We start from the raw sequence: 71,615 nt of genomic DNA on the forward strand, positions 1-71,615 counted from the left end.
AGGAAACCATGACAAGCCACCCGTCCAACCCCACCCAGAGTGAGGAAACTCCACAATAAAGAGGGACCAACAAATGCCAGAATACAGAAAGGCCACCCCAAACACAGCAATATAAACAAGACGAAGAGGCAGAGAAATGCCCAGCAGGTAAAGGAACAAGATAAATGCCCACCGAACCAAACAAAAGAGGAAGAGATAGGGAATATACCTGATAAAGAATTCCGAATAATGATAGTGAAAATGATCCAATATCTTGAAAACAAAATAGAGTTACACATAAATAGCCTGGAGAAAAGGATTGAGAAGATGTAAGAAAGGTTTAACAAGGATCTAGAAGATATAAAAAGGAGTCAATATATAATGAAAAATGCAATAAAAGAGATAAAAAACACTCTGGAGGGAACCAACAGTTGAATAACAGAGGCAGAAGATAGGATAAGTGAGGTAGAAGATAGAATGGTGGAAATAAATGAAACAGAGAGGAAAAAAGAAATACGAATTTAAAGAAATGAGGACAATCTCAGAGACCTCTGGGACAATGTTAAATGCCCCAACATTCAAATCATAGGAGTCCTAGAAGAAGAAGACAAAAAGAAAGACCATGAGAAAATACTTGAGATAATAGTTGAAAACTTCCCTAAAATGGAGAAGGAAATCATCACCCAAGTCCAAGAAACGCAGAGAGTCCCAAACAGGATAAACCCAAGGCAAAACACCCCAAGACACATATTAATCAAATTAACAAAGATCAAACACAAAGAACAATTATTTAAAGCAGCAAGGGAAAAGCAAAAAATAACACACAAGGGAATTCCCAAAAGGATAATAGCTAGCTGACCTTTCAATAGAAACTCTTCAGGCAAGGAGGGAATGGTAGGAAATACTTAAAGTGATGAAAGAAAATAACCTACAGCCCAGACTACTGTACCCAGGAAGGATCTATTCAAATATGAAGGAGAAATCAAAAGCTTTACAGACAAGCAAAAACTGAGAGAATTCAGCACCACCAAACCAGCTCTCCAACAAATGCTTAAGGATCTTCTCTAGACAGGAAACACAGAAAGGGTGTGTAGACTAGAACCCAAACAATAAAGTAAATGGTAACAGGATCATACTTATCAATAATTACCTTAAATGTAGATGGGTTAAATGCCCCAACCAAAAGACAAAGATTGGCTGAATGGATACAAAAACAAGACCCCTATATATGTTGTCTACAAGAGACCCACATCGAAACAAGGGACACAAACAGACTGAAAGTGAAAGGCTGGAAAAAGATATTCCATGCAAATAGAGACCAAAAGAAAGCAGGAGTAGCAATACTCATATCAGATAAAATAGACTTTAAAACAAAGGCTGTGACAAGAGTCAAAGAAAGACACTACATAATGATCAAAGGATCAATCCAAGAAGAAGATATAACAATTATAAATATATATGCACCCAACATAGGAGCACTGCAATATGTAAGACAAATGCTAAAAAGTATGAAAGGGGAAATTAACAATAACACAGTATTAGTGAGAGACTTTAATACCCCATGCACACCTATGGATAGATCAACTAAACAGAAAATTAACAAGGAAACACAAACTTTAAATGATACAATAGACCAGTTAGACCTAATTGATATCTATAGGACATTTCACCCCCAAACAATGAATTTCACCTTTTTGTCAAGTTTACACGGAACCTTCTCCAGGATAGATCACATCCTGAGCTATAAATCTAGCCTTGGTGAATTAAGCATCTTTTCTGACCACAATGCGGTAAGATTAGATGTCAATTACAGGAGAAAAACTATTAAAAATTCCAACATATGGAGGCTGAACAACACCCTGCTAAATAACCAACAAATCCAGAACAAATCAAAAAGGAAATCAGAATATGCACAGAAATGAATGAATGAAAACACAACAACCCCAAACCTGTGAGACACTGTAAAAACAGTGCTAAGGGGAAGGTTCATAGCAATACAGGCATACCTCAAGAAAAAAGAAAAAAGTCAAATAAATAACCTAACTCTACACCTAAAGCAACTAGAAAAGGAAGAAGTGAAGAACCCCAGGGTTAGTAGAAGGAAAGAAATCTTAACAATCAGGGCAGAAATAAATGCAAAAGAAACAAAAGAGACCATAGCAAAAATCAACAAAGCAAAAGCTGGTTCCTTGAGAAGATAAATAAAATTGACAAACCATTAGCCAGACTCATCAAGACACAAAAGGAGAAAAATCAAATCAATAAATTAGAAATGAAAATGGAGAGATCACAACAGACAACACAGAAATGCAAAGGATCATGAGAGACCACTATCAGCAACTATATGCCAATAAAATGGACAACTTGGAAGAAATGGACAAATTATTAGAAAAGTATATCTTTCAAAACTGAACCAGGAAGAAATAGAAAATCTTAACAGACCCAGCAGAAGGATGGAAATTTAAACTGTAATCAGAAATCTTCCAGCAAACAAAAGCTCAGGACCAGATGGCTTCACAGCTGAATTCTACAAAAAATTTAGAGGAGAGCTAACACCTATCCTCCTCAAACTCTTCCAGAAAATTACAGAGGAAGGTAAACTTCCAAACACATTCTATGAGGCCACCATCACCCTAATACCAAAACCGGAAAAAGATGCCACAAAAAAAGAAAACTACAGGTCAATATCACTGATGAACATACATGCAAAAATCTTTAACCAAATTCTAGCAAACAAAATCTAACAACACATTAAAAAGATCATACATCATGACCAAGTTGGCTTTATTCCAGGTGTGCAAGTTCAGTTCAGTCGCTCAGTCGTGCCCGACTCTTTGCGACCCCATGAATCGCAGCACGCCAGCCCTCCCTGTCCATCACCATCTCCTGGAGTTCACTCAGACTCACGTCCATCGAGTCCGTGATGCCATCCAGCCACCTCATCCTCAGTCGTCCCCTTCTCCTCCTGCTCCCAATCCCTCCCAGCATCAGAGTCTTTTCCAATGAGTCAACTCTTTGCATGAGGTGGCCAAAGTACTGGAGCTTCAGCTTTAGCATCATTCCTTCCAAAGAAATCCCAGGGTTGATCTCCTTCAGAGTGGACTGGTTGGATCTCCTTGCAGTCCGAGGGACTCTCAAGAGTCTTCTCCAACACCACAGTTCAAAAGCATCAATTCTTCAGTGCTCAGCCTTCTTCACAGTCCAACTCTCACATCCATACATGACCACAGGAAAAAACATAGCCTTGACTAGACGGACCTTAGTCGGCAAAGTAATGTCTCTGCTTTTGAATATACTATCTAGGTTGGTCATAACTTTTCTTCCAAGGAGTAAGCATCTTTTAATTGCCATATGACCCAGCAATCCCACTGCTGGGCATACACGCTGAAAAATCCAGAAGTGAAAGTGACATGTGTACTCCAATGTTCATTGCAGCACTGTTTACAATAGCTAGGAAATGGAAACAACCTAGATGTCCACCGGCAGATGAATGGATAAGAAAGCTGTGGTACATATACACAATGGAGTATTACTCAGCTATTAAAAAGAATACATTTGAATCAGTTCTAATGAGGTGGATGAAACTGGAGCCTGTTACACAGAGTGAAGTAAGTCAGAAAGAAAAACACCAATACAGTATATTAATGCATATTTATGGAATTTAGAAAGATGATGATGATGACCCTATATACGAGACAGCAAAAGAGACTCAGATGTGAAGAACAGACTTTTGGACTCTATAGGAGAATGTAAGGGTGGGATGATTTGAGAGAATAGCATTGAAACATATACATCACCATATGTGAAATAGATTGCCAGTCCAGGTTCAACGCATGAGACTGGATGCTCAAGGCTGATGCACTGGGATGACCCAGAGGGATGGGATGGGGTGGGAGGTGGGAGGGGGATTCAGGATGAGGAACACATGTACACCCATGGCTGATTCATGTCAATGTATGGCAAAAACCACTACAATATTGTAAAGTAATTAGCCTCCAATTAAAATAAATAAATTAATAAAAAAGAAGGTATTTGTTCTGTAATGTCAAGTATGGCTACATGGGCAGATAAAGGAATCATGGAGATCTCAGGGGAATTTGGGAATGGGGGAGCAGAGATACCATTCTACTCTGGTTATTGTTACTGCTATAAGTAATAAATGGATTCTTATGATCCAGTATTTTGTATGTATACATGGATATATACAGTTTATTTCTGTAGTAGACTAACTTACTAATTGAGAAGGAGAGTAAAATCTCAGGCCTTCACAGTTTCAGACTTAGCAGTCCCTTGCAGGCTGCACCCCACATGTGTGTGTGTGTTAGTTGCTCAGTCCTGTCTGACTCTTTGCAACCCCATGGACTGAAGCCCACCAGGCTCTTCTGTCCATGGAATTCTCTAGGCAAAAATACTGGAGTGGGATGCCATTTCCTACTCCAGGGGATCTTCCTGACCTAGGGATCAAACTTGGGCCTCCTGCACTGGAGGTGGATTCTTGACTGTGTGAGCCACTAGGGAAGCCCTGTACATTCCACATAGTCATCTCTAAAACTTACCCCTAACCCAGCCCTTCCTTCAACAAGAATCTCACATGGCTCCCCAGCACCCTCTGCATCCAGTTCAATTTCTTTGATTAAATCAAGTTCCTAACGCCTATACTGCTTCTTGAATTCAGATCCCAGAGGAGCCCACCTTGGTCAGCAGGAGTACATCAATAAAGTCCAAAGTCTTGGTCTTCTCCTTGGCCTTGATGAAGTCACCAATATCTTCCTTGGGGAGGGTGCAGCGCCGCTCCTGGATGACAGCACCTGTGAAGTCGTGCACCAGGCGGCAGGCCCTGCGGAAGCGCCACCCATCAGGGGTGAGGTAGTACAGGAAGTCCATGTGCAGGAAGATCTGCTGATATCGTTTTGACACAAGGGCACTGAGCTCCAAGATGGCAGCAATATAGTCACTGGGCTTCCTACAGGATGAGAGCATAAAAATGCAACAATTTAAAATATCTGATGTCTGAAATAAACTTTGAACAGAACCCTCTTCTCAAACACCTTCCATGGCTCTCTGGAAAGCCCAGGAGAAAGTTCTTATCCTCTTTGGTTTCAGAATGTTCTTAAGATATAAAGATACCCATGCCTCCATCCTTATCTCCAAGATGTCTCCTCACTATTGCACTTACTGTGCTCATCCTAGCCTCCTGGCCTTTATCAAACAGTTCTACTCACCTAAAAGGATGGCTTCTTCTCTTTCCCCTTCTTGTTCTTTGATGTCCAGATCTGACCTACCTCCTCCAAGAAGACCTTTCTGATTGTTCTGGTCAACCCTCCCTCACCCATCTACTCCCGTGGATCTGTGGCTCATGTTCCCCAGGCCCTTGGGTGAGACTCACTCCTGGCAATTGCTGTCGTAACTGAAGACGCATTTCTGCAGACTGTCCAGGGTCATGAGGCTGATATGTTCAAACATGTCCAGATGGGTGTGGCCCTCTGTGATCAGACGCTGCCACCTAGCCTGGACAGAGAAGGGGACACAGCTGAGGCTGAGAACTGCCTCCCTGGTGCCCCTTCGTAACCCCAGATACCAAGATGCACTCCCTGGAGTCTGTCTCCCGGTCCGAGGCACCCACCCCCAAGGAGGACCAGGCTCATGTAGGAGTGAAAACTATTACTATTAGGACATGAAGTCTCCATTACTGGGAGTCAGAAGATCTGGGTTTTGTAATCCTGATTCTACCCACTATACTTTATGTGCATGAGTGTGTGCTCAGTTACTCAGTCATGTCCGACGCTGTGTCTGATGCTTTGGACTGTGGTCCCCCAGTCTCCTCTGTCCTTGGGATTTTTCAGGCAGGAATAGTATAGTGGGTTGCCATTTTCTCCGCTAGGGGATGTTCCCAACCCAGGGATCAAACCCACATCTCCTGAGTCTCCACTGCAGGCAGATTCTTTACCTGTTGAGCTCATACTTTGTCCAACATTGGTCAACTTTTCATAAAGTTAAGTGCTAACAAATGTTAGTTTTCATCATTTTCATTGTTATAAGTTGATTAGGAAAATGATCCCTATGTTAATAAAGATAGTCCTCTATGGGCCCTGAGTACTTCTGCACTTTTTTTTTTTTTTTTTGGTTTTGCCAAAAATTTCTAAGACCCCTATGTTCTTTACCTGGGCCATTTCTCAGAGTTGTGTTTGTAGCAAACAACCTGCTTCTAACTGCTATAAATGCCACAGAGTTCCTAAAACTAATATTCCCTCCCCTGTGATATAACATACTATATGAGTAGACATCCATAGAAGCCCACCTGTGTTATTTGTATGAGATTTGGTGACTTGGAAGAAGAATGCAAACCAACAAGAAGCATATGCTGTTTGCTGTGCCAAGAGTAATAAACTGTCCTTTGTCTGTGACTTAAGAGTCTCATGTATTCTGGCAGAATCCAAGAAACAGTGACAAGCTCCCTTATCGGCTTGCAAGTATGAAAAAAATCACAGGCACTTCACAAAAGCCTAAGCTCCAGTTCTTTACTTTCCCATGTATATATCAAAACCCTTTGCAATGTAATTTTCAGTAACTCTACTTGGAGGTGGAGCCTCTTTCACCATCCTTTGATTCTGAGCTGGCCTTGGACTTTCTTTGGTCAACAGACTGCGGTGAAAATGATGAGGTGATCATTCCAAACCTAGACCCCAAGGGGCACTGCAGCTTCCTCTCAGTCTTTTCATACCCTGCCTCTACCATGTGGACCAGCCTGAGATGCCTTTTGAAGGGAGAGAATCACATGAAAGCAGGTCTAGTTACCCTACCCGAGGTCATGCTAGATCAGCTTACAGCCAACCAAGCTTCAAACCTGTGAGGGGACTGACCCCAGACCAGCAATACTTCCTATCTGTATGTTCAGGCTGCCCAAGACAGCTGTCCCCTTGTTCTCTGTACATCCTATGCTTGACCAGTCCCTGCTTCACCTACACCTTATTCACATTTCCTCTTACTCATGGAGCCTAATCAGTAAATGCTGACATACTTGCTCTCAGCCACAGATACACATGATGGGATATCACTCCTGGACTTTGCTTCAGACACGTAAGATCCCTTTATCCATTAAACCACTGATGTATGTCTGTCTTATTGACTCCAGCTCTTTCTTCAGTCTTGAGTCTTGCAGTGCTGCAGGGTACAGTCTAACACAACCAGACCCTCAGCTGATCACTGGTACATGCGTGGCCCCATCCACATCCAGAGAAACCACCCAACTGATTCACAGTCTTGCTGTAAGTACTAAACCCTTATTGTTTTCAAGTGATTCATTACTCAGAAATAACTACTCCCTGATACTTATATTCATTATTATCATCAAATATGTCTCAAGATTCTAAGGCCTTCTGTGAAGGTAAAACAGAAGCTAACACCTTCTGAGCATCTACTATGTGCTAGGGACGTGGCTCCATTATGATATCTTGAAAATGAAAGTCATTCAGTTATGTACGACTCTTTGTGACCCCATGGATTGTAGCCTGCGAGGCTCCCCTGTACATGGAATTCTCCAGGCAAGAACACTGGAGAATGGCAACACTTGGTTGCCATTTCCTTCTCCAAGGGATCTTCCTGACCCAGGGGTTGAACCCAGGTCTCCTGCATTGCAGGCAGATTCTTTACCATCTGAGCCACCAGGGAAGCTCAGCTTGCAGGATATCTTGACCACCCTGCAAAGCAGGGATCATATTACACTCTTTATATAGCCAAGGACACTGAGGCCGAGAAAAGAAGAACAATGGACTCGAGCCAATCAGAAGAAGGAGAAATCCAGACAAGACGTCTCTGAGTCCCCATTGTCCCCAAGACTCCAGCTGGGACCCTGGGTTCAAGAGACTCACGTGCATGATGTCTGTGCTCTTGGTGAAAATCTTCATATAAGGCTTCAGGATGTTGAAGTGGAAGGCAGGTGTCAGCAGGCGACGGTGGCTGCTCCACTTGTCACCAGCACTCAGCAGGAGCCCATCCCCTAGAAGAGATAATCACGGGGAATGAGCAAAGAAAGAACCTTCCCCTGGGTCTCCAAGGTCATCCCCAACCCCCTTTGTGAACAGTTACTCACCCAGCCAAGGCTTCAGAAAGTTGTAGAAGACCACATTCTTGGGTGCGATGGCAGCTGATATGAATGAGGACCATCAGGGACCAAAGAGAGGGGGAGGGGAGGGTCTTTTGGTGGGGAGTGGAGGCTCCCAGTCAGGAATCTGCATTCCCCCTCCAAGCCCAACATAGCAGAACAGGACTAAGAGCACAGGAAGCTGGGAGGGGAGAGGAAACCAGACCAGGCTGCAGCACAGAACAGAGCAAAGGCAGAGCCCATAGACACAATGTGCTTAGACACACCCCAACCTGACACATGACTGGACATTGCATCTTCTACCTCCCAAGCGTAGTCCATCACTTTACAAAGCACCTTCGCAGGGACCTAGGACACCACATCTGCCCCAGCTCTGATCCCTTCTGAGACATCTGACATGGTCCCATGTCTTAACAAGTCTTAACAAGGCCACACCATGAATGACACAACATGACATGACAGAATGCTTTGCCATGGGCCTGAAGACAGTCTAACATGACCTCAGTGTGCCCCAGGTGGACTCCAGACAGGACTTGAATACACTGATGACACAGACCTGAACCAGGAAACACTCAAACATATCCTAAGCATCAGACAAGATTCACATAAGGTCTCCGGCATTTCTCAGAGTGATCCTGGAGTTCCAGACCTCAGACAAACATCCAGAAGTGACCAACTGGAGAACCAGGCAATCTCTAACAGCATCTCAGACAAGAACCAGAGAGGCTCCAAGATGCCTCAAATGTCCTTGGCCACAGATGAGCTCTAGACATGACTGAGAACATCTCTGAACTCAGATTTAAACATATACCAGGTATCACTAGGTATAACATACACTAACTGTAACCAGAATCCATGTAGAAACATACATCTGATCAGACGTGGCCATTCGGCAGACATTGCACAGACATGACTGGAGAGCGTGCAGCTGGGATTCTGCAGTGGGAGACAGTGGCATCTTTGCCATGCCCCCCTCTGCCTGCATCCTGGTCACTTGTACAACTAGAGGCAACACAGAGACCATGGCAATGGGCAAGCTATGGCCAGGGAGGCATCTACCTGGAGCAAAGAGCACAGGCTTGATGCAGGTGGGGTGGAAGATGCGGATGATCGCATGCCAGGGCCCCACCCACCAGCAGCACGCATCTCCATAGGTGCTGGCCAGGCCCTGTGTGTACAGGAGACCTTCCTCTGAGCTCTGAATCTGGAGAGGAACAAATAGGACCTAATTCACACTCTTCTAGGCTGCCAGAGGGAAGGAACTGCAGGGCAGTGATCCAGAGCTGGGACAATGAATCAACCTCCAGCAGCTGCTCCTCTGTCCTCAGCCTCCTGCCATCCTCTGTCCCCTTATCCTTCATATGTGATAATTGGGGTCCCTTGAGTTTAGGGATAGGAAGGGTCTTTCCCTGTCTGGATCCCAAACACCGTGTTCCCCTGACTTCTCTTCCATCACGATATTCCTGATAAGGACACTGAGGCTCTGAACGATGGAGTCTGTTGCCCACATTCTCTCAGACAATAAACTTGAGACATGTGCCAACATCTGTCTGAACCCAGGGTCTGTGTTCTTAACCATCAAATCACTCTGAGCCTCAAAACAACAGCTTAGAGGACTCTTAAACCACCTCCAAGACTGGGTACTCAGAGTTTCAGGGACACAGGAATGGGTCCTATGACACAGGCTAGGGAAATTAAAGGAAATCCTGTGTCTTTTCCTGAAAATGTTGTCAGTGAGCTCACTTTTCCATGGGGGTTGAGCTTGTTGGATTCAGTTTTAGCAAGATGATAGGAAAGCCACTACAGAGGAACAGAGAACTAAACAATGAAAACAGATTTCTTATGACATTATATAGACATGGAGAGCTCTGGGTCTGAAGATACCCCTCCTTGGATTTCATATAGTCACTTGATTCCTTTTCTTTCCATACATCATACAGCATGGCATTTCTACCACTAACAGCTGAAGGAGACTTCAGCAGCCAGAGAGAGCCAGGACCCTTCTCGTGTTCACTCTGCATTCTTGGGTCTGAACCCAGGTTTCTGTTACACGCTGCCTGTTCCCCTGCTTGCCTGGTCATCTGTCTGTGAATGGGAAGGGCAGGGAACAAGGGAAGAGAGCCAGGTTGGGGTGGAGCCTCCCCAGGGAGATTCCTGGCAACTGGAGAAGGAGGGCACTGATAGAAGTGGACCAGCTCCAAGATAGGGGAAAAGAAAGTGACCCACCCATTAGAGAGGTGGATGTCGTGGGAATAGCAACTTATACGTACACCAGCCATAAGCCGTCATTGCTCAGCACCTGGGGATAGGTGGGGACTGAGAGCAGGTCTGGCAGGGGACCTGGGATGTTATGGATGCCCATACATCACTCCATACTCTGTTTTAAAAACTTTCTGCTTGTTGTTCCAGACCCAGTTCCAATTCCTCCTCCAGGAAGCCTTCCAGCATCCCCCAGAAGAGAACCTTGCTTCTTCTCTGGGTTTGCAGAGCTCATTTCCCTCTGGCCAATCCCTGACCACACCAGGTCACAAATCTCTCTGCCTGAATCTGAATCTTCAAATCTTCATGTCCTGTCTTATACTCAGGACACCAGGGTGGGGTGTAAATGGCAGTGAGAGGAAGGAGGAGGCTGCGAGATGGCAGTGATCAATACATGAAGGAAAGAGGAAGATGGCAGAGAGAGGAGGGGAAGGGGGTTGGGTTCCTGTGGGGGCCACACGGAAGCTTGGCAGGGGTGGGGCTGGAAGCCCTGAGGTGTGTCATGGCATCCACCACCACCAGCTCTGCCTGGGTACCTGAGGCATTGGCAAAAGTCCGGATCAAGTCAGGGTGGCAGAAAATGACCAGGGGGGTGATGGGGCCCATCCACATCAAGTAACCCTGAGGGTAGTTGGTCACCAGCTGAGTTACTTTGCTCAAGCCCTGCTCCGTGGGGGGAACCTGTAAGCAAGGTAAGGGCCATCACTTCACAGAAGGAGAGTCTACTGAGGAGGACAGAGTGTGGGATCCTATACAGATGGAGGGAATCTCTGCTTCCTCCTTCCTTCTGGGGGAAGGAGGGACCTGGAGGCTGTCCAAGTCCCAAGGGTCTATCCCAGGGCACAGGGAGAAGACAGGCTCTCTGCCCACAGGGAGGCAGATCTTGGCTTGAGAAGACACATTTTTCTTGTCCTGGGAGACAAGAAAGGAGATCCTCAGTGGGCAGCTTTGTGGGAAGCAGGGTGACTGGGCTTTGGTCCAACACCCTCCCATGTTTTTCCTGCTCCACCTGGCTTCTGATTTCTTGCATGGCAAGGGTTCTGCAGACCTCTGACCTTATAGCCCTGGCCATCCCCCAGGGACAGAAGTGAACTCTGCCTATTAACCAAAGGAGGAACATGGTCTTTCACTGCTCAGGCTCGGTGCAGAGTGCATCCTGTCTGTTTCTCTGTGAGTTATGGGCAGGCCCTTCAATTGTGCCATTTTCAAAAGAAGAAACTGATGCCATATCTCCTTAAAGGGAAAGAAGTGCAGGTTGCCTCCTAGTGAAGCACCCTTTCCCTCACGATGCTCCATTCAAACCTGACAAATACCCTCAGGTACTCTAGGCAGGTGACACAAAACACATTCACCTTTGTGACTTTCTCCCCTCTCCCAAGGCCCTAAGGTGAGGATTCAAAGCACTAGATGAGACTAGCCCAGAGAGGCAGCGTGGCTCAGCTGAAGTCACACAGAAGAGAGACTGAACCGGTCCCCACGGCCCAGCCCTTGGAGGCAGAGAAGGCAGAACTGGAGAAGTTTGTAACATTCCTGCTGCTTCCAGGGCTCACTGAGACCATTTGAAGATCTGGAACCTCAGCAAATCTTCGCAGTGAGCTTTGGACACCCTCCACTGTGAACTTTGCCTTGATGAAAAGCAATTGCAATAAGTCTTCCCCCAAGTTGTAGTTCTCATCCCAGGCATGAAAGGAAAAGTTGTCTGGGAGATTGGGGGAGCTGAATATAATCCCTTTGACCTTGACTGAGGGAGATGATGGCAAGTTGATCACCTCAGTCATCAAGCATTTATTTTGAGCACTTACATTGCTCCAGTCCTGGACTGGGCACCGTAATGTCTGCTCCCCCAAACTATCATCAAATTCGGAAGTGGTTACTAAATAATTGGATGATTACCCATTTCATTAATCATGAGTGGGGTCAAGTCATAAGTATCAGTCTGGGGCACAAGCTAGGAAGGTGTGGAGGTGGGGTAGGTTTAAGAAGGCTTCTGAAAGAGGAAGTGAGTAGCTGGCTTTATCTAGATTGGGCAACAGGCCCATTGGGACATCTTCGGGGGAGGGATGAGAGTTAAATTAGAGGAAGGGGTCCTGGAAAGGGGAGGAGGTGGGCAGCTGTGCTCCTGTAGGTGGGAATGGGGAGGTGGTAGTTATTTCCCTTAGGAAAGCTGTGGCTGAGAAAAAGACACAAGTATATGGGCCCTGTGCAGAGCAGACGCTGGATGGTGAATCTTATCAGGTGCATAATGTGTGGAAGTCAGGCAGGGAATGGACCCCAAAGCAGGCTAGGACTGGAAGGACAGGATGTGGAGAATGTCTCGATGGCAGAGTAGAGGAATGAATGAGTGAGGGAAGAGGGGGTTCCTTGGCTTCCCTGTCTTCTCTGCTGTCCTAGACCCCAGCTCAAACCTGAGCCCCATTTCTGACCTCCCAGGAAGTCCATCTACCTTGACTTCCCAGACTCAATCTGCTGCCCACACTCACCAGGCCCAGGTGACCCAAGAACCAGTTACGTTTTGGGGGCTGCGGGAAACATCGGAGGCGGCGAGAGTTGTTGTAGGAGGTGTAGGTCCAGGCCAGGACACGGGCCAGGAGCCAGGAGGCCCCTACCACCACCAGCAGCAGCCACGGGGAGGCTACCACTGGCCCGAATCCCAGCCAGGACAGGCTCAGCTCCAGCATCTGTGGTCAGATGGGGTGCAGGGTGGTGAGTCCTGAGGGTGAAGGAAGAGACAGTGATGGTGAGCTGTGAGGCAGAGACAGAAAGAGGGAAAGGAACAAGGGAGTGAGGGGCAGGAATAGGGAGGGCTGGGGATGGGCAAGAAGGACTCAGAGACAGACAGACAGGGACTGGGAGAGGGGAGGGAGAAACAGAAATTTAGAGGAAGAGGGAGAGACAGAGACAGACAGACAGACAGACAGACACACACACACACACACACACACACACTGGTATCCACTCATCTCCTAGGTCATCTCATTCCCTGGAGCCACCCTGCCTTGGGCATCTGCCTTCCCTACCTTGGGCCAGAACCCTCAGCTTCTTACCTTCTGTGTGGGCTGGCTTGTGGCACACAACTTCTTCTACCCTCCTCCTGGGATGGCTGGGTCTGACCCCAGATCTAGAGGAAGCTGCCAGGGGCCGGGCTAAATCAGCCAATCCCCACAGCTTCCTTACTTCCTCCCCATCTGGCAGCTGTCTGGATACAGGGCAGGGGGAGGGGGAGCTGCCTGTGAATCAGCTCAGGATCTGCCCTCCTGTGTGGACACTGGCTCCTCTGGACTCAGTACCTCCCACGTGAGCAAGTTGTGGTGCAGACAAAGGTGACTCTGGGCCTCCAGGTTCACAGCCACCCCTGCACTTCCAAGGCCAGTGTGTGGCAGGCAAAAGCATGCACAGGAGGGCAGGGCAAAGCTCTCTGCAGCTCCTCTCCACACATGGGCCAGGAAACCTTCACACACCATTTCCAGGCCTGGAATCAGGAAGCTCAGAACTGTTAAAATTCTGGGTCACACACAGCCTGGCAGGAGTTCAGGTTGTGTCTCCAAGCAGCCCGGGGTCTGGGGTGAGACGTGACTGCTGCAGAACAGGAATAGAGAAACCTACTTGACTGGGGATTACCTGCATCAGACTCAGAAGATAAAGGGCCCATTTGGAAGAGGGCGCCTGGAGGCTGTGAGGGGCTTAGAGAGAACAGGGTCCACATGGGGGAGGGCAGAGCTGGGAGTGTTCTACCCTGCCCTTGCTCTGACTGTGGGCTATATGCACCCTCTGTGGGCTCAGTCTTCCCATCTGGGAAATGGGATGTTGGATAAGACCCTGAGGGGGGACCGAGAAGGGTTCTACAGGAAGATGGTAAGGATCAAGAGCACCCAAAAAGATGGAATGAAGGAAAAGGGCTAGCTACTACTACTTGTGCTATGTTGTGGAGCCCTGTGCAAGGTCACAGGACAAAAAGCTCTGCAAATGACCAAGTCCCATAGAAACTGCTGCCATGAACCTCTGGATCTAAACTGGCCTGTTTCCTGACACCATGTTAGGTAAAATACCCACCCTATAACAACCCACTCCAGCATTCTTGCCTGAGAAATCCATGGACAAGAGAAACCTGGCGGGCTTCATTCCATGGGGTTACAAAGAGTCAGATGCAACTGAATACACACATAGCATCCTAACCGATCACCTAATACCACCATTGCAGCAGGAATTTTCTCTGTCTTCAGTTCAATTCAGTTCAGTTCAGTCACTCAGTCGTGTCCGACTCTTTGCGACCCCATGAATCGCAGCACGCCAGGCCTCCCTGTCCATCACCATCTCCCGGAGTTCACTCAGACTCACGTCCATCGAGTCAGTGATGCCATCCAGCCACCTCATCCTCTGTCGTCCCCTTCTCCTCCTGCCCCCAATCCCTCCCAGCATCAGAGTTTTTGCCAATGAGTCAACTCTTCTCATGAGGTGGCCAAAGTACTGGAGTTTCAGTTTTAGCATCATTCCTTCCAAAGAAATCCCAGGGTTGATCTCCTTCAGAGTGGACTGGTTGGATCTCCTTGCAGCCCAAGGGACTCTCAAGAGTCTTCTCCAACACCACAGTTCAAAAGCATCAATTCTTCAGCGCTCAGCCTTCTTCACAGTCCAACTCTCACATCCATACATGACTACTGGAAAAACCATAGCCTTGACTAGACAGACCTTAGTCGGCAAAGTAATGTCTCTGCTTTTGAATATGCTATCTAGGTTGGTCATAACTTTTCTTCCAAGGAGTAAGCGTCTTTTAATTTCATGGCTGCAGTCACCATCTGTAGTCTTGAGGCTATAAAATTTGGCTACTAGCCTGTGAAAGTGTTCAGCTCTCCCTTGAGCCTGCCTGCTGTTCTAGAAACATCTCCTACTCTAATAAAATATTCTCTTATTCTGCCTCATGTCTGGAAATTCTTTTCCAACCCATACATAGACCATGACATGTGCCAGTAGCCCACATATAGTAAGCCTACTCTGTGCAGACAACTGTATGTAAAGATTGCCTACTGTGTGCTGGGTACCTCAAAAAGCATGCCTACAGGGGTCAGAAATTCTACATAAAGCATGCCTACTGTGTGTCAGATACTCTACGTAAAGCGCATCTACTGTGCCATGTACTCTGTATAAATCTTGTCTAATGTATGCCAGGTGTTGTACACAAAGCATACCTGCTGTGAGTTTGGTCATCTTTGTAAAGCACATCCACTGTGTGCAGGTTGCTCTATGTAAATATGCCTACTCTGCGCCACATGCCTGACATAAAGCATACCTGCTGTGTGTCAACTGCTCTAAATAAAATAAACCTATTCTGTGCAAAGTACTTACATAAAGCATATTGACTATGTGGCCTTCCCAGGTGGGCCTAGTGGTAAAGAACTCACCTGCCAATGCAGGAGACTTACGATACATGAGTTCAGTCCCTGGATCAGGAAGATTCCCTGGAGGAGGGCATGGCAACCCACTCCAGTATTCTTGCCCGGAGAATCCTAAGGACCCGGGAGCCTGGCGGGCTATGGTCCAAAGGGTCGCAAAGAGTCAGACACGACTGAAGTGACTTAGCACAGACACATGCATATTGACTATATGCTAGGTAATCTACAAAAAGTGTACTTACTATATGCTGGGTTATTGTTTAGTTTCTAAGTCATGTTCGACTCTTTTGCAACCCCATGGACTGTAGCCCACCAGGGATTTCAGTCCGTGGGATTTCTCAGGCAAGAATACTGGAATGGGTTACCATTTCCTTCTCCAGGGAATCTTCCTGACCCAAGGATCGAACCAACATCTCCTGCGTTGGTAGGTAGATTCTTTACCACTGAGTCACCTGGGAAGCTCACTACACACTGGGTACTCTAAACAAATCCTATCTATCATATCCAGTGTATTCTACATAAAGTATGCCTGTTGAACGCCTGACATAATACACAAAGAACATCTGTGTGCTGGGTCCTCTAAAAGAATCATACCTACTATGTGCCAGGTACTGTATATAAAATATTCGTGCTATGAGTCAGGTGCTCTACACGAAGTTCACCTGCTGTGTGCCAGAAGTTCTGTCAGCAAGATACTACATCATCCTTCCCTCAGTGCTCTGGGCTAGCACCCTGGGATCAGGCAGAGACCCAAGTGATGACAAGTGGGGAGATACTCATGGACAGAAGAGCAAACTGAGGTTCAAAGAGGACAAGCCTCTAGCCTACGTTGCAGAACTGGAAGGAACCCATGTCTGTCATATCACCAGGCCTGTCTTTCCCCTCTGCCATGCTGCTCCACCCTCATTCACAAGGGACAATGCCCTGTTAATCCAGGGATACTTATAAAGATGTACTCTCAGGCAAAGTGGTGACCACAAGGGGGAGGTACCTTGAGGTCTTTGTATCGTCACATGGATCACACAGCCATATTCAGGGTGCACCACCCAAAGGATCTTCAGTGAATGCATCATCTCTTCCTGGCCCTGTGGGGTGGGCTCTGGTGAGAGAAAACTTGAAGGATGGGGCTCCTGGCAGAGCTACTGATCAGGAAAGTAGTGTGGGGAGGAAGGAGTCCTGACACTGGTAGGATGCTGGGGAGACCTTAAACCTCCTCCCCCAACACTGACCAGGGGAATTAAGTGGAAGATCCTAAAACTGTCAGTGGGGTGGGGTGCACCCTGCCCACAGAATTTCCTTCCCCTCCGTAGATTTCACCTCTTGACCGTTCCATTCACATCAGGGTTAGGCAGGCAAAGCCAGAATATGATAAACCAAGCAGTGTCCTGGGACATGCAAGAGAAAGAGTCCCCAGTGCTCAGAGGAGTCAGCTCACTGTGGACTCACTGTGTACTGGGAATAGGCAGGCAGCCTAGAGTAGTAATTGTACCCACCACACCAGCATTTACCAACATAAGCCACTGAAGCCGTTTTAAGCCCCTTCCCTGGGTAGGGAAGACCCCTGGAGAAGGGACTGGCTGCCCACTCCAGTATTTTTGCCTTGAGACTTCCATGGACAGAGGATCCTGGTGGTCTACAGTGCATAGTGTTGTAAAGAGTTGGACACAGCTGAGAGACTAACACACACACAAGTATATTAACTTTTTTTTGTTTTATACAGTTGAGGAAACTGAGACTTGAAAATCATATGAGTGACTCACACAAAGCCATACAGCTGGGGGAACCATGCTCTGCCCCAGGCTTCACAGTGGGTACTCTGAACCACTAAGCTCTGCCTCTTCCATATCTGTAAACGGGCATTTCATTAGCACCACTTTCCAAGATGGTGGAAATCACTGAAAGAGACAACACATGTAAAACACGTAGGATGGAGGAAGGGCTCAGTAAAGGAAGTCATTATTGCTGTTGTCATTGTTTGTGTTGGAATCATCCGACAGCCCTGCAAGATCAAATTCACTACCTGTTTTTACAGAAGAGGAGCTAGAGATTTCAGAGAGGTGAAGCAAGTTGCTCTACCTCACCAGCAATTTAGGTAAATGTGACAGGACGGGTGACAGCAAAGCCTGGCACAGAGTACCTACTCATTAAATATCTGGGGAAGAAATAGTTTTGAACTATGGTTGGTTGAATCAGTGAATGCAGAATCCACAGATACAGAAGCCTCCTTGTATTTGTCTTTCTCTAACATTTAATTTAGCAAATGCCCTCACGTTGTTCCATCCACGTTGTCACAAAGGAACAAGCTTTCATCTTTCTCACGACTGAATTGTATTCTAATGTATACCATATTTTCTTCATCCATTGATGGAGAGTTTGGCTGTTTCCATATCTTGTCTGTTGTGAATAATGCTGTGGTGAGGATGGGAGTGCAGATATATCTAATAGATACTAATTTCAATTTTACTGGCTCATATGGTAATTTTATTTTTAAGTCTTTAAAGAATCTCCATACTGTTTTTCATAGGCATACATGTAACTTACAATATCTGTCATTTAAGTATAAGATTTCCAGTTTCTCCACACACTCATTGGCACCTGGTACTGTCACTCAGTTCTTCCCCCAGCCATTATTACAGGTATGCATTGATACATTCCTGTGATCTTTGCATTTCCTAACAACTAATGATGTTGAACAGCTTTTCATGTGCCTATTGGTCATCCATATATCTTCTGTGGTAAAGTGCCTATTCAAATCTTTTGCCCATTTTTAGTTTTAAAAATTCTTAATTAAATTTTTTATTGGAGCATAATTGATTTACAATGTTGTATTTAGTTACAAATGCACACCAAAATGAATCAGTTTTACATATATCCACTCTTTTGTAGATTCTTTGCCCAGATAAGCCATTACAGGGTATTGAATAGAATTCCTTATGCTTGCCCTTTAATTTTGGGTCTTCTGATTATTGTATTTTGCATAAAGATCCTTCATGAGATATGTAATTTGTAGATTTTTTTTCCTAGTGTGTGGCTTGTCTTGACATTATCAAGTTTCTTTCACAGAGAAATATTCAGAAATTTTATAATGTCCAATATTTTTCTTTTTATGATTATACTTGTGCCCTGCTGTGCTTAGTCACTCAATCATGTCCAACTCTTTGCAACCCAATGGACTGCAGCCTGCCATCCATGGGATTGTCCAGGCAAGAACACTGGAGTGGGTTACTATGCCCTCCTCCAGATATGATTATGCTTATGGTACTAAATATAAGAACTCTTTGTCTAACCTGCGGCCACAAAGATACCCTTATATATTTTCTTCTAAAAGTTAGTTATACAATTTTATGTTCTTATGTTTTTAGTTCTGTTAAGTTTTATATAAGGTGTGAGGTATGTGTTGATGTTTTTATTTTACATGTGGATGTCCAATTTTTCTAGCACTATTTATTGAAAAGACTATCATTTGCACATTGACTTGCCCTGCATTTTTTTTTTTTTAAGTTTCTGGACTCTATATTCAGTTGCATTGATTTATGTGTCTAGTCTTTGATCAATATTACACTGTTATGATTGCTGTTGTTTTATTGTACATCTTCAAAGGGGTCTTATAAATCCTTCAACTATTATACATTGCTCTTTTCCAGAAATATATTGGCTATTCTAAGTCCCTTGTATTTTATGTAGATTTTGTGATCAGCTTTATTTCTACAAAAAGTCCTCCTAGGATTGGGATTACTTAGAATTTGTAGATCAACTTGAGGAGACTTAACATCTAAATGGGGCTTCCTTGATGGTTCAGTAGGTAAAGAATCTGCCTGCAGGAGATGTGGGTACCATCCCGAGGTCGGGAAGATCCCCTGGAGAAGGAAATGGCAACCCACACCAGTATTCTTGCCTGGAGAATCCCATGGACAGAGGAGCCTGGTGGGCTACAGTCCATGGGGCCACAAAGAGTCAGATACCACTTAGCCACTGAGAGGGTAACAGGGAGGAAGGCCAGGGGTCTCCAAACGGAGGAAATAGGCTGCAAGTGTCAGACATTTTTCTCTCTCTTAAGCAGCAGGAGGAAACAAATTAGGGATTTTTTTTCCCTTCTCTATACAGATTTAAAAGGAGGTTTCTCTTAAAATACTGTGTTGCCATAATGACACCTGGTTTCACCTGAAGGTAACTATTCTCAAACCTTGAGTTAACAAATGCATTTTTCTTATGGAAATGTTTGTCTTAAGCTATGTTAATGTACTATGCATTTACCCCAAACTCTGTCTTTAAGTCGGTTCCACCTAATGGCTCAGAACCCACTAGACAACTAATCTGCCCTTCTACAAGATTCAAGTCAATCGTTTTATGGCCCATCCGGTGCCAAGATTATCCCCAAATAAATCTTACGGGTAAGGGGCCTGGTGCCATTCTGAATTTTAAGACATTCCTTTCTTTCATTAACAGACTGCTAGTGACTATATAACATCCAGCTGAAGACTAGCAGGGGGGTACTCTTTCTGCCCCCTTCTGATGCCTATGTCAGAAAGCATCTCTATCTCCTTTATACTTTAATAAAACTTTATTACACAAAAGCTCTGAGCGATCAAGCCTCATCTCTGGCCCTGGAATGAATTCTTCTCCTCTGGAGGCCAAGAATCCCGGCGTCTTTTCATTCAGCAACAACCTTTCACCACTAAACCACCACCACCCAACATCTTTATGACATTGAGTCTTCTGCTCTATGAAGGTTTTTAATCTTTTTTACTCACTTGGGTATTTATGGATTTCTTTCATCTGTGGCTTGAAGTTTTCATCCTGGAATTCATGAACATATTTTGTTAGATTTATACCTGAATATCCCACTTCTTCCAGTGAATGATTCTTGAAAAATGGTGTGTGAAAACATTTCCCAATTGTTTGCTGCTAGTGTATAGAAAGTGAAAGTGAATGTGAAAGTGAAGTAGCTCAGTCAGGTCTGACTTTTTGTGACCCCCGTGGACTGTAGCCCACCAGGCTCCTCCATCCATGGGATTCTCCAGGCAAGGATACTGGAGTGGGTTGCCATTTCCTTCTCCAGGGATCTTCCCGACCCAGGGATTGAACTCGGGTCTCCCACATTGCAGGCAGATGCTTTACTGTCTGAGCCACCAGGGAAGCCTCTAGTGTATAGAAGGATGATTCTTTTATATTTTTCAAGGATTATAAAAGAGGGGGAGGAAGAGAAGGAGGAGTTTCTGAACATGACTTGCATGACTTGGCTAATCTTTTTTTTATAAACATCCATATAGTAAATATTTTACTGCTTGCAAGTCATGTTCAGGAACTCCTCCTTCTCTTCCTCCCCCTCTTTTATAATCCTTGAAAAATATAGAATTACTTTCTTGCATATCTTTCTAAGATAGGCCATAAGCCAGGTTTAGTCCATAGACCACAGTTTGTTAACTCCTGGAATACAGAAATCGAATTAATTTTTGTATATTGAACATGTATCCTGAAGTCTACTGGATCATTCCTAATGGAATACAAATGATGTTTTTACCTCAGTCTTAAAAAAAAACAAAAAAAAACACAACACTTTCAACTGACCCTGTAAGAAATAAAAAGTTTTAAGTGATCCATTTTTAAGAATAGCTAGCTTTGAGTGACAGCTTGCTGATGTAACAGCTGATAGCCACAAGGCTTACAAAACTGGAAAGTCCAGGCAAGCAAAGGGAGGGCGGGATGCCTAGAATTTTCAAAGGGTTCATTCTGTTGGTGAATTCAAAACACAAGAACGGGAATAGGTGCGCAGGAAAGGAGGAAACAAGATGTTAGGGAGGGGCCAGCCCATAAAGAGGAAGGGAACAAACCTAGGAGACATCTGGGAAGATTGTTCACCCCATAATACTCAGCCAGTGAGGAACTGGGGGAGGGATTTGCGTGCTAGGATTACTTGGTCTGTGCAATGACTCTGGGTGTACCTGCCCACCAGACGCCTGATCTTGCAAGACCATCATCAGAGTCTTGCTTCCCGCTGCATCTCATGTCTCCAAGTCCATTCTTTTGAGTTTGGGCTGGTGAGCATCTTTCTCACAACCCTTTTCCCATTGTTAACACATTATGTTTTCCCCCACTGTGGAGCTAACCCCTCCAAGAGTTATGTATACTTGGGTGTCAAATGTCTCCCTGTTCACTAGACAAAAGCTTTGACTTGCCATTAAAGGCTGTGGTGGTGAATGAATGAGACAGAGGGAGGAGGAGAGGTGTGGTCCCTGTGGGGCCCCATATGGTGCTGCACCTGTAGGTTTAATTCTCAGTACACACCCAGCCCTGGTCCTGTCACTGGCTGCTATGAGCATGTCCATTCCTCTCCTGAGTGTTTTGGAGGCTCCTTCTGCTGGAAGATTTGGAAACAACAAGCTCTAAGACATTTGGTCTCCAAGTCACATTTTTAAAAAAATTAAACCTTTAAAATTTTGTATTAACAATGTTGTGATAGTCTCAGGTGAACAGCAAAGGGACTCAGCCCGTGTCCTTCTCTTTGTGATCCCATGGACTGCACCACCCCAGGCTCCTCTGTCCTCCACTACATGTATCCATTCTCCCCCAAACCTCCCTCCCATCCAGGTTGCCACATAATATTGAGCAGGGTTCCTTGTTGGTTATCTGTTTAAAATATAGCAATGTGTTCATGTCCATTCCCAAATTCCCTAACTATCCCTTCCCCCAATCCTTCCCCATGCAACCGTAAGTTCTATTATTTTGTTCTCTAAATCTGTGAGTCTATTTCTGCTTTGTAAGTAAGTTAATTTGTATCATTTCTTTTTAGATTCCACTTATAAGGGATGTCATATGCTATTTCTCCTTCTCTGTCTAAAGTCATATTTTCTGGTCCTAACCATTCTTCTCGTAATTATCGGCCTGTTGTATAGGGAGGAGTATGAGCTTGGAATCAGTAACATTGTTGTAGCCCATTTTATCATCCTGGGTCTCTGTCAGGTCCGCATGCCCTTGGAGACAGGAGTTTACTCGCCCCTTGTATACCTGGCCAGTGCCTTTGCCCATTAACTAAGCAGACACCTGAATTAGGATAAAAATTCTGTCTCTCCCCCTGCAGGCTCTCTCCTCTCCTTTTGAGTGATGGAGAAGGGAACGGCAACCCACTCCAGTATTCTTGCCTGGAGAATTCCATGGACAAAAGAGCTTCATGGGCTACAGTCCATGGGGTCACAAAGAGTCAGATATGACTGAGCAACCAACACTACTCTTGCAGCTTACCCACATTCATTTTTTTTGGGGGGGGGGTGAGAAACACCCTTCCTCCTCCACAGGGATATACTCTAATCCTCTCTCTAATCCTCCTACTTTGGGGTGGCGGGAGTAGTCAGGCTACTTTTCAGAACTGGTATCAGCAAAAAATCCCATCCATGGCAAACTGAAGCTGACTCTCATGTCTTCAGGGCTTTCCTGAAATGTTCCTTGTGTCTTTTTTTTTTTTTTTTTTAAGCCAGCTTATTTGTTCTACTGGTACCTCTGCCAAGAAGTTGGCAATATCAGCTAACAGATCTGCCCTGACTCAGTGTGCCTTCAGAGTCTGGTTAAATTTCCTGATCTTTATTACGGTAAGTGAAATACTGCTTCCTGCTTGAGTGTCTGGCCAGACTTCACCATCAGTGTGAGTCTCCAGTATGATTAGTTCTTAGTTCCCCCTTGGTTAGACATGGAGGGAAATTGCCTCACTTTCTCCATTTATCTCAGCACATCTGAGGAAGGAAGCAAGAATGACACTTTTTAAGTCCATCTGAATGCCCTATCTTGTGCTGGGTCCTTTCAGGGCTGGCCAGACTTGGAGGAATGTGTGTGGGATTGATCTTTATTCACTACCCACTTCTCCATGCCATTCAGGTTTTGCTCAAAGGTCCTAACAGAAAAGAACAAACCTGATTCTATTTTGTATCTATTCCTTTACCTTTAATCTCTGTGCTCTGTTGTCTGTGCTTAGTCTGAAATACACGGTGGTAGCCCATTCTCAAGGCTCTGTCTTCCAGGCTTGACATTTAAAGGCATAAAACTTTTTATTCATATAGAGATTAAAAGTTGTGGCATAAAGAATAACATTTGTGTTACTGGAGGTTTACAGGAACATTGTAACTGGACCTTTGTGGATAACTGCAGGAACAAAGTGTTCTAGCATCAAGAAGCTTGCAACAACCAGTTACACCCCCAACCCTCCTTTGAGAATAAAAGAAGCTTGAATTCTAACTTCAGTAAGATGGTTCTCAGCTTAATTGATGACTCAGTGGGTAAAGAGTATGCCTGCAATGGAGGAAACACAGGAGACTCGAGTTCAGTCCCTGGGTAGGGAAGATACCCTGGAGGAGGAAATGGCAACCCACTCCAGTATTTTTGCCTGCAAAATCCCATGGACAGAGGAGCCTCCTGAGCTACAGTCTAGTTACAAAGAGTCAGACGTGACTGAACACAAGCACAAGATGGTCCTCTGTGACATCAGTCCACCATCTCCTTGGTCTTCTAGCTTTCCGAATAAAGTCATCATACCTTGCCTCAAACCTCTGCTCTTGATTTAATAGCCTGCCTGGCAGTGAGGCAGGCTATTAAAGCTTGGACTCTGTAACAGGGCTACCTCCTCAGGGAGGCTCTCTTTGATTGCTCCATTCAGAAGAGCCCCCTCGGACACATTCTAGCAGGCCACACTATTACTTTTCATCATCATTACCACCTTCTTACTTGGTCTTATTTCCTATTTGCTTCCACATGAGACATGAGCACACAATCCAGAGACCTTGTCTGTCTTGTTCATTCTGTGTTTGGGCCCCAGTGCTGTGCATGGTACAGAGTGAGTGGTCAGGTACAGTTTGTTGTTGAGGAGTGAACTACCTGGGAGGTATAAACCCACCTCTCTATTTACAGAAGAGGACATGAAGATTAGAGAGGGCAATCGGCAGGCCCAAGGTCACACAGCCAGCAAGTGGTAGAGCTTGGATTTGAACTCAATTCTGCTGAATCTAGTGCTTATTCACTGCAGCTGAGGAAAGGAGAGATGAAATGCCAGCCAGCAGGCATTCTGCATGCTTGCTCTAGAGAGACCCCTGACTGATTCCTGGGAAGTGTGTCTTTATGGTGACACAAAATAAGAACTGCTCAGCTGTTTGGGCTCCAAAATCACTGCAGACAATGACTGCAACCATGGAAATTAAAAATACACTTGCTTCTTGGAAGAAAATTTATGACAAAACTTAGACAGTGTATTAAAAATCAGAGATATCACTTTGTGGACAAAGGTCCATATAGTCAAGGCTATGGTTTTTCCAGTAGTCATGTACGGATGTGAGAGTTGGACCATAAGGAAGTCTTGAGCTAAGAAAAACTGATGCTTTTGAATGGTGCTGGAGAAGACTCTTGAGAGTCCCTTGGGCAGCAAGATCAAACCAGTCAACCCTAAAGGAAATCAACTCTGAATATTAATTGGAAAAACTGATGCCAAAGCTCCAACACTTTGGCTACTTGATGCAAAGAGCCAACTCATTGGAAAATACCCTGATGCTGGGAAAGATTGAGGGCAGGAGAAGAAGGGGACGACAGAGGATGAAATGGTTGGATAACATCACTGACTCAATGGACATGAATTTGAGCACACTCCAGGAGACAGTGAAGGGACAGGGAAGCCTGGTGTGTTGCAGTCCATGGGGTTGCAAAGAGTCAGACAAAACTTGGCAGTTGAACAACAACAACTGTACCTCTCACTGTGCCAAATACTTATTTGTTTTTAAGATTGTGTTTTAGTGGTAGAAGTTCTAGCAGCTCAATTTGGCTGAAAAATGCACTAGAGACTTCAGTTCTACTTCCTCCAATTCCACCATGATGTGAATATTCTTCTGGATCTTTTCAATGCATATACAAACATGTTCCCCCCGCAACACACACATTCATAAGTTTTATTTATAGATAGAACCTTTATTCACATACCATTTTGAAACATACTTTCCCCTGCTGTTTCTGCCTGTGTCTAGTGGGATGCTTGCAACTCTCTGTGAGGTATTATCAGGTCCATTTTAGATGTGAAGAGTGAGGTTCAAATGGCTGATGTGCTGTGCCCAAGCTGGTGACTCACAGTGACTGCCCCCACGTGTCTGATACAGGTTTGCCCTCTGCCTGACTCTGGGTTGGGGTGGAAGGACCATGAAGATGGGACAGGAGGCAAGTGGGTCCTCTCTTTCCAGCACTGGCTGAGGAATATTCCATAAGCCAAGCTTGTGTGATTTGGCAGCTGAGATGCTCCTTGTTTGATGAAAGTCCTTTGACAATGACCCAGAACTTTCCTGTCGATGAACAGAATGTCCCCACTTGTGGCTTCCTGCCTCCTGTTCTGGTTCCTTTCCCCTTGTTCTGAAATCACACACTTCATCTCAGGACTTATTGAAGCTCAGTTTCTTTTATCTTGGTGCAGAAGAATTCTGTGAGAGGCAAAGTCACAGATAAAGAGTGAATTTATTAGCTTCGGGTGCTTGTGACAGATACAAGCGGGCAGGCAGAAGAGCTTTGCCCTTAGAAGCGAGTAGGCTTTAGTTTCATAAATGAAAGAAAAGTGGCGAAGATCCCCTTCTTACTCATTTTTATGAGTAAATGTCGAGTTTTCATCATTAATTCCTCCTACAAGTCTTGTGGGGGAGTTTTTGACCCTATATGGCCCAACCGGGAGTGTCATGGTGCTATGTAAAAGAGCAAAAGGCTGGCAACATACACACATTCATGGTGAATCATCTTAGGTTTCAGCATGATGTCACCTTCCTCTAGTTTCTCTCACCTTCCCCCCATATTCCTATGGGAGCTGTGTACAAGAAAGCAGTTTTTCAGAGTCCATTATCTCATAGACATCACCAGGCCAAATGCAGATCTAATATCCGTTGTTCTGTGGTATGCCTTATTCCTGATCATATAGACTAGTGGTCTAAGTAAGTCTGTTTAGTTTTAAATTATCCTGATTGTTGTTTAGCTGTCAGATGTTCTGGGCATCTCCTGTTTGGTGTCTAGCTTTTGGTAATTTCTATGAGTCCCTCTCTATCTTCCCCAAGTGTGTTTTCTAAACTAGCTGTGCAACTATCCTCCTCTGTCCCTTTCATTACCACCTGATCTAGGAAATCAGAGGAGCCAGGTGATAGACGGGGAAGTCAGACACTCATTTATTGCTTCCATAAGGGGCCAGAATTTGCTGCCCATGTTGGCCTTCCCAAGTGTCAATTACATGATGTCAAATGTTAGACCCAGTGTCAAAAGAATAAAACCCACCTGCTTTTTTGTGCAGTCTGAGATTTCCACCTTGTTCTGTTCTTGGAGGCTCTCTTTCCTCATTCAGGTCTCTGCTCACCCTGGCTCCTGGACTATGGTAGGACCCCTCCTCAGGCACATCACTTATCACTGTCTGACACATCTTTGGTCATTTGTTCCATCAAAGCCCATCTCCCCACAAGATGTGTGCCTCTTGACAGCAGGAATGACATCTGCAGTGCTCACTGCTTCAAGTGACCAAAATAATGTCTAGCCCATAATGTTGTTGCTGTTGTTGTTTAGTCACTCAGTAATTACCGACTCTTTTGTGATCCCATGGACTGTAGCTCCACCAGGCTCCTCTGTCCATGGGATTTCCCAGGCAAGAATATTGGAGTGTGCCGGGAGCCAGCGTGAGGAACTCCACCCATGGCAAAGGTCATGAGGAAGGAGGCTTCGGCATATGCAAAGGTGGGACCGAGCCTCAGGAGACACCCTGTTCCCGAGCATCTACCCCCAAAACCAGAGTGCCTAGTTTACTGTTTTATGCTTTCACCTATACCTCTGACTTTATGGGGGGCTGACCCCCCCCCACCTCTCTCAGAGAAGGAGTTAACTTGCAGCTCCAGTTAATAAAAATTCCTGGGCGTGACAAGAGTGTTTCAACTTACAAACTCCTCTGAAGCTTCTCTAGCCTGCCTGAGCAGGTTTGTCCAGCCACATGTGATTGTTTACAGCCTCCCAACCGTGAGAGGCATGAGATGCTTTAAACTTTCTATATACAGATTCTTTTGAGAAGTTACAAAATTATTAGTATAGTATTAGTGGGTTGATTAGAAATTATATTGGTGAAGGGTTTTTCATTTGTTGAGCCAATATTTGCTGCTAAATCTCCATATTCCCTGCCCTTATAATGAATATAACTAGCATATAGGAGAAATAAGTATTAACCTTTAAGATTAATTATGTTAAAACTTAGGCTAAGTAAATTCCTTTTCTTGATTGTAACCTGCTACACCCTCACCCTATAGGAATGCAACTTTATTTGGAGAGTGGTGCCTGGTTTAAGAAAAAGTCACCTCTGGAAAAAATAAGTTTTCTGGTTGACTGACCGTTATCAGAAAGGGCCATAAAATGTCAGCAGGCCTCATGGCCAGAAGATGATGTAAAACCCCTAAGACCATTGTATAATTTTATACGAAGCACCTGATTTTGACAAGGGTCAGATCTGCTGACCCCACGTGACTCTGTATTCATCCCTATGTATAACAAAAAATATATAAGCAAACCTGAAAATAAAGAAAACGGATAAGTTTCTGGAAAGACTGTTTCCCCCGTGTCGCTTCTTTCTTGTTCTCCATTTTTCTGGCTGAATTCCCATCTGGAGCGTGGGTACTCACCAAGCCTGCTAATTTTGCCTGGGCTTCTAAGATTGGACCGGGGAGGCCTCAGTGCCTCCTCTCCTTCGGGAGAACGGAAAGACGCCTGTGGCCTACGTAGGTGGTGCAAGCTTCTTGTCTCAAAGCTTTATTGGTATTCCACGTAAACCAAGTTATTCAGCCTCTTTTTCTCCACTAATATTTCTTACTACACTATTCTTTTCTAATTTCTCTTTATATCTGTAATTAAATAAGTTTTTTCCTAGGACGCCGATCCCATCTCCCCTTCGAATTACCCTGGATCCACTGGGGCTGGACCCTGGCAGGAGTGGGTAGCCATTTCCTCCTCCAGGAAATCTTCCTGACTCATGGATTGAACCTGTGTCTCCTGCATTGCAGGCGGACTCTTTATCTCTGAGCCACCGGGGAAGCCCAGCTCATAATACGTGGTGCATAATCATATGGTTATAGCCCCAGGAGATATAGATTTTTCTCTTTATTTTATAACTGAAAACAACTCTGAGAACCAGAAGGGTGGAGATATTGGCTTCCTGCATCCCTTGCAGAATCCAGACTCCAGGAAGTCTTAAAGCAACACTTTCTAATACTTGAAGAAGTGTACACAGTTCCCCAGCAGATCTAGTTAGATGCAGTTCTGAGTCTGTGTTTCCACGTGGGGGTGTGAGATTCTGCATTTACTGCAAACTCTCAGGTGATACTGGTGATAGGAGGGGGGTGGTTCAAGGGTCAGAGTTTCAGCAGCTGAACTTTAGAATTCACTCTTTGAAACTTTTCTATTTTCCCCAGATATTTAATGAACATGTACTGCATGCCAGGCTTTTCAGTCATTTGTAATGTCGTATTTACCTAATTTTCTGGGAGCTGGAGAAAGTTGTTTCACCTGTTTGGATCCCCTCTTCTGTAAAAACAGGCTCATGGATTTTATCTTGCAGGTCTATTGGATGATTGCATGAAGAACAACCACAATGACAACAACAGCAAAACAATGACTTGCATTTATTGGGCCCTTCCTCTGTTCTTTGTGTTTTACACTCATGGTCTCCCTTAATGATTTCCACCATCTGTGGAGGTGGTGCTAATGAAATGTTGATTTATAGATATGGAAGGAGCAGAGCTTAGTGGTTCAGGGTACTCAGGGTGAAGCCTGGGCACAGCCTGGTCTGACAGCTGTGTGGCTTTGGGCAAATCACTCACATAGTTTTTGTCTCAGTTTCCTCATTTATAAAATTAAAAAAAAAAGGTTAATATACTTAGAGAACTTAAAACAGCTTCCGTGGCTTATGTGGAAAAATGCTGGTGTGATGGCTGTGGTCCTGCTGTAGGATGCCTGCCTATTCCCGGCACACAGTTGGTCTGCAGTGAGCTGAGCCCCTCTGGGCACTGGTCTCTTGTGTGTCCCAGGACTCTGTGTGGTTTATCATATTCTGGCTTTGCCTGCCTGGCCCTGGTGTGAATGGGACTGTCAGGTGGTGAAATCTCCTGCAGAGGGGAAGGAGATTATGTAGGGTTTGGGGGGGGTGCACCCCACACCACTGAGAGTTTTAGAATCCTGCTCTTGAATCCCCTCACCAGGGTTGGGGGAAGGAGGTTTGGGGCTCCTGATCCTTCCCGTTTTTCCATGAAATCCTCTTTGGTGCCCCTCTCAAGGCTCTCATCCAACAATCCCATTTGCCAGATGGGAAGACTGAGCCCAGGGAAGGTCAGCGCAACCCATAGTCACGGTGAGGCTGCCTACTCAGGATATTCCAGCTCTTCCCTCCCCTGTGTGGACCCTGTTCCCTATGAGCCCCTTGCAGCCTTACCCTCATGCCTCTAGATGTCCTCTTCCAACTGGGCCCTTTACCCTCTGAATCTGATGCAGGTAATCCACAGTCAGGCTGGATTCTATTCTGTTCCCAAAAGTCATGTCTCACCCCAGGCCCTGGGTTGCTTGGAAATAGGACTTGAACTCCTGCCAGGCTGTGTGCCCTGGAGACCAGAGGCTTCATAGTCCTGAGCTTCCTGATTTTGTGCCTACTGCGTCAGTTGCTCAGTCATGTCCAACTCTTTGTGACCCTGTGAACTGTAGCCCACCAGGCTCTTCTGTCCATGGAGTTCTTCAAGCAAGAATACTGGAGTGGGCTGCCATTCCCTTTTCCAGGAGATCGTCCCGACCCAGGGATTGAACCCAGGTCTCCCTCATTGTGGGCAGATTCTTTACCATCTGAGCCACCAGGGAAGCCCATCTGTGCATCATGTCCTTCTGGCCCACAAAGAGTCCAGGAGATGTTTCCCCTGCTCACCTGGCACCTGAACGTTTATGCTTTTGCCTGCTTCACCCTGAGCTTGGAAGGACATGGGCGGCTGTAAACTTGATTCAGAGTCACCATTTCCTGCCCCTCAACTTGTTATCATGGGAGGTACTGAGTCCTGCAGATCCAATTTTCACACTATGGTACTCTGAGCTGATTTGCAGACCTCTGTCAGTATAGCGCCTCTTACTCCAAAGTCTATCTGGGCAGCTGCCAGGAGTGGGGTGGGGGTGGTAAAGAGGTGTGGGGATTGGCTGACTGGGCCACCAAGCCCAGCCTCCCCTAGATCAGAGGTCAGGCCAGGGAGAGAGGCCTTCTAGGAGGTGGGGAGGGGACAGGAATCCGTGTGGCAGCAAGCCACTGCTGACACAAAGTGCTAGGTTGGGAGACAAGAGGCAGGCGGTGAGGGGGGTGGGTGCCATAGCCAGGGGTGGGGAAGGCTGCCCTAGGCAGTGGCTCCAGGCAATAAACTGGCCTGGGAAGTGAATACACACACTCTGTGTGCATGTCTTTCTGTTTTTCTCTCTTTGCCTCTCTGTCTTTCCTCTGAATTTCTCTGGTTCTCCCTTTCCTCTCCCAGCCTCAGTCTCTCTCCCTCTTCCTCTGAATTTCTGTTTCTCCCTCCCCTCTCCTAGCCCCTCTCTGCCTGTCTCTGACCCCTTCTTGCCCGTCCCCATCACTCTCCATCCCTGCCCCTCACTCCCTTGCTCCTCTCCCTCTTTCCATCTATGCCTCATAGCTCACCATCACTGTCTCTTCCTTAATCCTCAGGACTCACCCTCCACCCCATCTGACCACAGGATGCTGGAGCTGAGCCTGTCTTGGCTGGGGCTCGGGCTGGTGGCAGCCTCCCCGTGGCTGCTGCTGCTGGTGGTTGGTGCCTCCTGGCTCCTGGCCCGCATCCTGGCCTGGACCTACACCTCCTACAACAACTCTCGCCGCCTCCGATGTTTCCCGCAGCCCCCAAAACGCAACTGGTTCTTGGGTCACATGGGCCAGGTGAGTGTGAGCAGCAGGACAGATCTGGGGGATCAGGTTGGATGGACTTCATGAATAGGCCTCAGGGTTTGGGCTGGGGTCTAGGACATCAGAGAAGCCAGGGAGGCCAGGGAGCCCCCTCTTCCCTCCCTCACTCATTCCTCTGCTCTGCCGTCGAGACCTTCCCCACATCCTGTCTTTCCAGCCCTAGCCTGCTTTGGGGTCCATTTCCTGCCTGCCTTGCACACATTAGTGCACCTATGAGTCCAGGCTGCATAGAACCTGGTCCCTTGGCCTCTCCAGTCTGCATGGTGGCCTTGAGACCTCCTCAAGTGTGTTGTCCAGGGTCTGCTCTGCATGTGGCCACTTTCCTGTGTCTTTTCATTCTGGGTTACAGCTTCCTTCCAGGAAACAGCTATCACCTCCCCATCCCCACCTATGGCGTAGAGCTACCCACCCCCTCCCCTTTCAGGGACCCCTTCCTCTTCTCTTACTCCCCCCCAACCAAGAGGTCCAACCAGTCCCCTTGCCCCATCTGGATAAAGTTGGTCAATGATTTCCTCTTTCAGAAGCCTTTTTAGACCTTCCTCTCCTCCACACCTGCCCACCTTGTGCCCCAGACCTTGAACTTTCATTGGCCTTTCTCATGATAATTGAACAGTGAATTGTCCAGTTACTTATTAACCACCTCCCAATTTGATGATAGTTCTGGTGAGCAGACACTACATTGCCAAGTGCAGGGCTGGCATATACTGTAAGCACGCAAAATAAATGCTTGAGGACCTAGGTAATGAACTTTCCATCACCTCCCTCAGTCGAAGTCAAATGAATGGGTATCCAGCACCTTCTGCCTAGCAGCCCAGCTAAGAGATGAATGCAATTTTTCTTTCCCGCCTGGGATAAGAACTACAATTTGGGGGAGGACTTACTGCAAATTTACTGCTTATTATGGCAACATTCAGAAGGGACATAGATTCTAAAGCCTGCAGGGAAGATTTCCTGAGATTCTGGGTCTTGAAATGGTCTCGGCCAAGTCTGGGGGAAGTAGGAATGTTACAAAGTCACTGCAGTTCTGCCGTCCCCTCTAACAGCTTGGCAATGGGGTCTGGTCTTGGTCAATCTTCCTTTCTCTAGCCTCTCTTTCTGTGTGACCTCAGATAAGTGACCCTTCCTCTCTAGACCAATCTCAAGTGCTTTGAGTGCTCAGCTGGCCTTTGGTCAGAGGAAAGCAAGTCACAGAGGTGAAAGTGACTTATGTTCACTTGCCAAGAGCATCTGGGGGTATTTGTCAGACTTGAATGGGGCATCCAGAAGGGGAGGATTCTGAGGGTTTCACCAGGAGACAACCCTCTCTTCTACCCCCTTTGGGGAACATGGCCTCTGTTTCTTCTGTGTAAATGGTATGCCTACAGGTTAGACAGGATGCAGAGCCCAGCCAACAGAGATTAGAGCTGCTCTCCTGATGGATAAACAGAGTTCACGTCTGTCCCTTGCAGTAGATCAGGACTGGAAGGTCCTAGATCTGCAGACCCTTCAGCGTGCCAGGAACTGGAGGCTATGTAGATGGAACAGAATATGAAATAAAGTGAGAACAAACCCAGGGAGGAGTCCTGAGGCCACCCTGCTATCCACAAACCTCCCCAGTGGGCATCCTTTCTCTCCAGTGAGCATCTCCTTCTATGGCCACCCCTTGGGGCTGAATCACTCCCAGGTCAAGAAAAACTTGCCTTCTCAAGCCAAGGTCAGCCTCCCTGTGGGCAGAGAGCCTGTGTTTTTCCTGTGCTCTGGGGTATATCCTTGGGACTTGGCAATGCTCCAGGACCCTCTCTCTCCCAGAGGGAAGAAGGAAGCAGAAGTTCCCTCCATCTGTGAAGAATCCCACACACTGCCCGCTGCGGTGGCTTCTTTAGAAGAGTGATGGCTGTTACCTTGCTTGCAGTACCCATTCACGGAGAAGGGCATGCGGGACTTCACCCAGCTCGTAGCCAAGTACCCCCAGGGATTCAGGATCTGCCTTGGCCCTGCCATTCCCATCATCATTTTCTGCCACCCTGACATGATCCGGACTGTCGCCAACGCCTCAGGTACCCATGTAGAGCTTGTGATGGTGGGTGCCATGACACACCTCTGGGCTTCCAGCTCCTTCCTGCCAAGCTTCTATGGGGCCTCTACCAACCCCACTCCACTTCCCCTCATCTCTCTCAGTCATCTTTCTCTTTCCTTCAAATATTCACCAATACCATTCTCGCTGCCTCTTCCCTCCTTCCAAAGCTGTCTCTACCCCACCCTGGTGTTCTGGGTGAAGGACACCCTTAGTCTTGAGGTCACATACCTGGTGTGGTAGGTCAGGACCTGGCCAGAGGAAGATGTTGGTCTGTGACAATGCAGAGAAGAAGCAAGGCTTTCTGCTGGGGCATGCTGGAAGGCTTCCTGGAGGAGGAGTTTCTGGAACTGGGTCTGGAGTGATGAGCAGAAATTTTTTCAGGCAGAGAGTAGAGGGATGTCGTAGGCAACCATGGCCTCCCAGACCCCTTTCCACGTCTGTCTTCATCCCACCCATCCCCTGTCCGAGAGCAACAAAGGCTTCTAGCTGGTGCAGGATCCGGGTTGCTATTTCCATGACATCTACCTCTCTGAAGGGTCAGTTTCTTTGACCCAATCCTGGGGCTTGACCACTTCCAGTTCAGTGCCCTCCTTCTCCAGTCCCCAGGAATCTTCCTGAGGAGACTCTACCACACCCTGGCTCCCTTCCTTTGTTCTCTGCCCCTCCCACCCTTCGACAGTCCAAGCAAGCAAGGGGGATAGGCAGCATGCTGCAGAAACGTTGGCTCTGACACCAGAATGCTGGGCGAGCCTTGGAAGCACCCTGGCTGCCTCTGGCTGCTGAAGTTATCTTTCAATGTTAGTAGTGGGGGAAAAAACCACCCTACTATGAACTTTGCCACAAAATCAGTTGACTTTGAAGTCACTCTCCTTGAGGGTATATTCAGGCCTAGCTGGGCTCCAGATACTAAATAATGTCATCAGACATCTGTCTTCATCATTTAGTCCCGAGTTCATCTGTGATGGCTTCCTTCTCATCCTGGTTAAGATGAAGCCCAGAAGCTCAATCCCCACAGAAAAGTCAGCTCATTCACAAGATTTCTAGGAAAATGATAAGATTTCCTTCAATTTCCCTTGCTAGATTCATAGGACCAGTTCCTGCATCCGCAAGCCTCTGAGTGCCTGGTCTTGGAGGCACAGGGTCCTCTGAGCTATTATTTTGGGGTTCAGAGCAGTTTAATGGCTAAGAACTCAAGCTCTGTGTTTGGACAGACTTGGACTTCCACCTCAGGCTTACTGTCTATGAGAATGTTGGCAAATTACTTTATTACGTAGAGCCAGAGTTTCTTCACTTGGAATTTGGGGATGGAAGAGAAGTTGCATGAAAATGGGGTTTGGGGTCCAAACAGGGAAGTCCCCTTTCTATCATGTATCCTTGCATGCATGTTGAGTCGCTTCAGTCATGTCCAGCTCTGTGTGACCACATGGACTGTAGCCCACCAGGCTTCTCTGTCTGTGGGATTCTCCAGGTAAGAATACTGGAGTGCGGGTGCCATGCCCTCCTCCAGGGGATCTTCCTGACTCAGGGATCGAACCCCTATCTCTTACATCTCCTGCATTGGCAGGTGGGTTCTTTACCATTAGCACCACCTGGAAGCCCATTCTGTACCCAACAGATCTCAGTTCATAAAAGGTGCAGGAGGGACCCTAGGAAGAGACTGAGAACAGAGGAGCAGCTGCTAGAGGTGATCCATGGGTGCAGGTGTCAATCACTGCCTTGCCAGTCCTTGCCTCTGGCAGCCTAGAAGATTGTGAATTGGGTCCTTTTTGTTCCTCTCCAGATTTGGAGCTAAGAGGAAGGTCTCCTGTACACACAGGGCCTGACCAGCACCTATGGGGATGTGTACTGCTAGTAGGTCGGCTCCTGGAATGTGATCATCCGCATCTTCCATGCCACCTGCATCAAGCCTGTGCTCTTTGCTCCAGGTAGATACCTCCCTGGCCACAACTTGCTTGTTGCCCTGGCCAAAGTGTTACTTTCAGGTGTGTGGGTGACCAGGGTGCAAGCAGGAGGGGGTGCCACAGAGATACCAATGTCTCTCTCACCTGGACCCCTCATCTGCCTGACCTCCAGACATGTCTACTCATGCCTAGGGCATGTCTGTGTGATGTGGGATGCATGGCCATGTCTGGTCAGGTTTATGTTTCTCCCTGAACTCTGGTTACAGCTGGCATATGTTATACTGGTGACACCTGATATATGTTCACACCTGAGCTCAGAGATTCATATCTGAGGCTCAGCTGTGGCCAAAGATAGCTGAGGCAATGTTAGGGGCTGACCGGTTCTTCTCTGAGATTGTCTGATTCTCCTGCTGGTCATGTTTGGACCACATTTGGAGTCTGTCTGAGGTCTGGGACTCAGGGTCACTCTGAGAAATGCCTGAGACCTTATGTGAGTCTCATCTCATGCAGGTTTTAGGGTATGCTTGGGGCACCTGGTTCAGGTATGGTTCAGGTCATCAGTATATTCAAGTCCTGTCTGGAGCCTGCCTGGGGAACACTGAGGTCAGGTCAGAGGGTCTTCAGGTCCATGGCAGAGCTGTTGGGTCATATCAGGTTGTGTCATTCATGTTGGGGCCATGTCAGGACATGTTAACACATATGGCCATGTCAGATGTCTCAGGAGAGGTCAGTACTGGGGCAGATGTGGTGTCCTTGGCCCCCATAATGATGTTTTGTAGAGTGCTGGGTTATGCCTGTGTCTTCATAACCTGTTGGACCATGTAGGAGCCATGTCAGGGGAATGTTGGGGCATGCTGTGTCATGCTGGGGTGTGTCTAAGCACACAGAGTTGTGTCTATGGACTCTGCTTTGCTCTTTTCTGTTCTTCAGCCTGGTCTGGTCCCTGCCTTCTGCCACCTCTCCACTTGGCTTCTGGCTTCCTATGCTCTTGATCCCATTCCTGCTATGGAGGGCTCAGAAAGGGCAGATTCCTGGCTGGGAGCCTCTATTCCACACAAAAAATCCTCCCCTCCCCCTCTCCCTGGCCCTTGATGGTCCTCCTTCATGTCAGCTGCTGCTGCACCCAAGGATGTGATCTTCTATGACTTTCTGAAGCCCTGGCTCGGTGAGTAACTGTTCACAAAGGGGGTTGGGGATGACCCTGGGGACCCAGGAGAAGGTCTTCCTTTGCCCACTCTCCCTGCTAGGGGATGGGCTCCTGCTGAGTGCTGGTGACAAGTGGAGCAGGCACCGTCGCATGCTGACACCTGCCTTCCACTTCAACATCCTGAAGCCCTATTTGAAGATTTTCACCAAGAGCGCAGACATCATGCATGTGAGTCTCTTGAACCCAGGGTCCCAGCTGGAGTCTTGGGGACAATGGGGACTCAGAGATATTGTTTTGGAATTCTGCCTCTTCTGGGAAGCTTGAGTCCATTGTTCTTTCTTTCTGAGCCTCAGTTTCTTCAGCTGTACACTGTGATCCCTGCTTTGCAGGGGATCAAGACATATGAAGCCATGTCTCTGGCACACAGTAGGTTTTAGTTTCTCTGTTTCCATTAGGGAAGCCTTGAAATCTTGGAACATGTTTGGTGATAATGATGCACACTGTGTAATGGTTATTCCTGAGTAACAGCTTTGAAACAATAAGAGTTTAGTATTGACAGCAGGACTGTGAGTCAGTTGGCCGGTCCTTGTGGAGGTGGATGGGGCTGCCCATGTATCTGTGATCAGCTATGGGTCAGATAGGAAGCTTTGCTGAGCTGAAGTTCTGTGCCCTGTCACATTAAGGGCTTGGCTGACTGCAATTTGATCTAGGACGACTTCACCTGGGGCAAATGGACTTCCTTTCATGACTGTCTTCTTGTTCACATCACAGAAGCAGGGTTCCATCAGATTGAGAGGAACTGCAATGTCCCTTGGGATCTAGGTTTGGGATGAGCATCTCATCATTTTCAGCAAGGTCTAATGGCCAAAACAAGTCCAGAAGCAGGTCATAAATGAAAGATGGTGAAATAGGCTCCATCTCATAATAGAAGCTTCTGAAAAATTACATTGAAAAGGCTTGGGATGTATACATAGGGAAATGAAGGACTAGAAGGCAGGTTTCTGTGAAGCACTTGGGATTTCTTCCTACATACAAGCTTCAAGTGAGCTTGCCACTGTTTCATGGATTCTGCCAGAATACATGAGATCCTGGGTCAGAGACAAAGGACAGTTTCTTACTTTTGGCACAGCAAACAGCATGTGCTTCTAGTTGGTTGCATTCTTCCTCCATGTCACCAAATCCCATGCAGATGCCACAAGTGGACTTTGATTGCTGCCTGTTCATGTAGCATGTTGTATTACTGGGGGTAGGAGTATAGGTTTAGGGACTCTATGAATTTTATAGAATTAGAAGCAAGCTTGATATTTGTCCAAGTGGAGACATAACCTCACCCCTCAAGGTTGTTGCCTATAAATATAACTCTGCAAATTGGTTAAGGTAAAGAATGTAGAGGCTTTGCAATTTTTTTTTTTTTTTTTGCATACCCAACATTAAAGGGCAGGGTTACTCAGGGTTCATGTAAGACTACTTCTTTCAACATAGGGAACATTTTCTTAATCAATTTATCAAAATAAACAGGAAGAAAGTTAACATTTGCTCTGTACCCACTTTATGCATTAATGTTACCACAGGATACAAAGATGTTGGAAGCAGAGCCAGGATTTAAAAAAACCAGATCTCCTGACTCCTAGCCATGGAGACTTAATGTCCTAACAGTAACAACTTTCACTCCCACCCAAGCCTGGTTCTTCCTGGAAAGGGGAGCCCAGGCCCAGGATGCAGGATCTGGGGGAGTCCATCCAAGTGGTTCAGACTGAGGAGAGGCTCAGAGAAACCAGCTTTCAGCCCTAACACTGTTCCTTTCTCTGTCCAGGCCAAGTGGCAGCGTCTGATCACAGAAGGCCACACCCATCTGGACATGTTTGAACACATCAGCCTCATGACCCTGGACAGTTTGCAGAAATGTGTCTTCAGTTATGATAGCAATTGCCAAGAGTGAGTCTTGGCCAAGGGCCTGGGAACATGAGACATAGACCCAAAGGAATAGATGAGGGAGGGGAGACTGGCTAGGACAATCAGAAGGCACTTCCTGGAGGAGGTGTGTCAGATCTGGAAATTGAACAACAGCAAGGGAAAGGAGGAGATATCCTTTTCTTCCTCTTTTTAAAAATATAAATTTATTTATTTTAATTGGAGGCTAATTACTTTACAATATTGTATTGGTTTTGCAATACATTGACATGAATCCACCATGGGTGTACATATGTTCCCCATCCTGAACACCCTCCCACCTCCCTCTCCATCCCATCCCTCTGGGTCATCACAGTGTACCAGGCCCGAGCATCCTGTATCATGCATCGAACCTGGACTAGCGATTCGTTTCACGTATGATAATATACATGTTTCAATGCCATTCTCCCATTTCATCCCACTCTCGCCCTCTTCCACAGAGTCCAAAATACTGTTCTATACATCTTTGTCTCTTTTGCTGTCTCACATACAGGGTTATTGTTACCATCTTTCTAAATTCCATGTATATGTGTTATTGTACTATATTGGTGTTTCTCTTTCTGGCTTACTTCACTCTGTACAATAGGCTCCAGTTTCATCCACCTCATTAGAACTGATTCAAATGCATTCTTTTTAATGTCTGAGGAATATTCCATTGTGTATATGTACCACAGCTTTCTTATCCATTCATCTGCTGATGGACATTCTAGGTTGCTTCAATGTCCTGACTATTATAAACAGTGCTGGGATGAACATTGGGGTACACGTGTCTCTTTCAATTCTGGTTTCCTCGGTGTGTATGCCCAGCAGTGGGATTGCTGGGTCATATGCCAGTTCTATTTCCAGGTTTTTAAGGAATTTCCACACTGTTCTTTCTCCATAGTGGCTGTACTAGTTTGCATTCTCACCAACAGAGTAAGAGGGTTCCCTCTTCTCCACACCCTCTCCAGCATTTATTGCTTGTAGACTTTTGGATCGCAGCCATTCTGACTGGCGTGAAATGGTACCTCATTGGGGTTTTGATTTGCATTTCTCTGATAATGAGTGATGTTGAGCATCTTTTCATGTGTTTGTTACCCATCTGTATGTCTTCTTTGGAGAAATGTCTGTTTAGTTCTTTGACCCATTTTTTGATTGGGTCGTTTACTTTTCTGGAATAGAGCTATAGGAGTTGCTTGTATATTTTTGAGATTAATTCTTTGTCAGTTGCTTCATTTGCTATTATTTTCTCCCATTCTGAAGGCTGTCTTTTCACCTTGCTTATAGTTTCCTTTGTTGTGCAGAAGCTTTTAACTTTAATGAGGTCCCATTTGTTTATTTTTGCTTTTATTTCCAATATTCTGGGAGATGGGTCATAGAGGATCCTGCTGTGATTTATGTCAGAGAGTGTTTTGCTTAAGTTCTCCTCCAGGAGTTTTATGGTTTCTGGTCTTATGTTTAGATCTTTAATCCATTTTGAGTTTATTTTTGTGTATGGTGTTAGAAAGTGTTCTAGTTTCATTCTTTTACAAGGGGTTGACCAGTTTTCCCAGCTCCACTTGTTAAAGAGATTGTCTTTTCTCCATTGTAATTCTTGCCTCCTTTGTCAAAGATAAGGTGTCCATAGGTGTGTTGATTTATCTCTTGGCTTTCTATTTTGTTCCAATGATCTATATTTCTGTCTTTGTGCCAGCACCATACTGTCTTGATGACTGTGGCTTTGTAGTAGAGCCTGAAGTCAGGCAGGTTGATTCCTCCAGTTCCATTCTTCTTTTTCAAGATTGCTTTGGCTATTCTAAGTGTTTTTGTATTTCCATACAAATGATGAAATTATTTGTTCTAGTTCTGTGAAAAATACCGTTGGTAGCTTGATAGGGATTGCATTGAATCTATAGATTGCTTTGGGTAGTATACTCATTTTCACTATATTGATTCTTCCAATCCATGAACATGGTATATTTTTCCATCTATTTGTGTCCTTTTTGATTTCTTTCATCAGTGTTTTATAGTTTTCCATATATAGATCTTTTGTTTCTTTAGGTAGATATATACCTAAGTATTTTATTCTTTTCATTGCAATGGTGAATGGAATTGTTTCCTTAATTTCTCTTTCTTTTTTCTCATTATTAGTGTATAGAAATGCAAGGGATTTCTGTGTGTTGATTTTATATCCTGCAACTTTACTATATTCATTGATTTCTCTAGTAATTTTCTGGCAGAGTCTTTTGGGTTTTCTATGTAGAGGATCATGTCATCTTCAAACAGTGAGAGTTTTCCTTCTTTTCCAATATGGATTCCTTTTATTCCCTTTTCTACTCTGATTGCTGTGGCCAAAACTTCCAAAACTATATTGAATAGTAGTGGTGAGAGTGGGCACCCTTGTCTTGTTCCTGACTTTAGGGGACATACTTTCAATTTTTCACCATTGAGGATAATGTTTGCTGAGTGTTTGTCATATATAGCTTTTATTATGTTGAGGTATGTTCCTTCTGTTCCTACTTTCTGGAGGGTTTTTCTCATGAATAGATGCTGAATTTTGTTAAAGGTTTTCTCTGCATCTATTGAGATAATCATATGGTTTTCATCTTTCAATTTGTTAATATAGTGTATTACATTGATTGATTTGAGGATATTGAAGAATCCTTGCATCCCTGGGATAAAGCCCACTTGGTCATGATGAATATGATTTTTTTTTTGCTAGTGTTTCTCTGTTTATTTATAGTATTTTGCTCCAGCCAATCCCACAAACTACATATTTGATAATAAATGAACATGGAGATCTTTTTAATGTGTTATTGGATTCTGTTTGCTAGAATTTTTTTTAAGGATTTTTGCATCTATGTTCATTAGTGATATTGGCCTGTAGTTTTCTTTTTTTTGTGTGACATCTTTGTCTGATTTCGGTATTAGGGTGATGGTGGCCTCATAGAATGAGTTTGGAAGTTTACCTTCCTCTGCAATTTTCTAGAAGAGTTTGAGTAGGATAGGTGTTAGCTCTTCCTTAATTTTTGGTAGAATTCAGCTGTGAAGCCATCTGGTCCTGGGCTTTTGTTTGCTGGAAGATTTCTGATTACAGTTTCAATATCTGTGCTTGAGATGGGTCTGTTAAATTTTTCTGTTTCTTCCTGGTTCAGTTTTGGAAAGTTGTACTTTTCTAAGATTTTGTCCATTTCTTCCAAGTTGTCCGTTTTATTGGCATATGGTTGCTGATAGTAGTCTCTTATGACCTTTGTATTTCTGTGTTGTCTGTTGTGATCTCTCCATTTTCATTTCTAATTTTATTGATTTTATTTTTCTCCCTTTGTTTCTTGATGAGTCTGGCTAATGGTTTGTCAATTTTATTTATCTTCTCAAGAACCAGCTTTTGACTTTGTTGATTTTTGCTATGGTCTCTTTTGTTTCTTTTGCATTTATTTCTGTCCTAATTTTTTAAAATATAAATTTATTTATTTTATTTGGAGGTTAATTACTTTACAATATTCTATTGGTTTTGCCATACATCAACATGAATCAGCCACAGGTATACACGTGTTCCCCATCCTGAATGCCCCTCCCTCCAATCCTGGCGTTCTTCATTTCTTCCTTTTGTAGTTGCTTTAGGTGTAGAGTTAGGTTATTTATTTGACTTTTTTCTTGTTTCTTGAGGTATGCCTGTATTGCTATAAACCTTCCCCTTAGCACTGCTTTTACAGTGTCCCACAGGTTTTGGGTTGTTGTGTTTTCATTTTCATTCATTTCTATGCATATTTTGATTTCTTTTTTGATTTCTTCTGTGATTTGTTGGTTATTTAGCAGGGTGTTGTTCAGCCTCCATATGTTGGAATTTTTAATAGTTTTTCTCCTGTAACTGAGATGTAATCCTACTGCATTGTGGTCAGAAAAGGTGCTTGGAATGATTTCAAGTTTGAATTTACCAAGGCTAGGTTTATGGCCCAGGATGTGATCTATCCTGGAGAAGGTTCTGTGTGCACTTGAGAAAAAGGTAAAATTCATTGTTTGGGGGTGAAATGTCCTATAGATATCAATTAGGTCTAACTGGTCTGTTGTATCATTTAAAGTTTGTGTTTCCTTGTTAATTTTCTGTTTAGTTGATCTATCCATGGGTGTGGGTGGGGTATTAAAGTCTCCCACTATTATTGTGTTATTGTTAATTTCCCCTTTCATACTTGCTAGCATTTGTCTTACATATTGTGGTGCTCCTATGTTGGGTGCATATATATTTATAATTGTTATATCTTCTTCTTGGATTTATCCTTTGATCATTAGGTAGTGTCCTTTGTCTTTTCACAGCTTTTGTTTTAAAGTCTATTTTATCTCATATGAGTATTGCTACTCCTGCTTTCTTTTGGTCTCTATTTGCACGGGATATCTTTTTCCAGCCCTTCCCTTTCATTCTGTATGTGTCCCTTGTTTTGAGGTGGATCACTTGTAGACAACATATATAGGGGTCTTGTTTTTGTATCCATTCAGCCAGTCTTTGTCTTTTGGTTGGGGCACTCAACCCATTTACATTTAAGATAATTATTGATAACTATGATCCCATTGCCATTTACTTTATTGTTTTGGGTTCAAGTATATACACCCTTTCTGTGTTTCCTGTCTAGAGAAGATCCTTTAGCATTTGTTGGAGAGCTGGTTTAGTGGTGCTGAATTCTCTCAGTTTTTGCTTGTCTGTAAAGCTTTTGATTTCTCCTTCGTATTTGAATGAGATCCTTGCTGGGTACAGTAATCTGGGCTGTAGGTTGTTTTCTTTCATCACTTTAAGTGTGTCCTGCCATTCCCTCCTGGCCTGAAGCATTTCTATTGAAAGATCAGCTGTTATCCTTATGGGAATCCCCTTGTGTGTTATTTGTTGTTTTTCCCTTGCTGCTTTTAATATTTGTTCTTTGTGTTTGATCTTTGTTAATCTGATTAATATGTGTCCTGGGGTGTTTTACCTTGGGTTTATCCTGTTTGGGACTCCCTGGATTTCTTGGACTTGGGTGATTATTTCCTTCCCCATTTTAGGGAAGTTTTCAACTATTATCTCCCTAAGTATTTTCTCATGGTCTTTCTTTTTGTCTTCTTCCTCTGGGACTCCTATGATTTGGATGTTTGGGCATTTAACATCGTCCTAGAGGTCTCTGAGATTGTCCTCATTTCTTTTAATTCATTTTTCTTTTTTCCTCTCTGTTTCATTTATTTCCACCATTCTATCTTCTACCTCACTTATCCTATCTTCTGCTTCCATTATTGTACTGTTGGTTCCCTCCAGATTGTTTTTGATCTCATTTATTGCATTATTCATTATATATTGACTCTTTTTTATTTCTTCTACGTCTTGTTAAACCTTTCTTGTATCTTCTCAATCCTTGCCTCTGCTCTATATACCTGTAACTCCATTTTGTTTTCAATATATTGGATCATTTTCACTATCATTATTCTTAATTCTTTATCAGGTAGATTCCCTATCTCTTTCTCTTTTGTTTGGTTTCATGGGCATTTATACTGTTCCTTCACCTGCTGGTATTTCTCTGCCTTTTCATCTTGTTTATATTTCTGTTTTTAGGGTGGCCTTTCAGTATTCTGGCAGTTTCTGGAGTTCTCTTTATTGTAGAGTTTCCTCACTGTGGGTGGGGTTGGACCAGTGGCTTGTCATGGTTTCCTGGTTAGGGAAGCTTGTGTCGGTGTTCTGGTGAGTGGAGCTGGATTTCTTCTCTCTGGAGTGCAATGAAGTGACTAGTAATGAGTTATAAGATGTCAGTGGGTTTGTTGTGACTTTGGGCAGCCTGTATATTGAGGCTCAGGGCTATGTTCCTGTGTTGCTGGAGAATTTGCATGGTATGTCTTGTTTTGGAACTTGTTGGCCCTTGGGTGGTGCTTGGTTTCAGTGTTGGTATGGAAGCATATGATGAGCTCCTATCGATTAATGTTCCCTGGAGTCAGGAGTTCTCTGGTGTTTTCAGGATTCAGACTTAAGCCTCCTGCCTCTGGTTTTCAGTCTTATTCTTACAGTAGCCTCAAGACTTCTCCATCTATACAGCACCAATGATCAAACATCTAAGTTAAAGATGAAAAGTTTCTCCACAGTGAGGGACACCCAGAGAGGTTCACAGAGTTACATGAGGAAGAGAAGAGGGAGGAGAGAGATAGAGGTGACCAGGAGGAGAAGAGGGGAAATCAAATAGGACGAGAGCAAGCTAGCCAGTAATCAGTTCCCTATGTGCTCTCCACAGTGTGGATCCCTCAGAGATGTTGCAGAGTTACACAGAGAAGAGAAGAGAAGAGAAGAGGGAGGAAGGAGACAGAGGTGGCCAGGAGATAAAAGGGGGAATCAAAAGGTGAGAGATAGATCCAGCCAGTAATCAGTTCCCTATGTGTTCTCCACAGCCCAGAACACACCAAGAGATTCAAAGTTGAGTAGAGAAGAGAAGGGGGAGGGAGGAGGTAGAGGCGACCTGGTGGAGAAAAAGGAGAGTCAAAAGGGGGAGAGAGCAGTCAAGCCAGTAATCTCGCTCCCAAGTCAAAATGGGTACTGAAGATTGGGTTCTTAAAGGTACAAAATTGATTAGAAATACCAAAAAGCAAAGATTAAAAATCTAGAGTAGAGGTTGTATTCTCAAAAATACAATATTAAATAAAAAACAAAGCCATAAAAATATAAAATATATATGTATGAAGTTTGCTTTAAAAAATAGAGATTTTTGTGCAAAGTAACAGTGGGTTATAAAAATGAAAACTAACAGAGTAATAGAGGACTTAAAAATAAAAAAAAATTTAATTTAAAGAATGATAATAGTAAAGATATATCTAGGAATTTCTCTGGTGTTGTTGTGGACAGTGTGGGGTCAGTTCATTTTCAGATAGCTCCTTGATCCAGCTTATACTTCTCAAGATCTATAGGCCCCTTCCTATGTAGTTGGTGCTAACTACAGGGTTTTAATCTACTGCACCTGTCACTTCCAAGGCAGTTCCCTCTGTTTGATTTAGCTTCTTCTGTTTACTGGTCTCGTCAGTGTCTAATTTCCACCCTGACACAAGGGGGCTGTGGTGGACACTTTTTAAGGCTCACTTGTTCAGTTGTGCTGTGGGGAGGGAGGAACACTGCAAACAAATAACACTGGTGTGTGCTCGCAGTGTCTTGGCCACACTGGGTTTGCCCCGCTCACGGTGTGTGTGCTTTCCCTGTCTACACTGCTGAGGCTCTAGGTTGCTCTGCCAGGAACTGTCTGAGGCTGGCCCTGGGTTGTATGCACTTCCCCGGTCTAAGCCACTCAGGTTCAGGTACTCGGGAGCTCCACAAAGGTGCAGACTTGTTTGGGCCTGCGTTTTGTGCCCTTCCCAGGCCCGAGCAGCTCAGGTGACCAGGTGCTTGGCAAGCATGGTTGCTGCGACTTATCGCCTCCCCCATCCCTGCTGCTCAGTTTTCTTGGTGTACAATAGGCACGCCTTCTCAGGTGTGCTGTGTGTCTCTTCTGGGGAGCTGATCTCTGGCTGTGACCCTCCCAGTGGATGTCAATCATCCAGAATCCCAAGAATTCTTGGTTATCAATGAAGCCTGCTTGCAGTTGGGTAGATGATGCCTCTCTGGGGCCACAATTGCCCCCTTCTGGCTCTGGCTGCCCTCTTCTGCCTGTCTCCAGCAGGGGATGGCCTGGTCTGCAGCCAGCTAGCTCAGCTCAGTCCTTTGTTCTGTGAGTGGGCCTGGCGGTGTCTTAGGTTAGGGCTTTTCATGGGATAGCTATCCCACAGTCTCGTTTGCTATCTCAAGTTAGTTCCCTCAGATTGCCCTTGGGGCATTCAGGCCCAGTCTTTACCCTAAGCAGTGCAGCCCTTGCCTCCCTGCCCAGCCCCTGCTTGCTAGTGGCGGATGCGGGCATCTGTGCTGCTTCTTCCCTGGGAGTTATCATTGGGCATGTAATCTATGGGTTTTGATTATTTATTTATCCCTCCCCCCCCAGTTATGTTGCCCTCTGAGGTTCCCAGGCTCACCACAGACTTGCCAGTGAGAGTGTTTCCTGGTGTTTGGAAAATTCTCTCTTTTTAAAGATTCCCTTCCCAGGATGGATCTCTGTCCCTACCTGTTTTGTCTCTCTTTTTATCTTTTAGATAGTTTTTCCTACCTCCTTTCGAACACAATGGGCTGCTTTTCTGGGTGCCTGATGTCCTCTGCCAGCATTCAGAAGTTGTTTTGTGGAATTTACTCAGCATTCAAATTTTCTTTTGATGAATTTGTGGGGGAGAAAGTGGTCTCCCTGTCCTATTCCTCCGCCATCTTAGGACCCTCCTCCCACTTCTGGAGATATCCTTTTAGGTAGGTAGAATTGCTTGGAAAGTGAGGTCGCTCAGTCGTCTCCGACTTTTTGCGGCCCCATGGACTGTAGCCCACCAGGCTCTTCTGTCCATGGGATTCTCCAGGCAAGAATACTGGAGTGGGTTGCCATTTCCTTCTCCAAGGGATCTTCCCGACCCAGGGATCGAACCCAGGTCTCCTGCATTGCAAGCAAATGCTTTAACCTCTGAGCCACCAGATAAGCCCTTGATAAAAACTAGCAGGCTAAAATGAGCAAAGTGTGTGCAATAGTGAGGAGACACCTTGGAAATAAGTTTGGAGGAGTGGGCAGGGTTATATCTTAAAACCTTCTGAAACCAAACAAAAAGGATAGGAACTTTATTCTGAGGTTTTCAGAGAGCCAAGTAAGACATTTGAGCACGCGAAGGTCATGGTCAGAGGTGAGCTTGGAAGATGTCCAAGAGATCATTTGTTAGATGACTCAAGGCCAACTGTGATAGGCACAACACCATTCAACTGTGTTGACCCTGGAAGTAAGGAGCGTAGGGAAGCTGTTATCCCCATTGATCAGCTGGGTGAGGTTAAGGGTCTGAACTGAGTGGACAGTGTGGGGAAGGAGAGGGGAACAGAAACAGGGTGAGAAAGGAGAGAAGCCTGATGTCTAAGCTGTGCTCTAGGTGCCTGGGACATGGAGGCAGCTCACGGAGATGGGATGTGGGTTGAGAGGAGTTTGAAGAGTCACATCTCCTGGTTCATCCCTACACTGTATCTGTGAACCATCTGTTTCTGGAGCCTCAGCTTCCTGAAGGGAGGTAGCCCCCAGCTTCTGGGCTTCCGGTATTTTAAGTGGTGGCTTCCCTTCATGCTCTCATCCTTCAGGAAGCCCAGTGAATATATTGCCACCATCTTGGAGCTCAGTGCACTTGTGGCAAAGCGGAACCAGCAGATCTTCTTGCACATGGACTCTCTGTACTTCCTCACCCCAGACTGGTGGCGCTTCCGCAGGGCCTGCCGCCTGGTACACGACTTCACAGATGCAGTCATTCAGGAGCGGCGCCACACCCTTCCCAGTGAGGGTACTGATGACTTCCTCAAGGCCAAGGCAAAGACCAAGACTTTGGACTTCATCGATGTGCTTCTGTTGACCAAGGTGGGTTCCTCTGGGATCTGAGTTTAGGAAGTAGAATGGACTTTGATCTGATAAGAGAACTTTAAGATACAGAGGGTACTGGGGAGTCATGGAAGGTGCTTGTGGAAGGGAAGTATGGGTCAGAGAAAAGTTTTATAGATGACTGTGTGGAATACTGTCTGCAGGGACTGCTAAAACCGTCAAGGGCCTGAGATTTTAGTCTACTTCAAAGTTGATAAGTTAGTCTCTCTCTGTGTGTGTTGTATGTATGCAGAACCTTGGATCAGAGCAGAGCATTAATTTCAGTAGTCAGAGTAGAACTTAGCTCTGGTTCTCCATTTGCAAATTCCTTTGAGGGCACCATGATGCTTTTATCTGTACATGCAGCCATGCTGGCATCACAGCAGAATTACCTCCAGTTTTGAAATTTGGAACCCATACAGGACAGCTAATACTTCTGCCCCTTCTTCCCTATAGTGGGTAGGGAAAGGTATATGGATAGGCATAAGAAGACGGAGAGAGAGAGGGAGAGAGGAGAGAAGAAAAGAGAGAGATTGTTTGGAGCTTAAATAAATCATCTTTGGTGAGAAAGCAGTCTATGATTTTATAGGTTTAATACCCATTCCCTATCTCTAGGATAAAAAGATCTTTGGATTTAATCACCGAGCCTGTGAGCAGATGTCTTTGGGGACAATGGTCAATCTCTAGCTTACAAAACAAGTTGCTAGTTGATCATCCTGCAGCCCAGGTGGACATTAACTTTTTTTCTCCAAAATCCCTCATCATGTCAAAACATAAAAATACTAATGGATCGTTGATTCCTATCACCAGGCACAACATAGGAGGCAAAGAAATAGAGACATCTGGAGTGGGCATAAGAGGTCTAGGAATTCAGGGTGGGCTTGGGTTTCTGGATAGATGATGGAGATTCAGAGGTTGTTGCAGTTTAGGCTCAGGGACTATGAGCTAGTGTTATTCTGGGGATTTTGCTTTCTCTCCAGGATGAAGATGGGAAGGGATTATCAGATGAAGATATCCGGGCTGAAGCTGACACCTTCATGTTTGAGGGTGAGAGTCCCAGCGTGGGACTATTTAGAAGGCTGGGTCTCTCTACTCCAGGATGTTGCCAAGGGGACCTTGGACCACTCAACCCCTCCCCATCCTCCCTATGGGAGGGTGTTGTCCACTCTCTGGTGCTGAAGTAGCCCAGAGATCCAAACCTTTCTGGATATTCCTCAGGCCATGACACCACAGCTAGTGGTCTCTCCTGGGTCCTGTATAACCTTGCAAAGCACCCAGAATACCAGGAGTGCTGCCGGCAAGAAGTGCAAGACCTTCTGAGGGACCGTGAGTCTAAAGAGATTGAGTGGTGAGTGCAAGTCCTCATGGTGCGCTCCTGAACCCCTCTCATTGACTCTGTTTCCTGGCTGGGGATAAGGGAAATTTTGTGTGGATTTTGTCGTTTTTACTTAGTGGGAATAGTAGCAAAGCTCAGAAGCTGGATCTGTTACTCAGCATGGCTATCAGGGCAAAGTTTTCTGGCTTTGGGGACAGGATTTCTGAGATAACTGGTGACAATGTGGGAGGGCAGATGTTGCTACTTAGCACATATTCAGTATGTGAACTTCCCCTCCACTCTGTTACCTTTCTCTCTCAAAATCACATGTTTTCACACATCTTCACTCCATGAGTGTTTGCTGATCTCCTGCCCCTTTTATCCTCATATTATTTAGTCCAGGATTCACATGGAACCCTTAGGGACTAAAGTCATTCACCACTTGTCCAGGGATACCCGCCCTGGGTATCTTCCTCCTTCCAGTCCCCATTCAACAAACACTGGTACACTGCCTCCCTCTTCTCAGTTCTATGATATCTCCAATTCTTCTAAGTCCCATTCTGTGTCTTGGAGACTCAGGAAGGACCAGACCCAGTCTTGCCTTCCAGGAGCTCTCAGCCTGGTGAGGAATAGTCCCAGGTCAGAACACTCCCAGTGTAGATGGCCAGGGCAGGGTTTCCATTTAGAGAGGAAAATCGAGGTTGGAAAAAATGTCCTCAACTTAGGTCTTCCAAGATGAGCAGTATTTTGAGGTGCATTTGAGTATATTTTGAGGTGCATTTGAGGTGCTCTATGGTCAAGAAATAGCTGGGCCAAAATGAAGAGATGGAGAGTAAGAGGGTGTAGGGGAGAAGGGAAGTGAGAGGCAGGAGGGAGGGAGGGGTTCGATTTGTACATATGACTGTGTAAGGTAGATTAATTAATAATATCAACACACACTACTCCAGAGTGTGGAGTGGATAACCAATTTTGGATATTAAAATAATATAGTTTAACTATAGTCTGAGATTTTAGCATGGAGACCATATGCACATTTTGTTAAATTAACCTTTGAATACTCTCGTTGCTATGGTGAGTCATATATTCTACCTGGATGGAGAAACATCTATATGTTCATATGGTGTACACACACTAACATTTCTTGCTACATTTAAACCAGGTAGTTGATATCACCATCATTGTTTCTATTATTTCTCATAGGAAAGCTAACAATGTATGGATATAAATTTCTTGCCCAGTGAACATGGTAACACTACATATGGAGTATCATATCAATAGGAAAAATAAAGCCTGTTTCATAAAAGCTCTTGTAACAACTGGAGCGCTAGATGGAAAAAATGAATCCAACCTCTTTCTCAAGTCTTAGATGAACGTAACATCAACATGAATCAAAGACATAAAATATAAAATAAATGAATCTTAAAGGCTCCAGAGGGCTTCCCAGGTGGCAACAGTGGTGAAGAATCCACCTGCCAATGCAAGAGATGCAGGAGACATGGGTTCTGTCTCTGGGTGGGGAAGATCCCCTGGAGCAGAAAATGGTGACCCACTCTAGTATTCCTGCCTGGAGAATCCCATGGACAGAGGAACCTGGCGGGCCACAGTCCATGGGGTCATAAAGAGTCGGACACGACTGAGTGACTGAGCATGCACAGGCACAAAGGCTCTAGAGGAAGCCATGGGAAATTATTTGTAGTTCTGCAGAAGAGAAGGCCCTATTCTTGATGCAAGTCCAGGAGCTGTACAAGAAGACACTGATACACTGTTACATGAAAAAGATACAGACCAGGGTGTACATTATACAGCATGCTATGAACACTGTATAACTTTTAAAATGCAATACACTCTCCCTGGAAGGATACATAAAACAAAGTTACCTAGGGAAACAGTGAGGAGAGGAATGAGTGTTGGGCCATAAGAGTGTGTAGTTTTCTAATTTTGAACTAGTTAACTGTACCATTTATTAAGAATTTAAATCACCACACAAAATGAAGAGGATTAGGGAAAAAACTCAGTCCCCCTTACTGGATATTATCTTCAAAGTGTATAGAAGTGTATAGTGAATTCTCTTGTTTTCTAAATATAAAATCGCTATCTACCAAAAATGACATTTTCACCCCCACATTCAAATGGTATTTCTCTCCTCCCTGCCCCCATCTAGTTGTATTAACTAATGTCTGTAGTGCAGTAATAAATAAGAGTAAAAATTGAATCTGTTTCTTTTGCTTCTTACTTGTCTACCTTTTGATTTTGTTCTTGATGTAAAGAATAATATATTTTTATACAAGTTTTTGAATATTTTTATGGCTGGATTTTGAGTATGTTGCTCAGAAAAGCTTCTGAAAACATCAGACTCAATTTTGTCTGGTTCTTCTGTGATACTGCTTTTCTTTCTAGCTTTAAAAAACCATTTAATTGAGGGACAAGGGACAAAGAAAAAGCTGTATCATTTATGTATATGACTTAATGAGTTTGGAGATATTGGATCCATCTGTGATTTTGTTCTGGGCAGAGAGGATCTTATGAGGCACCAGGAGGGCTGGTGGTGTGTCTCTGTTTTTGCTCCCTGGATAACTGTTGTGGGGGTTCCTTAGGGACGACCTGGCCCAGTTGCCCTTCCTGACCATGTGCATCAAGGAGAGTCTGCGATTGCACCCCCCAGTCACGGTCATCTCCCGCCGCTATACCCAGGACACTTTGCTTCCAGATGGCCGAGTCATCCCCAAAGGTACTCACAATGACTGGTGGGGGGAGATTCCTGGTGAGAAAGAGGGGTCAATGAGGCATTGAGGACCTAGTCCTGCTGCCCTGTCTTGTTCCACAGGTGTTATCTGCCTCATCAATATTGTTGGGACCCACCACAACCCATCTGTGTGGCCAGACCCTGAGGTGATGCCTCCCCCATGCCATACCTCCATCATCCCTGTCCATTCCCCTTAAGAGGCCCAGGGGAGACTACAGAATTCTGATTGGCAAATCAGACATCGCCTCCCTCCCATTATACACACATCTGCTTCTCCAAGGATGGATGTCCTGGGAGATCCCACCCAATAGCCTTGTCTTGTCTTGCCCCCAGGTCTATGACCCCTTCCGTTTCAAGCCAGAAAACATCAAGGGGAGGTCACCTCTGGCTTTTATTCCCTTCTCAGTGGGTCCCAGGTGAGGGTAGTGGGCATCTGAGGTAGGGATGGGGTGGTGTGTTGGGGGTTCTGGGACTGAGATTCCAGACATGACTCTCTGGCAGGGGAGTGGGAAAAATGAAGATGGTCAGAGTTTTGGCTCTCCTTCCCTCCCCTCCCCTGGAAGTTATAGGAAAGTGTTTGGGGAATGATAGTGGGTCCAAGGAGGGGTTCTACATTGTGCTGGGAGTCCTGTTTCCAGGGCCTGCTGGTTTGTGTCCCTGACTGGGTTTGCAGTCAGGCTCAGATAGTCAAGCCTATGTAGGGGTCTCAGGCAAGGTTCCTATTCTCTATCACTGTGGGTGGGGGTGGGAGTTGTGAGCTAGATTCTAGGAGCGATGGGGCCTGGATAAAGGTTCCCAGCACAGTCAGAGACCTCACTCTGGCCCACAGGAACTGCATTGGGCAGACGTTTGCTATGACGGAGATGAAGGTGGTCCTGGCGCTCACTCTGCTGCGCTTCCGCGTCCTGCCGGGTGAGGAGCCTCGCCGGAAGCCAGAGCTGATCTTGCGCGCGGAGGGCGGACTTTGGCTGCGGTTGGAGCCTCTGAGTGCAGGCCAGCAATGACAAAGCAGCCCCTTCTCTCCTGGAATCCTCCCTGGGTCTAGCCACCTCCCTGAAAATTCCTGGGAATAAAAACTATGTGGTCACTTCTGCGCTAGTCTCATTAAAAGCCAGCAGGGGCGCTTGGTACTTTCTAGGTTCAACAGGACCGGCGTGGCTGTGAACTTAGGAGATAGGAGGAATGTGTGTGGGAGGGAGCACTGATGTGGTAGCTGGAGCTCCAGCCTGAGTCATGAGGGTAAGACTACTTGTTAGGGAAGGTTGACCAGAGAGCTTGATGCAGCCAGGGTCAGATTCACTCCCTGCTATTGTACTACCAAGGTCACCATCCCAGTCTGCCATTTACTAGCTGTTTTGTTTGGGGGAAATCGTTTCTCTCCAAAGCCTCATTTTATATTACATAATAGAAGCCACGTCATGGCGCTGTTGTGGAGACTGAATAAACAAGCATGTGCAAAGTGACTGACTCAATATCTTGTAAGCATCAGTACTCAATAAAAGTTCATTTCCTCCTTTGTTTATGCATCATTTCTCAAATTTAAAATGTTTCAAAGTCATACCAGTCATATTTAAGTTTTGAGACAGGTGGACACCTGCTGTTGAAGAAAACTATCAGTAGAAGAGTCAGAAAGTAAAAGAAAATCCCTGTAGTTACATCTATTACACAGTTGCCAGGGGCTTTAATGTGAAGCTGACATGAAGTTAGGTACTGAAAAAACAATTTTTTCCCTTCACAGAGACATGACCCAGGATTTCATTTTTGTCTTACTGTTCTAGGAAGTGGAGGTCAAGCCGGTTCACATTAGTCAGAGAAGTTGGAGGTGGCAGGAGTGGGACCACTTCCTTCAGCACCTGGGACAGTAGCTGTCCCAGGACTAGGCACCCTCTGCCCCACGACTCAGGCTGCAGGGGATCCTGGGGCAGAGTCCTAGTCTCAGACCCTTTCAGGAGTCTACAAGTTGGGGGACAGAAGACTTAATGGCTAACTAATAAGAAAGAAACCCTGTAACATAAAAAGAGCAAGTATTTAATATATTCTGAGCTGAAAATCACATTTGTTTTTCTTTGCCTTCAGAGATCTTATTTAAAATGTTTATCTTGTACCCTAAATGATACCTTATCATAGAAGAAAATGTGAATAAAAAAATAAGAAGTAAAAATCATGTCCATAGCCCAAGCATATCAAAGTAATCGCTGTTCATATCCTCTCACACATATTGCCACATTTTAAATGTATATGTAATCCTTATACCAGTAAAAATTTGGCTTTACATCTGAATGTATTACAATTACATCATGTAATTCCCTTTAAAAATGTTGTTTTACTGACTACCAAGCACATGAAAGGATGCTCAACATCATTAGAGGTTCAGTTCAGTTCAGTTCAGTCGCTCAGTCGTGTCTGACTCTTTGCGACCCTATGAATCGCAGCACACCAGGCCTCTCTGTCCATCACCAACTCCTAGAGTTCATTCAGATTCACGTCCATCGAGTCAATGATGCCATCCAGCCATCTCATCCTCGGTCGTCCCCTTCTCCTCCTGCCCCCAATCCCTCCCAGCATCAGAGTCTTTTCCAATGAGTCAACTCTTCGCATGAGGTGGCCAAAGTACTGGAGTTTCAGCTTTAGCATCATTCCTTCCAAAGAAATCCCAGGGCTGATCTCCTTTAGAATGGACTGGTTGGATCTCCTTGCAGTCCAAGGGACTCTCAAGAGTCTTCTCCAACACCACAGTTCAAAAGCATCAATTTGGTGCTCAGCTTTTTTCACAGTCCAACTCTCACATCCATACATGACTACTGGAAAAACCATAGCCTTGACTAGATGGACCTTAGTCGGCAAAGTAATGTCTCTGCTTTTGAATATGCTATCTAGGTTGATCATAACTTTCCTTCCAAGGAGTAAGCGTCTTTTAATTTCATGGCTGCAGTCACCATCGGCAGTGATTTTGGAGCCCCCCAAAATAAAGTCTGACACTGTTTCCACTGTTTCCCCATCTATTTCCCATGAAGAGATGGGACCGCATGCCACGATCTTCGTTTTCTGAATGTTGAGCTTTAAGCCAACTTTTTCACTCTCCTCTTTCACTTTCATCAAGAGGCTTTTTAGTTCCTCTTCACTTTCTGCCATAAGGATGGTGTCATCTGCATATCTGAGGTTATTGATATTTCTCCTGGCAATCTTGATTCCAGCTTGTGTTTCTTCCAGTCCAGCGTTTCTCATGATGTACTCTGCATATAAGTTAAATAAGCAGGGTGACAATATACAGCCTTGACGTAGAGGTTATTGAAATGCAAATCAATGTCTGAATGTGATACTGAGAGGGTAACAGGCAGGAAGGCCAGGGGTCTCCAAACGGAGGAAATAGGCTGCAAGTGTTAGACATTTTTATCTCTCTTAAGCTGCAGGAGGAAACAAACTAGCGATATTTTTTTCTTCTCTTAAGCGGCAGGAGGAAACAAACTAGCGATATTTTTTTCTTCTAAAATACTGTGTTGCCATATTGACACCTGGTTTCACCTGAAGTTAACTATTCTCAAACCTTGAGTTAACCAATGTACTTTTCTTATGGAAATTTTTGTCTTAAGCTATGTTAATGTACTATGCATTTACCCCAAACTCTGTCTTCAAGTCAGTTCCACCTAATGGCTCAGAAGCTACTTGACAAACCAGTATGTTATACTCAGATATTGTTCCCCTAATTTATGTAAATGAAATTATTTGTATGGTAATCTGCCTTTCTACAAGATTCAAGTCAATCGTTTTATGGCCCATCTGGTGCCAAGATTATCCCAAAATAAATCTAACGGGTGAGGGGCTTGGTGCCATTCTGAGTTTTAAGACATTCCTTTCTTTCATTAACAGACTGCTAGTGACTATATAACATCCAGCTGAAGACTAGCAGGGGGGTACTCTTTCTGCCCCATTCTGATACCTATGCCAGAAACTTTCTCTATCTCCTTTATACTTTAATAAAACTTTATCACACAAAACCTCTGCGCGATCAAGCCTCATTTCTGATCCTGGCATCTTTTCGTTCACCAACAACCTTTCAATACCATTTCACACCCACTAGGATCACAAGAATATGAAACAATGGAAAATAAAAAGTTTTGGTGAGGATGTGAGATAATTGAAATGCTTATACACTGTGTTGGGAATGTAAAATGGTGCAGCCACTGTGGAAAATAGTCAATAAATTAAACCTCGAATTATTACATGATCCAGCAATCTCATGCTTAGATATGTACCCAAAAGAATTGAAAATAGATACTTGTACATGATTCTTTGTAGTGACACTGTCCATAATTGCCAGAAGTTGAATATTTGGGAAACAATCCAAATTATCTATTAACAGATGAGTGGGTAAATAAAATGAGGTATCATAATAAGGAATATTATTGGGTCATAAAAACGAATGAAGCACTGATATATACTCCAACATGAACGAACTTTGAAAACATGCTAAATGAAGGGAGCCGGACACAAAACATCCATATTATATATTTTCATTTATATGAAATGTGCAGAATAGGTAAATCCATAGAGAGAGATTCACAAGATGGAGGGTGGAGTGGGAAATAGAGAGTGACTGCTATTGGGCACTTACTCCTTTCAGATGATGAAAATATCTTGAAACCAGACAGAGGAGATGTGGTGGCTGTACAGTATTGTGAATGTACTAGATGCATGGAATTGAACCTTTTATAATGGTCAAAATAGTGAATTTTATCTTATGTGAATTTTGCATCAAGAAAAAAATGCTATTTTATCCTAATTTTTTTCTTGCTAATCTGGGTTTTCATATAATAATATATTGTGAACATCCTCCCACAGCATACAATCATCATCTGGTGGCCTTTAAAAATCTTTAAGTGTTAAGTATTCAAGTCACTCTTTATTTTTGTAAATGGCATTATGTTAGGAAAAAGCTTAGTTTGTCTCACTGTGTAAGGATTCTCTTTATGCGCTTTGATGGCTTGATAAATCACAAGTTACAAATTGAGTTACTCTTAATCACATACCTTTGGGTGTAGAAATTTCATTTATATGTAATAGATGCACATACATGAAACACTTTTCATACAGCATGTAATACCTGGTGACTCCAGACACTGTTCACTTGGTCCTAGTAACAGAGGTAACTAAGACTCATGTAGGTTCACTCCTCCAGTCCCCAAGGGCCTGTGTTTATTACCTATTTTACTGAGAAGGAATGTGAAGTTCAGAGAGGGCACATCAGCTGGAGAATGGCAAAGACCAGCTTTGACCATGAGCCTTCTGACCCAAAGCCCAGTGTTTGCCCAAGTCCTCATTCTGTTATGAAATCAGGAAACAATGGCAGTTATTCATGCTTGGTGCTGATTCTGAGCCTGGGAGTGTTGTTATAACCACTTAACTCATTTAAATTCATTTGAGAAGAGCATGCCCAAATTTAGTCTGCTGGTCCTGATTTGAATCCTGGAACCTGAAGTCCTTTTTTTTTTTTTTAACCAGGATGCATCTGGCTTTTCAGAGTTTGTATATGTTGTATCTTGCTGCGTGGCAGGCAGGGCACTAAGCATGCGATAAGCATATTACTACCATAAAACTAAGCATTTTTCTTTTTAATTTTTAAAATTTTTAAAATTAAAAATTTTATAACTTTCAAATTATATTTTATAATTTATAATCACATAGATTAGCAATTACAATGAAAAACATTTTGCAAGATTCATCTAAGGAAAGGAAACAATTGGTTACACGTAGACTACGTGTAGTCAAAGGCCAAAGCCTTTGACTGTGTGGATCACAACAAACTGTGGAAAATTCTTAAAGAGATGGGAATACCAGACCACCTGACCTGCCTCCTGAGAAATCTGTGTATGCAGGTCAAGAAGCAACAGTTAGAACTGGACATGAAACAACAGACTAGTTCCAAATCGGGAAAGGAGTATGTCAAGGCTGTATATTGTCACCCTGCTTATTTAATTTATATGCAGAGTACATCATGAGAAACGCTGGGCTGGAAGAAGCACAAACTGGAATCAAGATTGCCAGGAGAAATATCAATAACCTCAGATATGCAGATAACAACACCCTTATGGCAGAAAGTGAAGAAGAACTAAAGAGCCTCTTGAAAGTGAAAGAGGAGAGTGAATAAGTTGGCTTAAAACCCAACATTCAGAAAACTAAGATCATGGAATCAGGTCCCATCACTTCATGGCAAATAGATGGGGAAGCAATGGAAACAGTGAGAGACTTTATTTTGGGGGGCTCCAAAACCACTGCAGATGGTGACTGCAGCCATGAAATTGAAAGATGTTTGCTACTTGGAAGAAAAGTTATGACCAATCTAGACAACATATTAAAAAGCAGAGACATTGCTTTGCCAACAAAGATCCATCTAGACAAAGCTATGGTTTTTCCAGTAGTTATGTATGGGTGTGAGAGTTTGACTATAAAGAAAGCTGAGCACTGAAGAATTGATGCTTTTGTACTGTGATGTTGGAGAAGACTCTTGAGAGTCCCTTGGACAGCAAGGAGATCAAACCAGTCCATTCTAAAGGAAATCAGTCCTGAATATTCATTGGAAGGACTGATGCTGAAACTGAAACTCCAATATTTTGGCCACCTGATGCAAAGAACTGACCCATTTGAAAAGACCCTGATGCTGGGAAAGATTGAAGGTGGGAGGAGAAGGGGATGACAGATGGTTGGATAGCATCACCAACTCAATGGACATGAATTTGAGTAGGCTCTGGGAGTTGGTCATGGACAGGGAAGCCTGGCGTGCTGCAGTCCATGGGGTCTCAAACAGTTGGACACGACTGAGCAACTGAACTGAACTGAACTGAGACACTTAACAGAACCATTGTTCCTTCTACTCTGCTCTCCCACTCCAGGTGTTGGGTGTAATATTTCAGTTTTTCTGTGCCTACACAATCAAGGACACTTTCATGACTGGATTGCTGAGGTGTCCCATCTCTTTGGGGAATGTAATAGTTGGGTTCTGATGGGGACCTCAGGTGGGCTACTTTGTCGGGTTTAGGTAGGGACCGTTTACAAAATATGAGCTGTGTAAGCAAGAAATACTTCTCTCTATCTGGCTCTATAAGGATCAAATCATTAGCTACTGCAGTCACTATTCAGCACAGAGGACAGGATGGGGTACTCTGTACATTGGGAAAAGAGGCAAAAAATGCCTTTAGATAGTTATACATATATATATCAGGAAAAATTTTTTTATGAGCCTGAATTTTGCATCTTGCCATACTTAGAAAAATACTTCAATGATTAACTGAGAAATCTGTTCCCTGTAAGGTGTATATGGGATTGTCTGTACCCCTTAGCCAAAATCACATGTATGCTGACCTCCCCTCTTACCTCTTTGGAGTAGTGTCTCAGAGCTATGTGAGAGGCTGTATCCTGGGCTATAGTCCTCAGTAGGGTCTCTGAATTAAACTGAAACTCACTGCTCTTACACTGTGTGGTTTTCATTTCAGTTGACAACAGGACCAAGGGGAACCATCAAGTGTAGCACTCTGGGATCTAGCATCAGTTGAGAGCTGACACCACCCCCAGGACAGGGAGTAGCTGGTCCTGGAACACAGAGAGATGAGCTGAAACTGCAAGCAGGTAGCCATTGGAAAGGATAGATGTCAATCCTCTAACCCCGTCTGATTGCCTGAAGATGCCTTCCACTGACCAAATGTCATCTCCTTTCTCTACCTAGAGAGGCTGTTGGTAGATGGCTAAAAACTCCTGTTGTAACAGGGAAGAACAAGTGTGACTTTACATCTGATCTATTCCTTTATCTCTAACCTTTGTGCTATGTTGCCAGTGCTTAGGCATGCTGACTCTGCACCTTTGTAAAAGAACATTGCCTATAGCCTGAAATATACATGATAGCCCTTTCTCAAGACTTTGCCTCCCAGGATTGACCTTTACAGCCATAACACTTTTCATTCACTGTTGTTGTTGTTCAATCCCTAAGTCACTTCCAACTCTTTGCAACCCCATGGACTGCAGCACACCAGGCTCTTCTGTCCTCCACTATCTCCCAGAGTTTGTTTAAATTCAGGTCCATTGAGTTGGCGATGCTATTTAACCATCTCACCCTCTGCCTCTCCCTTCTTTTTTCGCCTTCAGTCTTTTCCAGCATCAGGGTCTTTTTCAGTCAGTGGGCTCTTTGCATCGGTGGCCAAAGTATTGGAGCTTCAGCTTCAGCAACAGTCCTTCCAATGAATATTTAGGGTTGAATCTTTAACTGATTTCTTTTAGGATTAACTCTTTGCATCCCAAGGGACTCTCAAGAGTCTTCTCCAGCACCACAATTCAAAAGCATCAATTTCTTGGAACTCAGCCTTCTTTAAGGTCCATCTCTCACATCCACACATGACTATTGGGAAAACCATAGCTTTGATTATGTGGACCTTTGCTGGCAAAGTGGTGTCTCTGCTTTTTAATACACTGTCTACATTTGTCATAGCTTTCCTTCCAAGGAGCAAGCATCTTTTACTTTCATGGCTACAAGCATACTTCGCAGTGATTTCAGAACCTAAGAAAAGAAAATATGTCATTGATTCCACTTTTCTCTCTTCTATTTGCCGTGAAGTGATGGGTCTGATGCCATGATCTCATTTTTCTTTTAAATGTTGTGTTTTAAGGCAGCCTTTTCACTCTTCTCTTTTACCCTTTTCAGTCATATACAGATAAAATGCTGCAAAACAGAAAATGCTTGTCTTCTTGCAGGTTTACATAAATATCTTGACAACAGCTGCATGGAAAGCTTCAAGAAATAGGGATTATCTCCAGTGTCTGGCTGGACGCAAGAAGTCTACAACAACCAACCACATCACCTCCCTTTCTAGTGTAAAAGAAGACTGACTTCTAACTCCAGTACGATGCTTCTTTGGGTCAGTTGGCCATCTTCCCAGTCTGCTAGCTTTCCAGATAAATTACTCTTCCGTGCCCCAGCACCTTGTTCTTTGTCTGTCTTGTGGTGAGCAGTAGAAATCTGTACTCAGTAACGCTGCTGCTGCTGCTAAGTCGCTTCAGTCATGTCTGACTCTGTGCGACCCCATAGACAGCAGCCCACCAGGCCCCCCTGTCCCTGGGATTCTCCAGGCAAGAGCATTGGAGTGGGGTGCCATTGCCTTCTCCTCAGTAATGCTACTGTAGTCCAATTTCTCAGCCTGGGTCAGTTTCAACTCCATATGTTGCTACAGACTGGGGTTCACTCACCTCCTGTGTACCTGGCCAGTACCTCTGCCACCTGACTAAGTAGACACCTGAATGGAGAGCAAAATTTTGCCTCTCTCCCTATAGGCACTTTCCTCTCCTTTTAAGTGATGTTCTTGGGGGCTCTCTCCATTGGTTTTTGGGTGAGAAACCCTTCTTTCCCCCTCCACAGAGGTGTTCTCTATTGCTCTCTACCCCCACTGAGTGCCCCCACTTCTGAGTGGTTGGAGTGGTCAGAACTAGCATCACCCAATAAATCCCAACCAAGGAAGGGAAGTGAATGCAATTTACAATGGGTCTTTTGGACCTTCCTGAAGTTTTCCTTGAGCCTTACCTTTTCCAAAACCAGCTCATTTGTTCTCCTGATATGTATGCCAAGAAGTTGGCAGCCCCAGTTTACAGATCTGGTCAGCTCAGGCTCTGTGTGCCTTCAGGGGCTGCTTAGGTTTCCTGACGTTTATTCTGGTAAGTGAGATGTAACAGTTGCTTCCTGCTTGAGTGTCTGGCTAGATTTAATCATCAATGCGGGGGTCCAGTACAGCTGTGTGCATGTATTAGTTGTTCAGTCATGTCTGAATCTTTGTGATCCCATTTTCTGTGTAGCCTTTCAGGCTCTTCTGTCCATGGAATTCTCCAGGCAAGTGTTCTGGAGTGTAGCCATTCCCTTCTCCAGGGGATCTTCCTGACCCATGAATTGAACCCAGGTCTCCCGCATTGTGGGCAGATTTCTTACCATCTGAACCACCAGGGAAAGCTAATACCTGCTTTTCCCACATAATGACACGGGGGTGAAACTGCCTCCCTTTCTCTGTGTATTTCAGTGTGTTTGAGGAAGTAAGCAATAATGACACCTTTTAAAAAAGTCTATTCGATTACCCCAACTTGTGCTGGGTCTTTACAGTCCGAGCAAGGCTTTAGGGGGCATGGGTGGTGATCCTTATTCAAGGCCCACTCCTCCCATGTCTTCAAAGGCTATGTGCTCATGGAGGACTTCCCTGATTGTCCAGTCTAGAGCAGCCCCCCTTGGTCACTTCCTAGCACATCTCAAGCTGTTGATTTCACTCATTATTGCCACCATCTGACTTGTTCTTATTTCCTGTTGGCCTCCTCCATCAGACAAGAGTGCCATAATCCAGAGACCTTGTCTATCTTGTTTATTCCATGTCCTGAGTTCTAGCAGAGTGTGTAGTACACAATAGGTGGTCAAGCACAGTTTTGTTGTTGTTGTTGAACAATCAACTACCTGGGAAAATAAATCTACTTTTTGATTTACAGAGGAGGATATGAGACTCAGAGAAGACAACCAAACTGCCGAAGGCCACACAGTCAGTGAGGCAGAGCTGAGACTTTGAACTCAGTGAGTTCTGTTGAAGGCAGAACTTGTACTTTCCCAAGAGATGAGTGTTGACTTTAAAAAAAAATACAAACAAAAGATGCACAATGTGAGAGTTGTGTGTTAGTTTTTTTGGGGGGAGGGGGCAAAATGAGAACTGCAGCCAGGGATAGAGTATCTCAGATAGGTCTGAGGAATTTCTCCAAAGAGGTAGTGGGGAACGAGAATATACGTGATTTTGGTGAAGGGGGAGTTCATGCAATCAAGCACTTATCTTACAAAAGTTTTTCTGCTAGTCACAAGGAGCTGATGTCACCATGGAGGGTTTAGTGCTTTTCTAGATATGAAGAGATACGGGGATTGAGATTATGAAATCAGTTCCTGAAAATATCTAATTATCTAAAGACCTGTTCCATAAGTTTTCCTGGAGCACAAAGTGCCTCATTCTCCACCCTGAACTCCCTTCAGGGTGTGTTGAAGGTTAGCAGCTGCGGCAGCACAGGGTTCAATCTCCACAGAGGCAGAACATTTGCCCTTGGCAAGCTGGTTTGGCTTTGACACAAGGAAATGAAAAGCTGAGGGCCTGAGGAGAAGAGGGCAACAGAGAATGAGATAGTTAGATGGTGTCACTGACTCAATGGACTTGAATTTGAGCAAACTCTGGGAGATAGTGAAGGACACGGAAACCTGGCGTGTCGCAGTCCATAGGGTCACAAAGAGTCAGACACAATGAGTGACTGAACAGCAACAACATGAGGAGAGGAATGGTGAAATTTCAGGCAGCAGGCAGCCTGCATGCTTGTTCTGATCCTGGATAGATGGCAGCTGATGGTCCTGAAGCAGAGTTTTAGTTTCTTGCACAGGAATTGAACTTGGATAGCCTGGGCAACTTCCCTGGTGGCTCAGATGGTAAAGAATCTGCCCCCAATGCAGGAGACCTGGTTTCAATCCCTGGGTAGAGAAGATCCCCTGGAGGAGGGCATGACAGCCCACTCCAGTATTCTTGCCTGGAGAATCCCACGGACAGAGGAGTCTGGCAGGCTACAGTCCATAGGGTCACAAACAGTTGAACACAACTGAGCAACTAACATGCATGCAGCCTGGGTGTGGGGGAAAACTCTGGGGAATTCTAGTTTCTATACCATCAAGGCTTAGAGACGAAGAAGGAAGGTGCCCTATTGTCTCTTGCCCCATTTGAAAAATGAATTTCTCTAAGGCAAGCCTGTAAAACACAGGTACAAAGTTTATTATCAGAGACACAGAATAACATGTGGAAAACCACACAGAGAAAGGTTGTTTGTTTAGAACAGAAGCAAGGCAGAAGTACAGACACAGAGAGAAACAGTGCGGGTGTCCCCCTCTAAGGAGGAGGAGCATGGAAAAGAGGCAGTTAAATCATTTATATGAGCTTCCCTGGTGGCTCAGATGGTGAAGAATCTGCCTATAATGCAGGAGACCTGGGTTTGCTCCCTGAGTCAGGAAGATCTCCTGGAGGGAATGGCTTCCCACGCTAGTAGTGCAGTTCTTCCAGGTCTTTATTTACCTTTGGTCCTTTATCTCATTTCTTTGTTTACACCTGACCTTCCCTGTGATTTTGTCACTCAGTGTGAGACTCTTTGCAACCACATGGGCTGTAGCCCACCAGGCTTCTCTGTCTATGGGATTCTCCAGTAGTGGATTGCCATTCCCTCTTCCAGAGGATCTTCCCAATCCAGGGATTGAACCCTGGTCTCCTGCATTGTAGGCAGATTCTTTACCATTTGAGCTACAGGGAAGTCCTTCCTACAGGGAAGACCTTCCCTAGGACCCTCCTCTATACACGTGCACATCTTTTTACCCAAATGGATACCAGTGCAGAGGCCTGGGGGAGGTTCAACAATACCTATTATGGGGCAGCAACACCTCCCTTATTGAGTCTGTGCATGTGCAGTAGGGGAGACTTCCTTGACCTCAGGAGCGATAAATTTGCTCATCTTATCTCTTCGTTCTAGCAGAGCTAGTTCCTGCCATTAACTTTGTCCTAGCAGAGCTAGTTCCTGCCATTAACTTTGTCCTTGGAGTGTTAGGGAAAACAGAGTTGCAATTTACTCTGCTTAACAAAGTCCAGCTGCTTTGCCCAGGGCCCATATATCTCCTGCCTCAGCTCTAGAGAGATGTCAGGCTTATTCCTGGGAGATGTGTCTTCATGGCAAGATGAAATAAGAACTGCTCATCCATTTTATGTGCCAGCTGTGTCTTCTCAGGTGGCTTGGTGGTAAAGAACCTGCCTGCCAATGCAGGGGATGTGAGTTTGATCACTGGCTTGGGAAGATCCCCTGGAGAAGGAAATGTCACTCCACTGCAGTGCTCTTGCCTGGAAAAATCCCATGGACAGAGGAACCTGGTAGGCTTCAGTCCATAGGGTCCCCAAAAGTTGGACATAACTTAGTGACTGGGCAACAACAATGTGCTCCTCACCGTTCCAAATTCCTATTTCTTTTAAAAATTGTGTCTTACTGTTGGTGGGAAGGCAAACTGGTACAGCCACTATGGAGAACATTGTGGAGTTTCCTTAAAAAACTGGAAATAGAACTGCCATATGACCCAGCAATCCCTCTGCTGGCATATACACCTAGGAAACCAGAATTGAAAGAGACACATGTACCTCAATGTTCATTGCAGCACTGTTTACAATAGCCAGGACATGGAAGCAACCTAGATGTCCATCAGCAGATGAATGGATAAGAAAGCTGTGGTATATATACACAATGGAGTATTACTCAGCCATTAAAAAGAATACATTTGAATCAGTTCTAACGAGGTGGACGAAACTGGAGCCTATTATACAGAGTGAAGTAAGTCAGAAAGAAAAACACCAGTACAGTATACTAACGCATGCGGAATTTAGGAAGACAGTTAACGATGACCTTATATGTGAGACAGCAAAAGCTACACAGATGTATAGAACAGTCTTTTGGACTCTGTGGGAAAAGGCGAGGGTGGGATGATTTGAGAGAATAGCATTGAAACATATATATTATCATATGTGAAACAGATTGCCAGTCCAGGTTTGATACATGATACAGCATGCTCAGGGCTGGTGAACTGGGATGACCCAGAGGGATGTGATGGGGAGGGAGGTGGGATGGGGGTTCAGGATGGGGAACACATGTACACCCATGGCTGATTCATGTCAATGGTATGGCAAACCACTACAATATTGTAAAGTAATTAGCCTCCAATTAAAATAAATAAATTTTAAAAAATAAAAATTTGTCTTAATTATAGAAATTATAGCAGTTCAGTGTGGGTGATCAATGTATTAGAGCAGGGGTCTCCAACTCTTTTGGTACCAGGGACCAGTTTTATAAAAGGCAAATTTCCACTGATGGGGTGGTGCAAGGGATGGTTTCAGTATGATTCATTCGCATGAAGTTTTTTGTACACTTTATATGTCTATTATTATTACATTGTTAAATATAATGAAATAATTACACAACTTACCATAATACAGATACAGTGAGAGCTCTGAGGTTGTTTTCCTGAAAGTAGATGGTCCCATCTAGGGGTGATGGGGTAGCCATGAAAGTGAACGTGAAAGTCGCTCAGTTGTGTCCGACTCTTTGTGACCCCATGGACTATATGGTCCATGGAATTCTCTATGCCAGAAAACGAGTGGGTAGCCTTTCCCTTCTCCAGGGGATCTTCCCAACCCAGGGGTTGAACCCAGGTCTCCTGCATTGCAGGCAGGTTCTTCACCAGCTGAGCCACCAGGGAAGTCTGGGAATGCCACAAGGAGTGACTAAGTAAAGATGAAACATCGCTGGCTTGCTCTCCCACCACTCACATCTTGCTGTGTGGCCCAGTTCCTGACAGGCCAGGGACCAGTACTTGTTCATGGCTGGGGAACTGAGACTACAATTCTACTTCCTCCAATTCCACCACAGTGTGTGGATTCCTCTGGTTTTTTCCCAATGCGTGCACGAAGTGTGCACACATACACACACATTCCTGTTTTGTTTATGAATGGAACCTTTGCTCACATACCATTTTTGAAACATATTTTCCCCTACTGTGTCTATGTTTAATACAATGTTTGCAACTCTCTGTGACATTCTATCATATTCTATTAACACATATGAAGAAAGTGGTTCAGAGGGGTGACATCAAGTGATGAGAATAGCTGATCTGATACAGGCTTGCCCACTGAACCGTTCTGGATGAGGGCGGAAGAACCCCTGGAGAAAGCACAGTGGGTGAAGTGTTTTCAACACAGGCTGGGGAACATTTCATCAGCCAGGCTTCTGTGATTTGGCAGCTGAGATGTTTTGTGTTGGATGGAAATCCACTGGGGATGCTACAGCCTCCTCAAGTTCCACACAGAATTTCTTCTCCTGAGTCTGCTTGCCTCCTGTGCTGCCTCCCCTTTCCCTTCTACCACCTGATCCAAGAGTCAGGGGAGCCAGGCCAGTAGACCCCGTCCTTGTGATAGCTGCAGAGACCTGCTGTGGCTTGAGTATTTTGTCCTGGCTACAGAAAATTAGATACCTGCTTAGAGCTTCAGTATGGGGCTAGAATTTGCTCTGCGTGTTGCCTTTCATAAGGATCAATTTATTGTTGTTCCATAGCTAAATCATGTCTGACTCCTTGCAGCATGGAGTTGCAGCATTTCAGGCCCCTCTGTCCTCCACTATCTCCCAGAGTTTGCTCAAATTCATGTCCATTGAGTCAGTAATGCTATCTAACCATCTCATCCTGTGCAGCACCTTCTCCTTTTGCCTTCAATCTTTCCCAGCATCAGGGTCTTTTCCAACAAGTCAGCTTATTGCATCAGGTGGCCAAAGTATTGGAGCTTCAGCAACAATTCTTCCAATGACTATTTAGGATTGATTTCCTTTAGGATTGATTGCTTTGATCTCCTAGCTGTCCAAGGGAATCTCAAGAGTCTTATCCAGCACCATAGTTCAAAAGCATCAGTTTTTCGGTGCTCAGCCTTCTTTATGGTCCAACGCTTACATCCGTAAATGGCTACTGGAAAAACCATAGCTTTGACTATACAAACCGTTGTCAGTAAAGTGGTATTTCTACTTTTTAATATGCAATCTAGGTTTGTAGATAATTTAAAATTTAATTTCACGGCTGTAGTCACTGTCCACAGTGATTTTGGAGGCCAAGAAAATAAAATATGCCATTGCTTCTACCTTTTCCCCATCTATTTGCCATGAAGTACTGGGACAAGATGCCGAAGGTCAATCACATGGTATCAAATTTTAGCACAAATGTCAAAGGACAGCACCCACTTGTCCTTTTGTGCAGCCTGGATGTTCCACCCAATGCCTGTTCTTGGAGGCTGTTGGTCCTCATTCAGGTCTCTGCCCACCCTCACCCTTGGATTAAGGTAGGATGTTCTCTGGGCACATCACTCACCACTCTCCGACACATCCTTGGTGATTCATTCAATCATTGCCCATCTCCTCACAAGATGTTAGCCCCTTGACAGCAGGGAAGATGTCTGCAGTGCTCACTGCGGCATCCCCATGCCTGAAATAGTGACCAGCACATAACAATCACGGTTGTATGAACAGCTCTGAAGGTATAGATTTTTCTCTTTATATTATAACTGAAAATTAGAAGTAGCAGGATGAAGGACGGCACTGTATCCTTTTCAAAATCCAGACTCAGGAGTCTTATGGCAACATTTCCTAAAACCCGAAGCAGTGTACACAGTTCCCCTGGGTATCTATTTAGACACAGTTCTGAGTCTGTGTTTCCACATGGGGGTTTCTGTATTTACTTGCAAACTCTCAGGTGATACGGTGGGATGGCAGTTTGAGGACCACACTTTCAGCAGCCTAGCCTTAGAACTGCCCAATGCAAACCTTTCTCTTGTCCCCAGTTTTATAATGAGCATTATTATGTGTCAGGCTTTGCTGTCATCTGTACAGTTTTACTTACCTAATTTGCTGGGGAGCTGGAGCAAGTTGCTTCACCTCTCTGAATCTCCAGCTCTTCTTCTGTAAAACTTGGCTCATTAACTTGATCTTCCAAGGCTGTTGGAAGATTACATCAATAACAACCACCACAACAGACAGTGACTCGCATTTACTGACCCCTTCCTCTGTCTTATGTGTTCTACAAGCATTGTCTCTTTTAGTGATCCCTCCCATTTTCCATGAGAGGTGATGCTAATGAAATGCCCATTTACACATAGGGAAGAAGCAGAGCTTCATGGTTCAGGCTACCCAGTGTGAGGCCTGGGTCACAGCCTGTTTCCATCACATGTGTGACTTTGGGTGAGTCACTCACATAGTTTTCAGTGTCTAATGAAAGCAAACAAAAACGTTCACACACGAGAAGGCTTCAGACAGCTTCAGTGGCCCCTGTTGGCAAATGCGGGGTGGTGGGTGCCATTTCTGCTCTAGGCTTTCTGCTTATTCCTGGTGCATAGTTGGTCTGCAGTGAATTGAACCCCTTTAGGCACTGGGGCTCCTTCTATGTGTATGATGTTATTGCATGGTGGCCTTGCCACTTTAACCCTGATATGAATGGACCTGCCAGGAGGCAAAGTCTACCCCTGTGGAGCAGAAGGTCATTCTTGGGGGAAGATGCACCCCACACCCTTGAGAACATTAGGATCCTCCACCTGAATCCCCCAGCCAGTGTTGAAGGGAAGGACGTTTGGAGTCTCCCTAGCATTCCACCAGTTTCAGGACAGTCCTTCTTCCCACTCTCCTGCTCAGTTTCTTTGCCAGGAGCCCCATCCTTCAAGTTCTCTGTCATCTGAGACCACACCACAGGACAGTTCTGGACAGGATCAAGGAAGGACCAGGAGGGGACACCAGATCCACTGGGTGGTTCTTCCTGGATGTGGGGAGATGATCCACGTGATGATACAAGGACCTCAAGATATCTCCCCACTGGGGTGACCATATTGGCTGAGAATCCACCATTATAAATGCCCCCAGATTAGTAGGGTGTCATCCCTTATGAATGGGAGTGGAACAATATAGCAGAGGAGAAAGGCTTAGGCTTGGTGGTATGACAGACCTGGCTTCTTTCGAGCTCTGCAACTTAGGTTAGAGCTTTACCTCTATGAACTTCAGTTTACTCATTTGTTAAATAGGTATCTTTCCCTCTGCCATCACTTGGGCCCCTCTGCCTGACCTCAGGGTGCTGGCCCAGAGCCTTGAGGGGAAGGTGATGTATTATCTTGCTGTAAGAACATCCCGCACACAGTGGGATTACTATATGTAGAGCACTGGACATACAGTAGGCATTCTATACAGAGTACTTAGCACACAATAGCTGTGTTTTACAAAGATTATCAAACACACAGTAGGTTTTCTTTACATACCACACCTAACACATAGTAGGTGTGCCTTGTGTAGGGACTCAGCACTTAGTAGGCATGCCTTGTGGAGAATCTTCAGTACATCATAGGCATGTAGAACACCCGGCATACAGTAGACAGGATTTATGCAGAGTCCTTGGCACACAGTAGGTGCACTTTCAGTAGCTCATCCAGAACATAACAGGCACGCATTATGTAGAGCTCCTGACACACTGTAGGCATGCTTTTTGAAGGACCCAGCACACAGTACACACTCCTCATATACAGTTGTCACACAGAGTTGTTTCCTTTATGCAAGCCTTATTTCAGGGTCTCATCCAACATCCCATTTCCCAGATAGGAAGGTTGAGACCTGAGAGGGTCTTCAAAGCCCACAGTATGAATGAGGGTGGGTCAGAACTGCACTCTGAGCTCTGCCTCTTCTGTGTGCATACTGTTCTCTCTAGGTCCCTTGCAGCCTTACCCTTCATGTCTCAAGATGCCCTCTTCCAACTGAGTCCTTTATCCCCTTATAATTCTCAGCCAGGTGTGTTTCTCTGCTCCTGCTCCCAGCTGTCATGTCTCAACCTGGGCCCTGGGGTGCTGAGAGGCAGGACTTGAATTCTTGCCAGGCTGTATCACCAGGAGGTCAGAGAGTTCAGGTCTCCGAGCTCCCTGTTTCTGTGCCAAGAAGTGTTATATGACACCCTCCTGGCCCAGGCATGGACAGGAGCCCTGGAAATGACTTCAGACAGGGCTGAGCTAGGCCCTGCTTGTGTGATACCTGAATGTTTATGCTTTTATCTGCTACACTGTGCTTAGAGCCGCAGGTGTGGCTGCACACCTGGGAGCCCCGAGTCATCTTTACCAGCCCCACAGTTTTCCCATTTGGGATGTGATGAGTCCTGAGCATCCAGTGTACAAACTGTGACCCTGAACTTATTCACAGGCCTCACCCTTTATTTGGACAGCCTCCAGGTAGGGAGGAGGTAAGCAGGCAGCAAGGATTGGCTGGCTTAGTGTGGACACTGGTAGATTTTTTCCTGGGTCAAGGTCAGAACAAGCCTTCCCAGGAGGAGCAAGGGAGTTGTGCAGGACAAGCTGCTCTTGGCAGGTGACAGGCTGGGGGTAATAGAGCTGGGTGGCCTGGCCTGAGGTGGGAAAGGCCACTGTTCTAGGCAGGGTGGCTCCAGGGAACAAGCTGGTCTGGGAGATGAGTGGATGTCAGTAGGTAACTAACACACAAACATTCTGTGTCCTACAGAATGTCCTTCTGTCTCTCTCTGTCTGTGATTCTCCCTCTTACTCTGACTTTCCCTCTTTGAGCCCATGTCTGCCCATTTCTGAGCCTGTCTTGCCCCGTCCCCAGCGCTCATCCTGCCCTTCACTCCATTGCTCCTCTCACTCTATTTATCTCTGCCTCACAGCTCACCATCACTGCCTCTTCTTTCACCCTCAGGAGCTCACCCTTCACCCTGTTTACCCCACAGGATGCTGGAGCTGAGTCTATCCAGGCTGGGACTAGGGCCAGTGTTAGCCTCCCCA

General features: G+C 45.0%; 3 protein-coding genes across 7 annotated transcripts in view; 2 read left to right on the forward strand and 1 right to left on the reverse strand.

Moving 5' to 3' along the window:
- Positions 1–13,493, reverse strand: part of LOC120864161 (cytochrome P450 4F3-like) — a 23,635-nt gene extending 10,142 nt beyond the window's left edge. Inside the window, exons 1-7 of one of the 3 annotated variants that reach the window (XM_040241007.1) lie at positions 13,384–13,493; positions 12,820–13,049; positions 10,876–11,020; positions 8,069–8,122; positions 7,848–7,975; positions 5,366–5,487; positions 4,672–4,942 (exon numbers count right to left, since the gene is read on the reverse strand). In XM_040241007.1, coding sequence (XP_040096941.1) covers positions 4,672–4,942; positions 5,366–5,487; positions 7,848–7,975; positions 8,069–8,122; positions 10,876–11,020; positions 12,820–13,017 — 918 coding nt within the window. In that variant the 5' untranslated portion in view covers positions 13,018–13,049; positions 13,384–13,493. Of the gene's footprint in view, positions 1–4,671; positions 4,943–5,365; positions 5,488–7,847; positions 7,976–8,068; positions 8,123–9,139; positions 9,285–10,875; positions 11,021–12,819; positions 13,050–13,356 lie in introns of all 3 variants that reach the window. The other 2 variants (XM_040241005.1, XM_040241006.1) reach the window with 2 other exon arrangements.
- Positions 13,494–31,259: 17,766 nt separating this feature from the next.
- On the forward strand, positions 31,260–53,721 carry LOC120864166 (cytochrome P450 4F2-like). The gene is given in 12 exon segments (XM_040241016.1): positions 31,260–31,663; positions 33,582–33,726; positions 36,759–36,812; positions 36,895–37,022; positions 38,608–38,733; positions 47,843–48,145; positions 49,126–49,192; positions 49,364–49,493; positions 52,055–52,188; positions 52,285–52,349; positions 52,537–52,619; positions 53,033–53,721. Coding segments are annotated over 12 exon segments (1,608 nt in total). The 5' UTR covers positions 31,260–31,465; the 3' UTR covers positions 53,208–53,721.
- A 17,671-nt stretch (positions 53,722–71,392) lies between these two features.
- The window catches only part of LOC120864164 (prostaglandin E2 omega-hydroxylase CYP4F21-like), a 17,612-nt gene continuing 17,389 nt past the window's right edge, over positions 71,393–71,615 (forward strand). For all 3 annotated transcript variants that reach the window (XR_005721138.1, XM_040241013.1, XM_040241014.1), the window contains exon 1: positions 71,393–71,615. This exon is cut by the window's right edge and continues 144 nt beyond it. Coding sequence is in view for 2 of the 3 variants with exons in the window: in XM_040241013.1 (XP_040096947.1) it covers positions 71,562–71,615 (54 nt within the window). In the remaining variant the exon portion in view is untranslated.

This window comes from Oryx dammah, unplaced genomic scaffold (assembly GCF_014754425.2).
Source record: "Oryx dammah isolate SB20612 unplaced genomic scaffold, SCBI_Odam_1.1 HiC_scaffold_5, whole genome shotgun sequence".
In the NCBI taxonomy this organism is placed as follows: domain Eukaryota; kingdom Metazoa; phylum Chordata; class Mammalia; order Artiodactyla; family Bovidae; genus Oryx; species Oryx dammah.